The 63484-nt window shown below is 44.0% G+C and overlaps 2 protein-coding genes across 6 annotated transcripts; both read right to left on the bottom strand.

Annotated features, from left to right (window-relative positions):
• Window positions 1–2789: 2789 nt before the first annotated feature.
• Window positions 2790–15192, bottom strand: TMEM272 (transmembrane protein 272). 4 transcript variants are annotated; one of them, XM_081906615.1, is made up of 7 exons: window positions 15144–15192; window positions 11422–11580; window positions 9987–10315; window positions 6387–6468; window positions 5423–5482; window positions 4184–4266; window positions 2790–3395 (listed from the first exon to the last, which is right to left on the bottom strand). In XM_081906615.1, the coding sequence occupies exons 4-7, from the start codon at window positions 6442–6444 to the stop codon at window positions 3033–3035; spliced, it is 564 nt and encodes a 187-aa protein (XP_081762741.1). In that variant the 5' UTR covers window positions 6445–6468; window positions 9987–10315; window positions 11422–11580; window positions 15144–15192; the 3' UTR covers window positions 2790–3032. The 4 variants fall into 4 exon arrangements, with proteins under 4 accessions (XP_081762741.1, XP_081762742.1, XP_081762740.1 ...); XM_081906616.1 differs by lacking the exons at window positions 9987–10315; window positions 11422–11580; window positions 15144–15192 and adding an exon at window positions 7129–7167; XM_081906614.1 differs by lacking the exons at window positions 9987–10315; window positions 11422–11580; window positions 15144–15192 and adding an exon at window positions 6827–7098 and having other exon boundaries at window positions 6387–6539.
• Window positions 15193–18471: 3279 nt separating this feature from the next.
• On the bottom strand, window positions 18472–61354 carry ATP7B (ATPase copper transporting beta). Of its 2 annotated transcripts, none has more exons than XM_081905947.1 (21): window positions 60914–61354; window positions 49047–50259; window positions 47873–48121; window positions 45926–46089; window positions 44550–44711; window positions 42120–42196; window positions 41612–41786; window positions 41252–41485; window positions 39392–39483; window positions 38663–38790; window positions 36163–36317; window positions 32141–32275; window positions 31191–31385; window positions 29875–30060; window positions 27696–27894; window positions 24482–24628; window positions 23858–24000; window positions 22918–23121; window positions 22684–22801; window positions 21181–21283; window positions 18472–19397 (listed from the first exon to the last, which is right to left on the bottom strand). In XM_081905947.1, the coding sequence occupies exons 1-21, from the start codon at window positions 60962–60964 to the stop codon at window positions 19130–19132; spliced, it is 4398 nt and encodes a 1465-aa protein (XP_081762073.1). In that variant the 5' UTR covers window positions 60965–61354; the 3' UTR covers window positions 18472–19129. The 2 variants fall into 2 exon arrangements, with proteins under 2 accessions (XP_081762073.1, XP_081762072.1); XM_081905946.1 differs by lacking the exon at window positions 60914–61354 and adding an exon at window positions 53509–53834.
• Between the last annotated feature and the right edge of the window lie 2130 nt (window positions 61355–63484).

Below are 63484 nucleotides of genomic sequence, written 5' to 3'. Positions count from 1 at the left end.
TTATCAAGCTCCATGTTGCTTTAGTTGATGTGCATGCAACTGCCTCTAGCCGTGCACTGAAGCAAGCAAATATAAATCTTTCATTGTTGGGACTTTGAAGCCCAATGCAAGGCTTGCAAAACACTCTGCATGGTGAAAAACAGTGAAATGGCCACTTTTGGTGGGCCAAATTTGGTCTCTGAGCCCACCCATAACATGTTCTATTTCTCCCTACTGCACTGGTGGACCATTTAGCATAGCTTTCACCTGGTGTCCAGGCTACAGGATTTCCCTGTGAAAGTGCTTTTATTTTGCCATTTTTCCCATAGCTGACTGTTGCTGAAGCTAGAGCATCAAAATAAATAACCCCACTTTGGGGGGAAACAAGAGACTTAAAAATTATTTTCAAGGTATGTTTACGCTTGTTTATGCATATGGCACAAGCTTTACAGTAGGAAACTTTTCAATATCAAAATAACACTTTATGAAAATTGGCAAGAATCACTTTATTATACAAAGCCATTGCTAGCATTCTGAAACACTGAAGCATTCATATGTACATATTGTAAATAAATTGCAATATAACTCATTACATTTAAAAACACGCACAAATGTATAATCACAAAATTAAAGCAGAGATATGTCTAAGAAATACTGTATGGAATTTGAAATGAACTTAATCCATCTCTACTTAACAACATTTCCTTCCACGTGTTCTAGTGTTTCTCTATATATTTTGAAGAAGTAGAGCAATAAATGGAATGGGAGGACTTAAATTATTTTCTTAAAAGGGTGGGTGGAGCCTGGGAATCCAAAGGGTATATAATTATAATTTGTTCTGTTTTTATATGGTTCTGCTATTTGTACGGAAATTGGGAAAGTCGTGGAAGGGAAATTTTGGTCGACTTTAGGAAAAATATTTAAGAATGAATAATGAGGTATAAGTATTGATGTTGAAGTTTGGATAAGTCAAAACTGGTTTTTAAAAATGGTCTAAATTAAATGAAAATAAGGTTTGCAAAATAAATTGAGGAAATGGAAGAAAGAAGAAAAGTAAAATAACAACATGTTAGAATAAATTATTAAGTTAAAGTGGAGAAATAAGTTAAGGACTTGCTGAGCTGATAATTTAAATTGGAATACAAGAAGGGGAGGTGTGAGGAGGTCTGAGAAACAAGTTAAAAGAAAATAAGTAATTGAAATTTTATGTGTTTTTTTAATTGTTTTTATGTTCTGGATTTTTGTATTTTTGTTATTTTTTGTCTATGTTTGTTTTTGTGTGGTTTTTGAAAATGCTAATAAATATTCATTTAAAAAAATCGAATTATTTTCTTCTAGTTTCAAAGTAAAAACGACTGTATTACACAAATGGGGAGGCATCTGGATAATGGACAACTTCTAAAAAGCATTTTAAGACTTTTCCTCAATTATCTATAATGGCCTCCCTGGCTGGCTGCCTCAGATGCAGCATGCATATCCAGAACTTTTATTCCCCCCCTAACCATTTAAATAATTGTTGAGTGCACACTAATGCATGTTCCACTCTCAAAAGGTCTTTTAATTAACACATGTAGCACTATAGCACATCTCTGCTTTTAAGCTTTGCGTTTGGTCTTTGTCAACCCTGAGCGGGGTCATGGTTACCACAATTATGGTATCTGTATCATGTTCTACTTCATAGATTGTTGTGAAGGCAAAAAAGATAAAGATCTGTAAGTACAGTGGTACCTCGGGTTAAGAACTTAATTCGTTCTGGAGGTCCGTTCTTAATCTGAAACTGTTCTTAACCTGAGGTACCATTTTAGCTAATGGGGCCTCCGCGCCGACTGAGCACGATTTCTGTTCGCATCCTGAAGCAAAGTTCTTAACCCAAGGTACTATTTCTGGGTTCGCGGAGTCTGTAACCTGAAGCATCTGTAACCCGAGGTACCACTGTATTTAGGTTTTTAAAACTCCTGTCTATTATTTGTATTTTTTTTATAAAAAATCCTGTACAGATGACTGCTTAGTGAAGTTACATGGAGGAAAAGTAACAAATAGAACACATTTCATACCATTTTCGGGTACCATAGATTTGGATGCACCAGAGTCTGGAACAAAGCAATCTCAATGCTGCTGCCTTATTGCCACATTACAGCTGTCATGAAGAAGTAGTTGTTTCATCACATCAATCCACAAAGAAGATATACACAACATGCATCATTCTAGGAAACAAGCTGAAATTCTGAAAGTACAAACAATGCAATATCAAAGCAAATATAATATGTACATGTAATATGTAAATTCAAGCCTCTTGCAGTGGTTTAGAGATGAAACCAGGGACCTTTGAGTAGGTGATCAAAAATTGTTCATTATTGTAGTCCTTCAAAAAAAAAATTGTACAAACCAAGGAAAACGTAAGCTGCCACTTTCTTTGGAAGAAAAGAACTGGGATTCAATCACAGAGCCAAAATGCAGGTTTGTGCAGTGTTCTGCCGCTACAAACCCACATGAAAAAAAGAGAAAATGATGTGGAAATGCTCTAAAAAGTGTGATGTAAATCATTAATAGAAAGCTGTATAAGCTCTGTGCAAGCAAATGTTCATTGTCGTATATCCTCTCCACAAACAAATAGGAACAAACACTCAGTAAAGACCAAACATCATCTAACGTCTGTGCAAGCAAATCAACATAAATACTCAATAGGCAGACAATCTGGAGCAACTTTCAGACTTCCATCATTTCTACCACTGAAATCAGTAAATACGTTTGAGAAAGCATTTTTAAAAAAAGGCGTGTTGTGGCAGTGCAAGCATCTCACTTTTGCCAGAGCAAAAAAGACCCTTTTTACTACCTTTCAAATGGACGGACTTTGTCTATCGTCCACATTTATTTCCACAGGAGAGAAAAAAAGTAACCATGTAAAACAGACCTCCATGGAGTTTACTAGTCATATGCACTATGTGTTCAGGGAGGGTGAGCATGACCAACAAATACCAGAATTGCCTCTTTCTCTTCCCTATTGCTTTTCTAATAGTCCCATGGCTCATCTTCTATGGCTTTCCACCCCCTTTTCAGTCCTCCTCTGTAGCGTATCGTTGCCTGGAGCAGCAATAAACACAGCAGCTGCAGAAGATCAGCAAAGCCAGAACGGTGTGGCTCACGACAAGCACCCCAACTGCAAAAACGTACAGGATTTTATCACAGTAATCTTGAGGGTGATGGAAAGGTGGGATGAAATTTGGCAGGTAGATGGAAAACACCCAGTAGTTCCCCAGGATGAACCAGAGGAAGAGGAAGAGGCTGAGTGTGAGGTGTATGTAATATTTGTGAGCATTCTGTCTCCAGGGATATTCGTCGTCGTCGTCATCGTCAATCATAACCGATTTGGTAAGCAGCTGCCTCATCCGAGTGGAGTCAAAGAGCAGAAGACCAACCTAGACATTGCACAAAGGTTAAAAAAAATCCCGGTGGGATCATTATCTTCCAGATTTGGCTCCTCGATATCAAACATTTGTCTTCATTTAACAATATTTATACAGTGGTACCTCAGGTTAAGAACTTAATTTGTTCTGGAGGTCTGTTCTTAATCTGAAATTGTTCTTAACCCGAGGTACCACTTTAGCTAATGGGGCCTCCCTCTGCCGCCACCGCACAATTTCTGTTCTCATCCTGAAGCAAAGTTCTTAACCTGAGGTACTATTTCTGGGTTAGTGGAGTCTGTAACCTGAAGCGTATGTAACCTGAAGCGTATGTAACCCGAGGTACCACTGTACGCTGCTGCTTCGTAGCAACATCTCTAAGTGGTTTACAATAAATGTTAGGCAAAATTGCATACAAAGTAGTGCAAAGAAATTTGCATCGAAATGCTGATGGATTTTCATGTGGACTTTTTTTAAAAAAATCACAGACTGATGTGGAAATGTGAGAAAAAATGAGAAACTGAGAGGAAACTGACATTAAAAGATTCACACACAGAAATAGTTGTACTGAATAAAATAGTTTAAATAGCAACATTTTTAAAAGGCTACACCGTGTATGATCCTTTCTCAATCCAGAAGTCTCCTCCTGAGTCAAATCCTTATTTCCTTGAAGTTAATTCACTAAGATATAACCTTGGTGGTTGTTCCCCCCCCCCCCGTATCTTCTATGAATGAAGATAATTCCATACAAACTTCATCACAAATCTCCTCAGAGGAAAATATTGTTCAGTGAACAGCGATACCTTCAAACTGCCAACCACACCACCCACAAGCAGATATAAGGGGATTAGCGGCTGGACTGGACAGTCGTCCAAAAACTTCATTCCTGAGGAACAACAAAGTAAATTATTTTGATGAAGTCTCACGTGCAGAAACAAAAGGGCAGGTGCACTGATTCACAACCGCAGTGGTGCTACAGCCCTGACACACTTTGCACAACATGTAATATAACAGGAGAGTTCCAGAGGGTGGCAACATGAGAACGGGCCTTTTCTGCTGTGGCTCCCCGTTTGTGGAATGCTCTCCCCCTGGTGCGTTCGCTACATATCTTTAAGCATCAGGCAAAACCTTCCCTCTATAACCAGGCCTGTGGCCTTTGGATATCTGTGGCCTTTTAGAAGTGGGTGGGATGTTTACAATGCATTTCTCTTTCCTCTAGGTTGTAATCTAAAGGTAAAGGGACCCCTGACCGTTAGGTCCAGTCGTGACCGACTCTAGGGTTGCGGCGCTCATCTCGCTTTATTGGCCAAGGGAGCCAGTGTACAGCTTCCGGGTCATGTGGCCAGCATGACTAAGCCGCTTCTGGCGAACCAGAGCAGCGCATGGAAATGTAGTTTACCTTCCCACCGGAGCAGTACCTATTTATCTACTTGCACTTTGACGTGCTATTGACTTGCTTGGTTGGAAGGAGCAGCGACTGAGCAATGGGAGCTCACCCCGTCACCAGGATTTGAACCAGCGATTCAAACCAGTGACCTTCTGATCAGCACGCCACCCGCCTCCCATAGGTTGTAATCTATCTGGAGTTTATTGTCTGGTTGGTTGATTGGTTGTAAGTTGCTTTGGGCTGCCCTGGGCAAGATTAAGTGACTAAGAAATAATCATAATATCATTATCATAATATCATTATCATTCCTGCCAAAGTTAGGATTACCAGTGTCCTTCCAGCAGATTCCTGCAATTTCAACAACTGTCTGACATGCAAGGAATTTAGGAGGTGATGGCTCCCCTGACATAGGGAAACAAAAACCTGCTAATTTCCTACATGAAGCTGCAATCCAATAGTGTTTTTGCACAAGCAAATCAGACTTCACGCAACAGAACACCCCCCCTTCCTCTCTCTCCCACCCCAACCAGACTCAAAAACCTGCTCTGGAAGGTGGGAAGCAAAAACGTGCTTGCACATTGTTGGATTTTATCCATATCATTTAACTCATTATCTCCTGGTTGCTATAGTATTTTTATTTCGGCAGTGTACTTACCTGTAAAAGCCATAGACAGTGGTAATGTTAGGAAAGCAAGGAGTCCAAAAATGAAGCAAGCTGTAAGGAAATAAATGATGAATTATAGATCGTGATAAAACATCCTCCAAATGCCCTCCATTTTTGTCACATACACAGGTAGACAGTGGGAATGAAGGAGCAATTAGATTCTCTTCTCATTTAAAGGCAAACCTATATAATTCATACTTTCCAAAACAATATAGGAACTGAAACAGCCATTTTTCAAAATTCTCACCACTCTAAATGTTGCAATAGCAATGTGTAAAAAACACATATACTGGGTATATAAAAATACTGGGTAAAGGTAAAGGGATCCCTGACCATTAGGTCCAGTCGTGGCTGACACTGGGGTTGCGGGCGCTCATCTTACTTTGCTGGCCGAGGGAGCTTCCGGGTCATGTGGCCAGCAGGACTAAGCCACTTCTGGCAAAACCAGAGCAGTGCACGGAAACGGCGTTTACCTTCCTGCCAGAGCGGTACCTATTTATCTACTTGCACTCTGATGTGCTTTCGAACTGCTAGGTTGGCAGGAGATACTGGGGTAAAATGTGCCTAAAAATGCATATATTAGGGAAAAGAACATACAAAAATACATTACATTTGGGGGAATTGTTTTCCAAAAATCTGTTTATTTGGGGAAATTGCATACAAAGAAATGCATATTAGAAATTTGCACTAAAATGCTGACCGTTTCATAAGGATTATTTTTAATGCAAATTACTGCAACCATGTGGAGAACTGAATTTAAAATTGGAACAATGGGAAACTTTGAGAACCGAAATGGATGGATTCATCCATTGCTATCAGACAGTGATGCAAACTGAGTTGGGACAGGTATTGCTTGGTTGCAGTCTCCCTGCTTGACCTGCAACCAGCATCCTTTGCTGAATCCCTGTGGTGCTCCGGATCTCTTGTCACTATCTCCCTTTCGCAAGCAACCTACCATTGCTGGCAATTTTGGAGATGCATCGATGGCATGCTTTCTCGAAGCCTGCAACCATTGCGAATGACAGCCTTCTGCAGACCTTGGGGAAACAAGAAACCATGTGTCTGATTTTAACTTAAAACACTCACACCCACAAATTGCAAAAATCAACTAAGAAATATGTTGTTGTTGTGACATATTAAGATAAATGATTAAGATAAAAACAAAGATGGAAAGGATTTGCTGAATTAACTAACTGAACTAGAATACAAAAAAGGGAGGTGTGAGGAGGTCAAGGAAACAAGTAAATGAAAGATAAGCTATGGAAAAATTGGCTTGTTTTTAATTTTTTAATTTTTCAGTTTTTTGTAATTTTTTGTTTTATTACTTTTTATGTTTGTAATTTTTTGTAATTTTAATAAATATTATTATAAAAAAAACAAAAAACAAAAATCAACTAAGAAAGAGTCTCACTATAAAGGCCACTTTTTTGTTTTCTTTCCTTGGTTAGGGCTTCCACGAGCCTTTGGGAAAAGCCTTCATCCTTTCGCAAGTCAGAGACATTCAGCCACCCAGGAGCGGGAGGCTCATTGCAAAACAAAACTGAGCTCAAGAGGAAGTCTAAGGCAGGGGGCTTGGGGGATGAGTTTTGATGTTTTTAATGCTATTTAATGCATTGTGTTTGAAACCTCAGGCAACTGGCATCAGAAAACTCATGCAAAACTGAAGCAGAAAACACCAAAACAGTTGCTAAACTTACACTGTTGCGTTGTCCAAATGCTTAGAAAAAGAGCAGGAGGCAGAATCACGCCACTGTCTAGACATTTCCACTTTTAAGGCAAAACTGTTCTGAAATTTGTGTAGTCATGATGACATAGACAAGTCAGAATGCGTAAAAAATAATATTCTCGCTTTACAGCTAAACTCCAGCCTAAGGAGACTGGCGTATAGATAAATGTGCTCCACTCATTAAAAAAATAAATAAAAAGGGCAGTTTTCCATGTTTAAAAGTTAAGTCTGGCTTCTCACCCACTGCCAGCATTGGTATCATCTTACAAACTCCCACAGATGTCTCAGGAAGGTCCAGAGAATTAACTGGCATTTGTAGGTAAAATTAGATACTTTCCTCCCTTCAGTCAATTCACATTCTTCCCCAAGAAGTTTTGGAACAGATGTAGCATCTTAACAGCAGCTCAAACGCAAAAGGGGAGAAAATCTAGAGAGATATTCTAAAATGCATACTATTTATAGATCTGTCACACAAGGCAACAAACATCCATTAGCTTGTTCCAAGCTGATGGAGGAGTGTGTACTTGTTTCAACAGCTGGATCCTTCATGGAATACAGGAAGCTGCCTTATACACTATCAGGCTATTTGTCCACCTAGTCCGCCATGATTTACTCTTGACGCTACATCAGGGCCGGTCCTAACATTTGGCAGTGTGAGGCAGCCACCTCAGGCAGCAGATACGGGGGAGCCAGGGAGGAGGAGTGAACATTGGAAGAGTCCTGCTCTACCTAGTCCATCATCCTGTTCCCCAGGTTGCTGCTGGTCAGATGTCTATGGGAACGAGCTGCAGCAGGGAGAGCACTTTGCAGATTGGGCAGCAGAACTTTGCTGTGGAGTGGGCCTTGTGGGGGGCCTGTGATGCTGAGACACTCTTCAAAGAAGCTCAGGCCATTGCAGCTGTTCCACAAATTTAAATAGAATGAACTGGTGTGTGTGTGTGTGTGTGTGTGTGTGTGTGTGTGTGTGTGTGTAAGGGGGCAGTATTTACCTTCCTAGCTGAAAGGATAGTTAGATTATTCATTTTGGCAAATAAATACTCTCAACGAGTATACATTCTTTTTATTGTTTACTTACTTATTTTGAAGTTTTGCACCTGTCTTTCTCAACCATTTCGGCTTAAAGCAACGATAACATACATATAAACATAATACACACACACCAAAGCATTGGGAGTATGCCAGGTTCGGGGTGGTTGATTACAGAAGTGTAGAGATGGCAGGGACCAAGAAGAAGAAGAAGAAGAAGAAGAAGAAGAAGAAGAAGAAGAAGAAGAAGAAGAAGAAGAAGAAGAAGAAGAAGAATAGTAGTAGTAGTAGTAGTAGTAGTAGTAGTAGTTTGGATTTGATATCCCTCTTTATCACTACCCTAAGGAGTCTCAAAGCGGCTCACATTCTCCTTTCCCTTCCTCCCCAACAACAAACACTCTGTGAGTTGAGTGGGGCTGAGAGACTTCAGAGAAGTGTGACTGGCCCAAGGTCACCCAGCAGCTGCAGGTGGAGGAGCAGGGAATCGAACCCGGTTCACCAGATTACGAGTCCACTGCTCTTAACCACTACACCACACTGGCCATGAAGGCTGTGTAGTCCAACCCCCTGAATTTTTGCCCTCTTGTGGGGCTCAAACCCACAACCCTGAGGTTAAGAGTCTCATGCTCCTATCAACTGAGCTATCCCAGCAGCCCCTCGCCCTCTGCAGGATGGGGCCAGATTAAAGAGTGAGTTCCCCTCCTTCTAAACAAGCAATATGACCTGGAGTAGAGTCTTTTCTGGTCCTTCTCTGGCTGATGTGTTGGGCTAGGCTGATGTTCCCCTTGCTATGCTGTTCTTCTTGGGAGCCACAGGGAGCAACGCCCCAGTGATCCTTTTCCTCTTAGCAGGTGGTGAGGCCTAGGGTGGATGCACTTCAGCTCTGCAGTCCATAAAATCAATCAAAAACCAGGGGTAGTCTATATGATGTCCTCCAGATGTCCTTGGACTCCAACTTCCATCAGCTCCAGCCAGTATGGCCAATGGTGAGGGATGATGGGAGCTGTAGTCCAGTGACACCATGCTGGCCACCTTTGATGAAGCTGAACAATAATACAGTGGTACCTTGGTTCTCGAACGGCTTGGCTTCCGAACAAAAAGTGTTCCGGTTTGCAAACGTTTTTTGGAAGCTGAACGTCCAGCGTAGCTTCCACGTGACTGCAGGAAGCTCCTGCAGCTAATCAGAAGCTGCACCTTGGTTTTCGAACGGTTTCAGGAGTCGAAAGGACTCCCAGAACGGATTAAGTTCAAGAACCAAAGTATCACTGTACAGCACAAAGCAAGGACTCGCCTTACAGAATGAGCCACCAAAGCTAGAAGTTTTGCAACCTTTCCAGGAACAGATAAAAATGTAGGCTCTGCTCCTAGCTGTTACAGACCTTAGTTGCTGTAAAAATGACATAACGAACAATGCCAGCTGAACTGATTTCACCAGGAGAAAGGAAACCCTGGTAGAGCTTGTGAAGATGGTGCAACTGGCCCAACTTGCAAGGGGCAAAATCAGTGGTCGGTGACCATTTTAGAAGCCTTGCTGGCAGAAAACGAGCAATTCCATCCCACCTGATGAAGAGATTTCTGCAGCTCAAAAGCTTGCATATCTTTTACACCAACAAAATCTGATCCTCAAGATATCCAGGATTATTCATCAACCTATTCATCCCCCTTTTTTCATCATTCAAGACTGACAACAGCAGCCACACACTCACTTCCCCACTCCAAGAGCTAATGCCACACTGTTCCTAAAGTTGCTGGCAACCCCACCCTGTTAGGTGCAATTGCTTCCCAGCGCCATTCCCTACTCACCTTACTATTCCAAGCAGAGATCTGGGAAGAAAAAAACTGGAGCCAATATTCCTCAAGAAAAAGTGTGTGGTATTAAGTGACACACTGGATAAAGCTTCTCTTTGCATCCAGGTCTTTGAAGCAGCTGAGGCGTTTAATTCCTACGTTCTGAAGCTCCTTTGGGGGTCACTGGCTGTTTGCGAGCTTCTGTTTCTCTGCATCTCTGCTCCTGCTGTTGTGATGAAAGCTCCTATCCTTTATTCCCTGCACTCCCACGTTCGGTTCCCTCCACAGCCAAGCAACTGCACGCATTCAACTTGCCACCAGAGGACAGTAAAGGAGTCCCGGAACTTTTATGAAAGCAGGTAGTCATAAAGCAGATAGGTCCTCTGGGTTGTTTCACTGCAATTTTCAGAGTGGTTTAACAGCCAGCCCCTCTTCGCACCCTGGGATTTTAAGGTGGGTCTAAGGAGGTCAGGATCTTTAAGACTAAGGCTGCGTACACAAGATACCTTTAACCCCCCCCCCCAAATAAGCCAAATAACTTTACCCATCACAGAGTTAAAGGTAGAGGGACCCTTGACCATTAGGTCCAGTCATGACCGACTATGGGGTTGTGGCGCTCATCTCGCTTTATTGGCCGAGGGAGCCGGCGTACAGCTTCCGGGTCATGTGGCCTGCATGACTAAGCCGCTTCTGGCGAACCAGAGCAGCGCACGGAAACGCCGTTTACCTTCCCACCAGAGTGGTACCTATTTATCTACTTGCACTTTGATGTGCTTTTGAACAGCTAGGTTGGCAGGAGCAGGGACCGAGCAACGGGAGCTCACCCTGTTGCGGGTATTTGAACCGCTGACCTTCTGATCGGCAAGTCCTAGGCTCTGTGGTTTAACCCACAGCGCCACCCTCGTCCCTAACTCACAGAGTTAAGCAAACCTTAAACAAACGACAATCACACAAAATTGTTTGAGGGGGGGGAATGTGCTTTGAATGTACTTTAAAGGTATGGTAATGTTCACAGGGTAAATCTAGACCCTTGTGTTAAACTACCATATCACTGGGGCAAGGGGATTTCATCACACAGGCAAAGAAACCTGTGGTTCTCTCATCTATAGCATGATCATTGCCATGTATGATCTGCAGCTATTTCTTCATGATACATCTAATCTTCAAATGGCACTCACGCTCTTCCATGTGGCACATTGGGGTTTGAATGACTGGATTGTTGAGCCAATGGTCAAGCATTTGGGCAGGGGCTAGGCTTTGAACTCCTGATTTTCCCATTCTACCCTCCTGCGGCACCCTCCGCCCAGATGGGAGAAGTGTGAAGAGGCACCCAACCTTGATGACTAATGCCGATAATGTAAATGTCAATGCTCAAAAAGAGGAGTTAAAGGTCTGATTTCCCCCTTATTACTCAAATCAACATGCCAAATTAATAGCAATTTAGACACACCATGTCTTACAAAGGACCATGAATACATGGAATGGTTTTAAGAAAGAAGAAATGAATAATAAAAGCCTAGGCCAGAGAATCAATCATTGTCATTATGAGGACTGTTCCTGCACATTCAAAGCTTGCTCCAATTATATTTTCAGCTTTTGCAGAATTCTCCTGCAAAAGTATAACATTGTCTGGTGAATTTGATGGAAGGTAACTTCTGAATTACACAAACACACATACAATACTACTGGCAACTTCAGAGACTGCCATTTTTTGAGACAAGAAGGTGGTGTTGAGTTGAGTTCAATACCATATTTGCTCTGGTCCCTCTGGTCATGGAGCTGTTCAGGTTCTTCAGATCATTTGGGTACTCACATCATAAATACCAATATTCTGACTGTCTATGAATCATGCTAATAGGGCTTGATAACAGGGCAAGCTAGCCGTTTTTGCCTTCCCGTAGCCCACTCCCTTGAGTAAGGATAGGGCCTTCTCACTGGTCAGCCCAGCAGTTGTGGAACACCCTTCCTTAGGAATTATGAAAGGCTTCTTCAGAAGTACACCCTTCAAGCGTGTCTTGCAGACCCTCCAAGTATCCCTATTCTGCAGGGACAGCCCCCAATTTACAGAAGCCACCCCAGTTCCTGATTTGATCCCAGAATGTCCCACTTTTCCTTAAAAAGGTAAAGGCACCCCTGACCATTAGGTCCAGTCGTGGCCGACTCTGGGTTTGCGGCGCTCATCTTGCTTTACTGGCCGAGGGAACCGACGTACAGTTTCCGGGTCATGTGGCCAGCAGGACTAAGCCGCTTCTGGCAAACCAGAGCAGTGCACAGAAACGCTGTTTACCTTCCCTCCGGAGTGGTACCTATTTATCTACTTGCACTTTGACGTACTTTCGAACTCCTAGGTTGGCAGGAGCAGGGACCGAACAACGGGAGCTCACCCCATCGCAGGGATTTGAACCGCCGACTTTCTGATCGGCAAGTCCTATGCTCTCTGGTTTAACCAACAACGCCACCCACGTCCCTCACTTTTCCTTAGGACATCCCTATTTTCATCAGAGAGATGTTGGAGGGTACGGAGTTATGTGACTCCAGAGCCAATGAGGTAAGTAACTATAAAACCTTTAGAAGACATCTGAAGGCAGCCCTGTATAGAGAGGTTTTTATTAATGTTTAATGTTTTTGTATATGTTGGAATCTGCCCAGAATGGCTGGGGCAACCCAGTTAGATGGGTGGGCTAACAACAACAACAAGAGTTGCATAAGATGTCCCTATTTTCATTGGAGAAATGTTGGCAGGGTATGCAAATATTTTAAATAAAGACACAACCTGGAGGAATCTGTTTGTCAAATGCAGCACTGTGCATCCTCTCCAATGCCAGTATCCTGCAGCCCGGACTGCCACAGCTGCTTGGTGCAGACTGATGACCTTTCCAGTTCCTTCCTGCTCTGATTTTATGACAGCCTTGAAGCAAAGGCCTAGGAACACTGTCAGTCTTGATGTTGTGTAATTGCGCACTCAGTTGTGCAAGTCTTCTCCTTCCACCCACATAATTTTACTACTACACAAAAGACAGGTGGAGGAGAGAGAAGGTAGAGGCAGGCTGCTGGCATCCCCTCCCCCCAAACAAGATGTATCATTGTATAATCACTATAATTAAGTTGTCTCTGTTCTCTGTTATAACGGTATGACAGTAGGTATTTAATAAGCCAGTTTCCATCAAAAAGCCTCTCTCTCTTTTTTCAAAATCCCAGCTGCATTGCAGAGACCTTTAAATAGCACACACTTATTCGGAAGGAACAATTTGTGCCAGGAACCAGAATCCCACCCCGGATGCACAGGCTTCTACCATGGTTGCCCCCAGGCCAGGTTGCATCTGCCCAAGCTTGTCAGGGTTGCATGCTGAGTTCACACCATGATCCCCATCAGTGTTTCAGCACTGCATGATCTGGCGTCCCCAGCATCTTATCAAGCAACACCACACCAATCAGTACCACTACTACTACTAATAATAATTTATTATTTATACCCCACCCATCTGGCTGAGTTTCCCCAGCTACTCTGGGCGGCTCCCAATCAGTGTTACACTCCCAATCAGTGTTAAAAACAGTGCAGCATTACATATTAAAAACTTCCCTGAACAGGGCTGCCTTAAGATGTCTTCTGAATGTCAGGTAATTCTTTATCTCTTGTGCACAACCATTTTTTTGCATGGTCTACGCACTTGTTGTTTGTTGTTGTTTAGTCGTTTAGTCGTGTCCGACTCTTCGTGACCCCATAGACCAGAGCACGCCAGGCACTCCTGTCTTCTCCTGTCTTCCCCTGCCTCCCGCAGTTTAGTCAAACTCATGCTGGTAGCTTTGAGAACACTGTCCAACCATCTTGTCCTCTGTCGTCCCCTTCTCCTTGTGCCCTCCATCTTTCCCAACATCAGGGTCTTTTCCAGGGAGTCTTCTCTTCACATGAGGTGGCCAAAGTCTTGGAGCCTCAGCTTCAGGATCTGTCCTTCCAGTGAGCACTCAGGGCTGATTTCCTTCAGAATGGAGAGGTTTGATCTTCTTGCAGTCCATGGGACTCTCAAGAGTCTCCTCCAGCACCATAATTCAAAAGCATCAATTCTTCGGCGATCAGCCTTCTTTATGGTCCAGCTCTCACTTCCATACATCACTACTGGGAAAACCACAGCTTTTACTAAACGGACCTTTGTTGGCAAGGTGATGTCTCTGCTTTTTAAGATGCTGTCTAGGTTTGTCATTGCTTTCCTCCCAAGGAGCAGGCATCTCTTAATTTCGTGGCTGCTGTCACCCTCTGCAGTGATCATGGAGCCCAAGAAAGTAAAACCTCTCACTGCCTCCATTTCTTCCCCTTCGATTTGCCAGGAGGTGATGGGACCAGTGGCCTTGATCTTCGTTTTTTTGATGTTGAGCTTCAGACCATATAGTTTGAAGGTCTACGCACTAGAGCCATTTAAAAACAAAACAAAACAAAACTGGCATCTGATTGGTCCAGAGGACAATTGAACCTGACAAACAGAAGCCCACTGTAGAGGTGTGGTGGCAGTAGCAGCAGAGTCTATTGAATTAAGAGTCCAAACCCTCACAGGTGCCTTCTCCATGGCTTCTGGAGAATCAACTGCCTCTCCAAGAGAAGACAGGGCCACTATCTGGGGAGGAACCTGCAACATTTCACACTGTGATGAGGGCACTCCCTCTTCTGAGATCCCGGAAGTTCATGTGACGGTGAACGAAAAGGAACATTTTGAGGCTCATTGACCAGACATCTTGAAATTGTGGCCTTGGGAAAGGCTTGAACACTACAATCCAATTTTGATCTGGGTATCTGTGGATGATGTGTTTGGAGATCAGTGTAGGACCACTTAGGTACTTCCTTGAAAACAACCTACTATATTAACGTAACTTTCTTTTTTCAAACAGTTGGTAGGTACTGACAGAATTTTGTAGGGCTGTCAATTGGTCAGCACATTCTAGAGTGTAATTTCACAACTCTAGACACAGTACTTGCTTAATGCAAACATTTATTTTATAAAAAAAAAAAACACACAACACTAAAATGTTTAACAAATCTAGGTACAATTTAGCCAGCCCTGAATTCTGTCAATCATCAACAAATTGCTTTAGGAAACAATACTCAAATGTGGGCTTTTTCAATCAACAAGCATCCATACATTTGGCAATGCTCTCTTGGAAAAGACAAGAACATCAGCTCACCTGTGTTGAGATGGAACAAATGTTTTCTTCCAGTAAGCTGGAGGGAAGGTTCAGTGGAATTGGTTCTGATAATGATCATAGAATTCCAAGAATCATCCCCTTTCTCACAAGAAGGTACTTAGTCAAACATTGGTCAAAACCGAAAAGAACACTCACTTTCAAAGTTTAGAGAATTTTCTTCACACTGTTCTTCTCTGCATTCCCAGATAATCTCTAGAATGAACTGCCCAGAATTGTTTCCACCTTTGAGTTAGTTTAAGTGGTAACCTGCAAAGAGAAGATCTGAAAGGTTTCCAGCAAGATACAAGCTGCACGGAGGAGTGGGACCAAGTTAGGAAGTTGAATCAGCTGGGATGTATTCAACACTAGAAAACAAACTGAAAGCATCACCTTGTGAAAGCAAATCTGAGAGCCCATTACAAGGTACAAGCAGGGGCGGAGGAAGGGGGGTGTGGTCCAGCGCCGAGGGCCTTCTGGCAGTTCCCTCGCTGCGAGAAGCCAAGTTACAGGGAACCAGGCAGAGGGCCTTCTCGGTAGTGGCACCCACCCTGTGGAACGTACTCCCATCAGATGTCAAAGAGAAAAGCAACTACGAAAATTTTGGAAGACATCTGAAGGCAGCCCTGTTTAGGGAAGCTTTTAATGTTTAATAAAGGTAAAGGGACCCCTGACCATTAGGTCCAGTCGTGACCGACTCTGGAGTTGCGGCACTCATATCGCTTTATTGGCCGAGGGAGCCGGCGTACAGCTTCCGGGTCATGTGGCCAGCATGACAAAGCCGCTTCTGGCAAACCAGAGCAGCGCACGGAAACGCCGTTTACCTTCCCGCCGGAGCGGTATCTATTTATCTACTTGCAGTTTGACGTGCTTTCGAACTGCTAGGTGGGCAGGAGCAGGGACCAAGCAATGCGAGCTCACCCTGTTGTGGGGATTCGAACCGCCGACCTTCTGATCGGCAAGTCCTAGGCTCTGTGGTTTACACCACAGCGCCACCCGCGTCCCTATTTTAATGTTTAATAGGTTATTGTATTTTAGTGTTCTGTTGGGTATAAATAATAAATTATTATTATTATTATTATGGTGGGTGCAGTCCGCCCCGGGTGTCATCACTGAGGGGAGTGAGAAAACGCCGGGCGGAACTCACCGCGGGCCTGCAGCGCACCTGAGCCACGCATCTCTCCTGGTAGCTTGGGTGCACACAGGCTTCGCACTGTCCAAACGGTCCACCCGCTGCCTCTCCTCCAACTGTAGGGCAGCTGAGTGGGAGGAGGCAGGCAGACTCCTCAGAGACCCCTCAGTGCCCCCTGCCCCTATGGGTGGCTCGCCCCACACCTGCGTGCGCTGCCCCAGGAGCCCGAGCGGTTTCCTGCACCCCCTAGAAATCAAAGCAATTGTATTGATGAGAGAAGTGTTGGGAGGTGTTTGCTATTTTGAATTATAAAATATGAGCAGCAGGGGATTTCTTGAGATATGTCAAATTCATTGGGTATTTGCTCTACTTCTAAGGGCAATTCCAATGTCCCCTCTTACACTTTCTCTGCTGCATGACGTGGGACAAGCTCACTGGTCCAGGCCCCTTCAGCATGTTTCTCCCCCCCCCCTTTTTCTATTTATTATTACAAAATTATTAAAACACATTAATACAGAGTCCTTCCTAGCGAAAGTGCTACATGAAAAGCAGGAGGAGCTTTTTCAGACAGTAAGAGACAGAAAAGTCACAGGTGGTCAGGTCCCCTTAGTTCCTCCTGGGGAACAGTGAACTGTGCTGTTCTCTTTGAAAGAAGCAGAGCATTGGTGTGGGGGCAGAACTCCACCTTCAGCAATGGTCACATTTGCAAAGAGCTTGTTCAACTCATCATCGCTTCTGATTGCCAACTGGATGAGGTGTGGTCCAATTCGTTGCCTCTTGTTTTCATGAGCAGCATTCCCACCAGCTCCAGTAGCTCTGCAGTCAAATATTCCAAGACGGCAGCCATGTACACCAAGGCTTCAACGCCCACTCTTTCTGCATACTGTCTCAAAAGATGTCCAATGCGGCCCACTGGGAACTGAAAGCCAGCTTGTTTTTTTGTTCCCTGGTTGCAGGCTTTGCTAGCTTCTTGCCACGCCCAGACGTCCTGCATCCTCCTACAGTGAAACACTTGAGTTATGACTCTTCTCCAGGCAACGGAAAAAAATTTCCCCTTCAGGATGTTTCTGATGGGACCCAGTCCCATTGCCCTCCATGTGATGGGACTGAATGGTCTGCAGTGGGGAGCATACTTGACTTGTGGGGGCTCCGCACACGGTTTAGAATGCTGTGTGATCAAGGTCCTAAATTGTGCAAGGAGCCTCCATGCTGTAGGTGTTCAGCCCCACAACATGAGAAGCATGACTGCGAAGGGACAGAGGGGATGGGAGGAAGCAAAGTTCTGGCCTCCTCCTCCCCTGTCCCATGTGACGGGAATATGAATAGGGCTCTAAATTCTGTAGTGAATTTAGATGGTATGACTGGGAGTTTCTGTGAGAGAGAGAGAGAGAGAGAGAGAGAGAGAGAGAGAGAGAGGAATTCTCTCTCACCAACACAGTTATACCAACTATACTCATTATAGTGAAGATCCTAATGGCAATACATTGGCTTAAAAACTTTAACCAAATCATGCCTTTCTAAGACACTTGATTCTGAAAAAAAAAAACCTATTGTTTAAATCTACCATATGCAAAAACAGAGTCAACATCTTGGATTACTGGACAGAATAGCTCGAAGTTTGCAAAAAAAACCATCCATCCAGTTCAGTGATATGGAGACTTGCAAATAATGATGTAAGAACCAAATTAAATTAAGAAGGAACCCACCCACCCCCATTTGCATTTATTTATATAAAGTGCATTTATATTTCAGTTTGGTACTCTCGGCTCCCTTGTGAGCACTTTGAAATACTGTTCAAATTAAAATACGGGCTTGCTTTCAACACATGGGAGATTGCTCTCATTCTAAAAGCAACGGCTAGAAATTTCTCTAGTACGGTAGCGAGGGCAAGGGTCAGCAGTTTAGGAGATCACAGCATCCAATTGTATTTCACTGTTCATGTTGTGAATGCTCAGGATCTGTTCTCTGAAGCACACAAACCTTTTATTTCTGTAGGGTGCAGGCTAAATGTGGAGCTTGGGATTCAACACTAATAAATGGAGTCAAAACTGTCGTGACAGCAACTTCTGGTGCACTGGAAAAATCCATTCCGCATTACAATGGGAGTAGACAGTAGGGTTTGCATTTTCCCTATTCGCTTGCTCTTGTGTAAGACTAAGTAACAAGTTAAAGCAGTTGAAATGGAAATTAAACCATAGCTCACATTAAACAAAATTGATTTAATTCTGTTTTGTTTATAACACACACGTAACCTGCATATTGAGTGAGGGCCCTTGTTCTTGCAGACACCAACCTTCCCCATTTCACAAAATCCTGTTTTCTGCTATTGAGATGTGGAGCAGGCTTAGGGAAGCTGTGGTCACCCCACAGGTTGCTGGACTCTATCTGCCATCATCCCTGATCATTGTCTATGCTAGCCGAGGCTGACGGGAGCAACACATCCCCTACCATGGATGTACAACCATCCTGGTCAGTTATCTCAAGTGAAACAATCAACATTCTGATCACAGTTAGCCTGCCTCCAGTTTCTGTTTTGGTCACTTTTCATGTCTAAAACTGGTCCATGTAAAATATTATTGTGTCACGTTTAGGACTTAGATACAGTGTGTAAGAAGCCTGGATGTTCCGCCCTAAATCTTTCTGTTCACACTTTGGTTACGCCATGCCATGACTGAGAGATCCAAGAGGTAACTCAGCCACCAGGGTCCGATCAAGGCAGTTTCCTCCATGCTCAGCACAAACTGCAGACGTTCTGGAAGCAGACTGGAAGGATCCCAAGTCTTCCTGTGAAAGAGTCACAAGGCAAAATAGTCCTGCCCCCAAACATTGTGTGGCTCAGCTGCAGAATGCGGCACTCTTAGATGTAGTGGTCTTCATCTTGATGGTTTGTGAGCAAGGACCACTGGTCTGCTTCATTCTCTAGGAAATTCCCCAAATGTCTTGGCCGTATGTCTGATGTCAGGGAACAGAGAGATACTTGACTGATATCGTCCCGGGCACCTGGTCGGGGAAGGTCTCGTCTCCTATCGTCCATTCCAATGTGGACACTGACTTGAGAAGGAGTCAGTGGCTTCATGCAGCCTTGAGCCTGTGCTTCGTATCTTTCCATGTCGGTTTTTTTGTAGCTAAGGGAAGACAAAACACAGACTTCCAAATGTCAGAGGCTCACGCAGAGAAATGGCAGTTGTGCTTGTCAATGGCTATGCCCTTTTTTTAAAAAGGGACATCTATATTGAAGTGGAACCAGGATTAGCTTTGCTTCCTTTATTTACAGAGTGCAACAAAGCTCTCCCCCGTAAGAATATGATAAACCACGCTGGGGTTACATTAGAAGGCTGCAGACTGATGCATCACTCGCAAGTGGTGAGCTAGGATATGGTACTTGACTTTGGCTGATAAACTTACATTATGAATGGGGGGGGGGACTTTTAATCAATAGCATTATATTTATTTCTTTTATTATTTATCACCCAGAGGAACCTAAACACCCTGCAAAGCAATTTCCCGTTCCCGGGGAGATGTCGTTGCGGGCTGGAAGCAAGCCCTCTCTGCGCCACTGGATGCTCCTCAGCCACGTCACCCTTTGGCCATCCAATCCGGATGCTCTGGGGGCGTGGCGTGGGCTAAACTGCCCACGGCTAAGGAGTCGCCCCTGTTTTTTCTCCCTGCTCGGCCAGTTCTTCCTCCCTCCCTCCCTTAGGTTAGGCTCTTTTATTTCTTAACCTTGCTATAGACCTCGGTTGGTCACCTTGGTTGTCCAGGGGGCCTGGTAGGAATTTTTCCACTTGGCAAATTGGCACCGGCCATTTGGTTTTTTCACTCACCTCGTAGCAAATCGTCACAACTTTGTGAGGTTTGGCGGTTAGGCATTGGAGTATTCGGTTGGAGGTGAGGGGAGGTAGTGGCCATCACCTACCCCTCCTAATTCAAGGGTATTCCGTTAAGGAAATCCGGGGGGCGTGGTCTCTGTCCGATGCCCCATATGGGGGGCTAGGGCCATGGCACGACCCCTAGCGGTGACCCTGGGGGAGTTCCTAGTTGATGTGCATCAGCAGGGCTCCTCCTACTGGTGGTTAACCCTTCCAAGACTCCTGCAGATGGGCAGGAGGCAGATATAGTCGTGTGGTTTCCAATGCCTAAGCCAATACCACTCACATTCTGTAACCAATAAAGTTGTGGCATTTTTTGCCCATCAGCCTAAAATACTTTTTCATGTGTCTTTATTCCATTTCCTGGGAGGTTTGGGACCTTGCCACGCATCTTTTTGGCTTGGTTATTTACCTTAACATGCTTTTATTTTTCTGCTTTATACACGCCGCGACTATTATTTTGCTTTGGACCCAGTGATTGATACTCATTATGTGTTGTTTGCATTGCTTCATGTTATTGATAATAAAAATTATCTTATATAAAAAGGGACAGTATTATTATTATATTTTTTTTGCAGGGGGCTGTATAATAATATAGTCAATAGAAATGTAAACTAAAGCATTAATATGTATTGTTTTTGCAGTGATGAAGTGCCTGGCCAGGTGGATTGGAGTTCCTGCCATACAGATTATTTACAATGCTGCTCAACCCTGCCCAAAGTGGTCTGCTAGGCCAGGATCCAGGGATGTTCTGGAGAGATAATGATGGTAGCAACTGCAGTGCTCTTCTCAGCACCCATCTGTCCCTCCTGCCTGCCCCTCTGTTCCCTGGTAAACTAATTTTGTAGAGTCCGTCAGGGTTCTTTGCGGCATTTTGTTCAGGACCTCCTCAAACCTGGTGCCAGCCCCACCCATCACCAATGGCTTAGAACTCTTCACCTTTAGAGAAGCTACATACAAAATTCTGTTTAGGTACACTCAGAACACACAAGTTGGCTGTAGCTCTCAATGCCATGAGGAAATCAATGGGAAGACCTACCATTTTAGCTGCAGGGAAGAGAGCAGCACAGACACAGAAGATGCCGCCATTGCTGCTGATCCCATCCATGGCTGTAGCACAATCCCAAGAGGCAGAAAGACTCCTAATACAAATACACATATGATCACATGGAACCTCTTTGTTCACACATATATAACTGTAAATAATTGTAAGCCAAGTCCATTTAACAGTTAAACGGAACCCCTCGCCAGCTCTCTGCCTTCTCAAAACTAAGTTCCAGTTTGATAGGAGATGCACTGCTTCCCCTCCTCTCCACACAAACTACTGTATTTTTTGCTCTATAAGACTCACTTTTTCCCTCCTAAAAAGTAAGGGGAAATGTGTGTGCGTCTTATGGAGCGAATGCAGGCTGCGCAGCTATCCCAGAAGCCAGAACAGCAAGAGCAATTGCTGTGCAGTGATCCTTCTTGCTGTTCTGGTTTCTGAGATTCAGAATATTTTTTTTCTTGTTTTCCTCCTCCAAAAACTAGGTGTGTCTTGTCGTCTTGTGTGTCTTATAGAGCGAAAATATGGTAGTTGCCAGTCTTCTGCTTGACATGCTCCAGGAAAACTCAGGTTAGAGTAGAAAGGGCTAAAAAGGTTGGGATGTGGCTGTTACAGAGGGTCTCAAAAGATGCAGATGGGCAAAACAGCCTGTCTTTCTTCCCAAATTACATAGCAACAAGAGGGAGATGCTGAGATGTAAGTTCCCTCGCTTCCACTTACCGTATCTCCCTACTACCCCTGCCGCCATTTTCGGACAGTCCTGCTTCCCATTGATAAGCGATTATGGACATAAAGTCACCAAGAGATAGATTATGTTCCCTTCCGTGAGTAGGCTACAGAAGCCTAGTTTCGCTACTTTTAAGCTATCAACCAAACAGCTTCATCCCCTACTCGCCCTCCACCACCCCAGATGTCTGAAAACCATCCTAACTAATTAAAATTATCAGTAGGATTGGAATAACACTTGTAGTTCAACGTTGAATTTGGGGTAGGGTATAATGGAGATTTTAAAGATTTTGATTAACAGACAAAATGACCCACAAAGGGGAGGAGGGAAGTTCAGGAGATTCTTTGGAATTCTCTTTTTATGTTGATTGTTTGATAATTGTATGTAAATTGTTAAAATCTGAAAAACTATATATCTATACAGTGGTGCCTCGCAAGACGAAATTAATTCGTTCTGCGAGTTTTTTCGTCTTGCAAATTTTTCGTCTTGCGAAGCACAGATTCCAATAGGAATGCATTGAAAATCAAACTTGCAAGCCGTTTTCGTCTTGCGAAGCAAGCCCATAGGGAAATTCGTCTTGCGAAGCAACTCAAAAAACGAAAAACTCTTTCGTCTTGCGAGTTTTTCGTCTTACGAGGCATTCGTCTTGCGAGGTACCACTGTATCTATATCTATAGATATAGATAATCTATATCTATCTAATCTATCTATCTATCTATCTATCTATCTATCTATCTATCTATCATCAAACCATCGTAACAGTAGCTTACCTGCAGCTATAGGTATGCCAAGGAGGTTGTATATTAAGGCCAGGATGAGATTTATTCGTATCCTTTTCACTGTTCTCTTGGATAGGCGGATACTTGTGACAACATCCATTAAGTCGTTCTGCACCAAAAAGAATCAGGGACATATTTTTCCCCCCTAAAGAGCTAACACATTCCCAAACATGTCCTAGGAAACCTCCCCGCACCACCCTGCTGTTTTACGGAAAGTCAGCTCACACGAATAAGAACCACATCTGCGGCTTCGATGGCAACATCTGTGCCCGTTCCAATGGCAATGCCAACATCAGCCCTTGCCAAAGCCGGCGAGTCGTTGACTCCATCTCCCACCATGGCAACTCTCTTCCCTGCGGTTTGGAGTTCCTGGACTTTGGCTACTTTGTGAGATGGGAGAACCTCTGCAAAGACTTTTCGGATCCCAACCTAGATGCAGAAAGATGCTTTCTGTTAGTATGAATTAGACAACTCGTTCAGCACAAAGGTCCATGTCTGTTTCGCTCTTGTGAATGCACAGAAAAACACCCCTTTTAGACCACCAATGTTCCCAGGTTGTCGCTATTTGCAGGTAGGATTTAATCTCCTACCAGCAAATTTGGGTTGCACGATTCAAGCTGAGTTGGGGCTGTTGCACAATAAACCCACTCCGCCCCTTAAGGAGACATTTTTTTGCAATAAGAAAAGGGACAAGAAAAGTGCGGGATAACAACTGCTTGGTGCAACGTGGTCTAAGCTTCTCACAAACCAATCAGAATGAATACAGTGGTGCCTCGCAAGACGAAAATAATCCGTTCCGCGTGTCTCTTTGTCTAGCGGTTTTTTCGTCTTGCAAAGCAACCATATTAGCGGCTTAGCGGCTATTAAAGGCTTAGTGGCTAAAAGGCTATTAGCGGCTTAGAAAAAAGGAGGGGAGTGAAAAAAATCGCAAGACTCGCAAGACGTTTTCGTCTTGCGAAGCAAGCCCATAGGGAAATTCGTCTTGCGAAGCGCATTGAAAAACGGAAAACCCTTTCGTCTAGCGGGTTTTTCGTCTTGCGAGGCATTCATCTTGCGGGGCACCACTGTACTGACTAAAATAGCAGATATCCAGCCTCCCTGCAAGCTTCATGCAAAATCATCATCATCATCAAGTTAAATGTTCAACAGACGTCTGGAAGCATACCTGAGTTGCAATTGCTTTGGCAGTTTTCCTGTTATCTCCTGTAATAAGCACCACATCCACTCCCATATTTTGCAGTATGTGCACAGCTAGAGCTGCCTCTGGCTTGACTGTGTCTGCTATCGCAATCATGCCACAAAGTGAGCCTGCAGAAGAAAAGAAGAAGAAGAGGAGTTTGGATTTGCTATCCTGCTTTATCACTACCCGAAGGAGTCTCAAAGCGGCTAACAATCTCCTTTCCCTTCCTCCCCCACAACAAACACTCTGTGAGGTTAGTGAGGCTGAGAGACTTCAGAGAAGTGTGACTGGCCCAAGGTCACCCAGCAGCTGCATGTGGAGGAGCGGAGACGCGAACCCAGTTCCCCAGATTACGAGTCTATCGCTCTTAACCACTACACCACACTGGCTCATGTATATCCACAAGACTCTTGTATATTCAGCCAGCCAAAACCACTTATTCCTCTCAATTTTCATCTCTAGCTCTGGAACTGAGAGACATCCCACTGGTGCTGCTTTGGCCATCCTGGTCCTGCAGCCCCTCCACTCTCTCCTCCCCACAACATGCGACATGTCGAGCTGGATGCCACTTGGCCAGGTGGCGAAAGTGTGTCTAAATGCATAGAGTACCATCTATGGCCACCAGTATAGCTGTATGTCCTTTCATTTCGTGGCCGGTCATTGCCTCGTGAACATCCCTGGAGATATGCAAGCCGTTCCGTCTCATCCACTCCCGGTTCCCGATCAACACAGAGTAAGTCACAGGGGCTGCTGCATCTGCCAGGCACAGAAATTGGACGGCATGAAAACTTAACAGTGCAAAAGGGTTCCAAAATTACAGGGAAGGACTCATCTGAGAACAGCATGTTGCCCCACGTTATCTGTTGTAATAGGCGCCAGACGCAACTCTCCCCCGCTGTAGGAGCGGCGAGAGCCAGGACTGACTGACTGACAATACAGCAGTTACCTTGTGCCTATCAAACTTTGCTAGCATACACTTAAGACATTTGGAAAATTACAACATGCGGAAGATAGATTTGTAGGGCATCTTTTCACAGACTGACAGAATCAAAAACACACAGATGCCATGTTTTTAAGGCAGTGAAGGGAAACACACACACACACACTCCCCAAACTTCTTTGGTGAGGGATGCAAGTCCCCGAATCCCTACAAAGAGGCTTGTTTTCACCACATTTGCTCTCTTATCCAATTTTGATGCCAGCTAATGTGGAGAAGGTATAAAGAACAGGCCCCGCAGAGTGAAAGGGTGGGGAAGACATCATCTGCTGTTCGAGCTAGACTTTAAATGTCAACCCCAAAACCCTATCAGCATAAAGCAGATTGTTTTGACCAAAACTGATTCAAATGTCAGTTTTTATCCTGGATTTTTTGGAATCTCCCAACAGTTTACAAATATCAGTCAACAGCTTCTACACACACACACACACACACACACACACATGCATACATAATTTTATTTGTATGCAGCCTCTCTACTGTTCAAACCATGTTCAAGGCAGCTTACAACATGATAAAAAATACATAACTACAACATAAAGTAAAAAAAAAGGTAAAGGATCCCTGACAGTTAAGTCCAGTCACAGACGACTCTGGGGTTGTGGAGCTCATCTCACTCTATAGGCCGAGGGAGCCGACGTCTGTACGCAGACAGTTTTTCTGGGTCATGTGGCCAGCATGACTAAGCCGCTTTTGGTGAAACCAGAGCAGCGCACGGAAACGACATTTATCTTCCCGCCGGAGTGGTACCTATTTATCTACTTGCACTTTGATGTGCTTTCAAACTGCTAGGTTGGCAGGAGCAGGGACCGAGCAACAGCAGCTCACCCCGTCGCGGGGATTTGAACCGCCGAGCTTCCGATCGGCAAGCCCAAGGCTCTGTGGTTTAGACCACAGTGCCACCCGCGTCTGCGTACTTCTGAGTAGGAATGAAGATATAATTGCTCTGTCAGAGGTAGACCCTGAGAGGCATATAACTTAAAGGTAAAAAGAAAACGCACCCATCAAAAAGTAACCAGCAGAATAAATGTTGCCCTGTCTTGAGATTACACCACAGCACCACCCATGTCCCTTATAACAAAAGTAGTCATATGCAATAAATAAAATATTACAAAACACAATACTAAACGTGTCAGGGAACTGACATCGGAGCCAGAAGTGGAGGCAGGGCTCCCAAGCGATGCCGGAGAAGGGCCAAGCAGGGAGAGAGGGGACTCATCGGCTGGGGAAGGAAATCAGCGTAACACCAGGGATAGAGGGGGGCTGATGGGGGAAGCAGAGAGGGGGCTCCAGGACTCTTCGCTGGAGACCAGCGGGGAGAGCACGGGTCCTCCGCTACCCACACCCACCCTGCGCAGAAGACTTCCGCGCAGGGAAAGTAGGCGTAGACTTGGCGTCAAAGAACTTCTTTGCTGGAAGAAGTTCAAGAAACGCCCACTGACGGATTGTGCTAGCGACTGAACAGCCACAAAGTGAAGGGCTGTCCAGCCAGGAAAGGTTTAACCAGGCTACCTAGCCAGGAGTGGCGGCAACTTACGCACGAGCAACCCCATATAGCCATTACAAAACGGAACAATTTCTGCAGAAATCACAACAAAATCTAAAATAAAGATACAAAAAAAACAACAACCCAGCAACAGCAGCCCCCCCCCCAAACAACACCCCAGCTTAAATGTCTGTTCAGCAGCTGCAGCTTCTGTAGCTGGAGTCAGCCAGGACCCTGCCCTCCCAGGCCAGGTGGAAAAGGCCTGCAAGGCAAGGGTGCAGGTCTTCCAGGGCTCACAGCCAAGAAGTGCAAGGAACTTGACAAGATGGAAATGAGTTAAAACTATAAAATCGGCCAGTGATGGAGAACCTGTGATACTTCAGATGTTTTTGGACACCAGCTTCCATCAGCCCCAATGGACAGCATGGATAATGGTCAGGGGATTGATAGATATTTGCTTCCTTCAGTCTCTCCTGCCCACCTATTCTCTCCTTCCCTGCCCCTAGATGTTTCAAGCTGGAGAATTTCTGCACCATGGACGAGGGAGAATAAGGAAGCAATTTCTGGGACAAACCACAGTGCTCAGGTATGGGGCATATCCAAGCTGGAAACAATCTGATTTGGTACAAGAGAGTTTCTGACGTTCCTAAATACAGTGGTACGTCGAGTTACAAATGCTTCAGGTTACAAGCTCCACTAACCTGGAAAAGTTACCTCAAGTTGAGAACTTTGCCCCAGGATGAGAACGGAAATTGTGTGCCGGCGGCGCAACAGCAGCAAGAGGCCCCATTAGCGAAAGCATGCCTCTGGTTAAGAACAGTTTCAGGTGAAGAAAGGACCGCCAGAACGAATTAAGTTCGTAACTAGAGGTACCACTGTATTGTATTTAGAAAAGGCGGCTGTGTTTGCGTGGTCTATAATTCAGATTAGGGCTACCCCACCTACCTACTAATAATTGATTCTTACGTATTTTCTAGTAGTAGGATGCTACCCTAAGAAGCTTGATTAAGAATGCCACGATGTCTACATTTTTGCTGAAGTTTCCTGAACACCAGTACTTGTAATTAAGACAAGGTGGTTGCTCAAAATCCCAACTCTTCCTCGTCTCCTCTGCAACTCAACATTTCCCAGAGGCCGGTAGCCTCCCTCCTGCATCAATCAGAAGAAACAGATGTTTTGCCTAGTCTTAAAATTTTGCACACAAAGCAGCTTAATGATTGTATTTATTAGGTGCAACTAGGAACATGGTCAAGATAAACATCCAATTGTCAGACCTCATGGGTTGAGGAACCATTCATTTAGCAACCTGCAGCTGTACTGATAGCTGCAATCTTACTTACCTTCCAGTTTGGGGATCAGGGCCTGTGGGTCTGGATCTGTAGCACCTTTGCCAATGTCGCCAAGGTGAGGATTCGGATGGCTCAAAAGCTGCTCCGTCTCACCCAGCACGGCTTCAATGCTGCCAACATTACAGCTTATTCCACACCCAGGGACTGCCTGGAAATCTTTGCAGTACCCGAGGATCTCTCTGCCCAGCTCCTGCAAAATAAGGACAGGGATACCTCTAGTTGCATTCTGCTCTTGTTACGGACTTTCAGCTTACGAACATGACAAACCCGGAAGTGTTTACTTCTAGGTTCACCATGTGCAGAAGTGATCTGCGTGCTTTTTTTTTTGGATATAATTTTTTTATTCCATTTTCCATCCATAACACTAAAAATAAAACAATAAAACATACAACACGTATAATTTCAAACTCTTAATTTCATGTTCCTTACTCTCCCGACTTCCTCATACCTCCCCTTTCTGCATTCTCATGTCAAATTAATTAATTAACAAATCCCTCCCCTATTTTCAAATTAATTATAAGAACATTCCATTTCTTTCACTTAACCATTATTGCTATTAACCCCTATTTTTTCTCATTCAACATCAATCTAACATTCACTAATTTTTGAATATTTCTTTAAATAGTCTTTAAATTTTGTCCAATCTTCTTCCGCCGTCGCTCTTCCCTGGTCTCAGATTCTGCTCGTCATCTCTGCCAGACCCATGTAGTCCATCACTTTCATCTGCCATTCTTCCACGGTGGGTAAATCTTGTGTCTTCCAGTACTTTGCTATGAGAATTCTTGCTGCTGTTGTAGCATACATGAAAAAGGTTCTATCCTTCTTTACAACCGATTGGCCAACTATGCCCAGGAGAAAGGCCTCTGGTTTCTTAGGGAAGGTGTACCTAAGTACCTTTTTCAGTTCATTATAGATCTGTTCCCAGAAAGCCTTAATCCTTGGGCACGTCCACCAAAGGTGAAAGAATGTTCCTTCCCTTTCTTTACACTTCCAACATTTATTTTCGGGCAAATGATAGATTTTCGCAAGCTTGACAAAGCGATCTGCGTGCTTTGTACATGCGCAGAAGCACTCGGTCGCACTGCACACATGCGCGGAAGAGGCGCTGTAGTTGCAGACTTTTTGGGGTGGATTAAGTCCGCAACTAGAGGTACCACTGTAGTTTTAAATGATACTGGGAAGAAGCGGAAAGTTGCACAAGCGGAAAGACATTCAATTTCTCTGTGCCAGTGTCCTGAGGCCAAGGGCTCCCATAACTCACCCCAATATCTGAAAACTGGTGACGTAATTGAAGATTCTTAGTACCATCAAACATAAACAATCCAAACTGTCCCAAATGTATGAGATATGAACCAGGCTGAGGGCCTTCTTGGTAGTGGCGCCGGCCCTGTGGAGGGCCCTCCCATCAGACGTCAAGGAGATGAGTAACTATGTAACCTTTACAATAAGGTTACCAGATGTCACCGTTTCCCAGGGACAGTCCCCGGATTTACAAATCAGTCCCCATACAAAATCCATTGAAGTTGAAAACTGTCCCCAGATTCATTGGAAAAAATCTGGTAACCTTACTTTAGAAGACACCTGAAGGCAGCCCTGCATAGGGAAGCTTTTTAATGTTTTAATATTTTTTTAGATATGTTGGAAGCTGCCCAGAGTGGCTGGGGCAACCCAGAAGGGCGGGGTATAACGAACGAACGAAATCATCATCATCATCTTTACATTGCCAGTTACAGGATCTAACAATGACAAGTCTGTTGCATGCAAATGCAGAACTTTCCCTCAAAGCAGAGATTATTAAGTGTCAACTAGAGGTAAAAAGGTAAAGGACCCCTGGATGGTGAAGTCCAGTCAAAATTGACTCTGGGGTTGCAGCAATCATCTTGCTTTTCAGGCCGTGGGAGCTGGCGTTTTTCCACAGACAGCTTTCCAGGTCATGTGGCCAGCATGACTAAACTGCTTTTGATGAGTGCCAGAGCACACAGAAACGCCGTTTACCTTCCCGCCACAGTGGTACCTATTTATCTACTTGCACTGGTGTGCTTTCGAAGTGCTAGGTTGGTAGGAGCTGGGACAGAGCAACAGGAGATCACCCCTGTTGTGTGGATTCAAACTGCTGACCTTACGATCGGCAAGCCCAGGAGGTTCAGTGGTTTAGATCATAGTGTCATACCTCTTTGCAGTACTTCGTGACAGCCATTCCTAAAGGATGTTCGCTGCTGGCTTCTGCAGTGCCCACAACAGCAAGCACCTTCTTCAGAGACAAAGTAGCTCCTGCATCTCCTAGTAAGAGGACCCTCATGACTCTAGGAACTCCGTAAGTGATGGTCCCCGTTTTATCAAACATTACAGTCTGTACCTGCAAGAAATAAAGACACAAATACAGTGGTGCCCCGCAAGACGAACGCCTCGCAAGACGAAAAACCCGCTAGACGCAAGGGTTTTCCGTTTTGGAGGCGCTTCGCAAAACGAATTCCCCTATGGGGTTGCTTCGCAAGACGGAAAAAATCTTGCATCCCCCCCCCGCGGGTTTTTTTCGCTTTTTTTGCCCTTTTCTTAAGCCGCTAAGCCGCTTAACAGCTGTTCCGCTGATAAGCCGCTTAACAGCTGATCGCTGGAAGCCGCTTGACAGCTGTAGCGCTAATCCGCTAAGCTGTCAATGGGCTTGCTTCGCAAGACGAAAAAACCGCTAGACAAAGAGCCTCACAGAACGGATTAATTTCGTCTTGTGAGGCACCACTGTAGATTTTATTTGTATGCTGACCATAACACAAAGTTCCCTGGGTAGTTTGCAATAAAAAATTAACAAAGATATAAAATTTAATCTAGAAACATACAATCAAAATTACCGTATTTTTCGCCCTATAGGACACACTTTTCCCCCTCCAAAAATGGAGGAGAAATGTGTGTGCGTCCTATGGGGCAAATGCAGGCTTTCGCTGAAGCCTGGAGAGCGAGAGGGGTCGGTGCTCACCGACCCCTCTTGCTCTCCAGGCTTTAGGAAGCTCTGAGCAACCCTCGGGAGACCGGCGCAACTCCGCGCCGGTCTCCCGAGGGCTGCGCAGAACTGCCTGCATTCCAAAGCCTAGGGCGCGCTGAAGAGCGCACCCGGGCTTTGCGCAGCTCTCCGCAAGCCTGGGGAGACCGACGCGACTTCCCGCCGGGCTCCCTAGGCTTGCGGATAGCAGGCTGTTCTCCTGTTCTCGGGGCTGGGGTTCAGGGAAGCTCGGGCTTCCCCTGCGCTAGCTCCGTGCCTGGGGGGGGAATTCTTTATTCCCCCCCCAAAAAAACTAGGTGCGTCCTAAGGGGCGGTGCGCCCTATGAGGCGAAAAATACGGTAAATAAATACAAGAACACAGCCCTAAAACACAGGGGCATACTTCTGTGTCGACATCTATAGGACTGCACTGTAAATCTATCGATATTTGTTTCAAAAAGCAGCAAAAAGAGTTATGGCAGCAGGTGTGAGTTAGCAATGACAATATTAACCTTGTGTGCCATTTCCAGGGGTTTCCCACCTTTGATGAGAATACCGTTCTGGGCGGCAACTCCAGTGCCCACCATCACCGCGGTTGGGGTGGCCAGACCCAAGGAACAAGGGCATGCGATGCACAGGACTGTGATGGAGGTCTGAAAGGCGAAGCGCAGGACGACTTCAGTTTTCGAGACGTCTTTACTGTGATGCTAGGAGGGAAGGAAGAGGAGTTTGCTCACAAGGGAAATCTAGTGATATTACGCATACAGCCGTGGCTGAAAACCAGCATGCGCACACACTTACTGCTGTCTGTACTGACAAATCACTATATTAATGCTTGAAAATTTAATCCCTTTATTGGTTACTACACATAGGGGAAACATGTCTAGGCATCTCCCTACATAATAACAGCTTTCACCACCCTTTGGAATGAGTTCAAATGCTCAGTTTATAGTTAGAAAGTATTCCTTATTTCTGATATTTAGATCTCCTTGTTTCCTCTTTGCCTTCAATTTCAGTTGCTCTGGGAAACAGCTGCTCTTCTTTTTTATGTTGGCCTTTCAGGTATTTGAAGACCATGCTTCCCCCAAGTAATCTATGTCTAATCTAAACACGCCTAATCCTTTTCCACATTATATCTTATCTGGTATGTTTGCTGCTGTCCTTGGCAGCCCAAGTTAGATCATAGGCTGGTGGTGAGCAGTCCTGGGTCTTAACACAGTGTTTCCGCGCAAACTATTTGGCAATAGATAATCATTTTCAAATGATCCACACTGTGAAAATAATCAATTCTTTGCCAGCCCTGTCCCCAATGGGGCAGAGAAGCATACATTCAACACACTCCAGAGAGACTTAATTTCAGATTACACGCTTAAGAAAAAGAATCCTGTCTGCTGTGATTTGTGAATATAAGCAAAGCTTCTAAACAATAATACATTATAATAAATCAGTATACAGTACTTACAGTGAAGTATTTCAGAACAATATCAAAGTGTACAAATCCGATTACAATCCAGGCCACTAGAGTTGCAACGGAAATGATGACTATAAAAGGGACAAAATATCCACTAAATCTGTCCGCCAGCTGCTGGATGGGTGCCTATAAATTGAGAAGATACGTTTACAGTATATTTATGCAGGACAGAACAGTTGCATGAACTCCACTATTAAGCCTTTTACAAATACTGTACAGTCGTACCTTGGTTGTCAAACGCCTTGGTACTCATCCCATTTGACTCCTGAATGCTGCAAACCCGGAAGTGTGTGTTCCGGTTTGCAAACATTTTTTGGAAGCCGAACGTCTGAGGCAGCTTCCGATTGAGTGCAGGAAGCTCCTGCAGCCAATCAGAAGCCGCGCCTTGGTTGTAAAACGTTTTTGGAAGTAGAACAGATTTCCGGAACGGATTCCATTCGACAACTATGGTATATATACTGTATACCTGCTTTATAGGGGCACATTCCTCTGACAAAATCTCCCACCACCCAAGTCCTCAGATTAATTACAAGAAGAGCGGTCACTAGTTAATCAAAAGCTACCCTTGCTGTGTTTTCAGATGATCCCTGAAAGAGCTCCTTCCATCCTGCCAGTGCCATCAACTAGACTGGGGGACCCAACAGAGAAGCCCCACAATGATGGAACTCCCTCTCTCTTTCTCTGCTGCCTTTATGCAGGCACTGAAGGGTCATCAATTCAGGCTTTCCCCCCTAAAAGACGCTGTGGTTTTACCTGCGACATCTTCTAACACCTTTTAAAGCCCAGCTGGTTTTAAGTAGTGTTATGCTGGGTTTGGGTTAGGGCTTTAATTGGGACTGGTACCATGGCTTTGTTTTTGCTGCTCGGTATTGCGTGATTTATTTATTTTTTGCAATTCTTTCCCCATTATTTGATTTTTTTCTTCTTATTCTTGTATTTCAATACTGTACGGAAGCAAGTAGACGTGCCTGGCTTAACTCACGAGACTCACCCATTATATAAAACAGGGTTTGCAGAAATAAAATAAAGAGGGGAGGTACACTCGTGGACGTAAAAAGAAATGAAAACCCCACCCCACAATCTGCTGCTATTTATTTTAGGTGGGGATGCAGGAGGAGGGAGGAGAAAGCCTATCAGGAAGTTCACAGCGGGCATGAGGAGGACTCAGCAACCTCTACCTATGTGTCCCTCTTGCACTGAAAATTTGAACCCACCACTATTACTTCATCCATTATTGAGGCAAACCTGGGTTTAAATAAATGGGTCAGCAGCCTAAGAAGTTTGGCTCCAAGGCAGTATCTTCAGGTGCCAGGCAAAAAACCCATTTCTCTACAACAGGCTGAATTTGGCTGAGTAACATTTTAGGGCTATTAAATGGGTTTGTGTGTTGGGGGAGGTGTAATTGGTTTGTTTTTATTATGTACAGTGGTGCCCCGCAAGACGAACGCCTCGCAAGACGGAAAACCCGCTAGACGAAAGGGTTTTCCGTTTTGGAGGCGCTTCGCAAAACGAATTTCCCTATGGGCTTGCTTCGCAAGACGAAAATGTCTTGCGAGTTCCTGCGGGGTTTTTTCCCTTCCCCCCCTTTTCCTAAGCCACTAAGCCGCTTATCAGCTGATCGCTAAAAGCCGCTAAACCGCTAATAGCGCTAATCCGCTAAGCTGTCAATGGGCTTGCTTCGCAAGACGAGAAAACCGCTATACGAAGAGCCTCACGGAAAGGATTAATTTCGTCTTGCGAGGCACCACTGTATTTTGTATTCCCGTTTTGTATTTTTCTCTTGTGAATTGCCCTGGGATCTTTGGATGAAGGGCAGTATACAAAATTAATAGTAATAGTAATAGTGGCAAAAGGGATGCGGGTGGCGCTGTGGGTTAAACCACGGAGCCTAGGACTTGCCGATCCAAAGGTCGGCAGTTCGAATCCCCGCGACGGGGTGAGCTCCCGTTGCTCGGTCCCTGCTCCTGCCAACCTAGCAGTTCAAAAGCACATCAAAGTGCAAGTAGATAAATAGGTACCACTCCGGCGGGAAGGTAAACGGCGCTGCTCTGGTTCGCCAGAAGCGGCTTTGTCATGCTGGCCACATGACCCAGAAGCTGTACACAGGCTCCCTCGGCCAGTAAAACGAGATGAGCGCCGCAACCCCAGAGTCGGTCACGACTGGACCTAATGGTCAGGGGTCCTTTTTAATAGTGGCAAAACAACAACAGCAACAACTACAGGAGAAAGAGAGTTTTCCTAGACAAAGTATTTCCTCACGAAGCTTGGTATTGCAACAGCCAGTACACCTGTACTGAATAGCAGTGGAAGCAGGAGTCCCATTGCATGGGGGGGGGCACTCCATGTTTCCCACATTTTAATATCAATGGGAGATGAGCCAGTGCTAGAGTGGGGAGAACCACAGTATTCACTGGTACAAGAAACCAGCTATTGGGGAAGGTAGGGTAGGAGAGAAGGAAGAAATCCATTTTCCCAGCTGCTTAGAAAAACGTAGCTTCTCATCCCAGAAGCACAGGCCTAGGGGAAAGTCTCATATATCTCCCCAAGTACATAATGTTTGTACAAAAGAAAATAACTAGGATGGAGAAAGGCCTTGAAACCAATAGGATTTACATCCAAACGGACACATCCCAGTTGGGAGCGTGACAAGAGTACAGCAGCAAAACCAAATAAAGGAGAGTCCAAAGGTCACCTGGGTGTGGAGGAGGAGGGAAAACTTGCATGGGGTAGTATTTCAGACAGTAGCAGGTGAGAGAAGGGTTAGAAGAGAGGGAGGACTAGAGGCCAGTGAGAGGTACTCAATTCAAAAGCAGCAATTGCACATGAATCTTCCATTGTACGTTCATAAGGCTCGGCTGAAATCTCCTGCTTCCCTGATTTCCCAGGTGTTTTTTTTGGCTTTTTCATATTCTTACCTCAGAGGCAGGTACTCACGACCCCAGTAATTGCACTACCTCGGGTTAAGTACTTAATTCGTTCTGGAGGTCTGTTCCTAACCTGAAACTGTTCTTAACCTGAAGCACCACTTTAGCTAATGGGGCCTTCCGCTGCCGCTGCGCCGCAGGAGCACGATTTGTGTTCTTATCCTGAAGCAAAGTTCTTAACCCGAGGTACTATTTCTGGGTTAGCGGAATGTGTAACCTGAAGCGTATGTAACCTGAAGCGTATCTAACCCGAGGTACCACTGTACATGCTGTTTCAAAGAACTACAGATTTGGAGGAGACCTTGTAGTGCAATGCAGCTGCCTTACTTGAAGATGGCTTCAAGTAAGATGAGAGAGGTTCAGGAACCAGGTAAGCAGCCAGATGGAAGAGAGATGGGCCTATGTCCTCTGGGAGAGATTTTGGGAGTATGGGCTGAGGGTCTACAAAAAGCTTTGGGTGGCAGTATATGGGAAGCTTTTGGAGCAAACAGCCATGATAGCACTTCTGGAGTCTACATAACATGATAGCACTTCTGGAGACCACATAACACTGGTCTTAAAAGACCTACATTGGCTCCCAGTACGTTTCCGAGCACAATTCAAAGTGTTGGTGTTGACCTTCAAAGCCCTAAATGGCCTCGGCCCAGTATACCTGAAGGAGCGTCTCCACCCCCATCGTTCAGCCCAGACACTGAAGTCCAGCGCCGAGGGCCTTCTGGCGGTTCCCTCACTGCGAGAAGTGAGGGCCTTCTTGGTAGTGGCGCCTGCCCTGTGGAAACCCTCCCACCAGATGTCAAAGAGATAAACAACTACCTAACGTTTAGAAGACATCTGAAGGCAGCCCTGTTCAGGGAAGTTTTTAATGTGTGACATTCTAATGTATTTTTAATCTTTGTTGGAAGCCGCCCAGAGTGGCTGGGGAAACCCAGCCAGATGGGCGGGGTACAAATAAATTATTATTATTATTTAAACCCTTGTTAGATTCCCCCCTCCAATACCCAATACAGATGTCGAATGCCACAACAAAAACACTGATTCAAGGCAGCTCCCCCCCCCAAAAAAACCCAAGTTCAAATGAGCATGCTTTACCTTTGACATCTGAGCTTCCTCTACCAGTTTTACAATTTGTGCCAAGGTGGTATCAGAGCCAACGTGAGTTGCTTTCACAAGCACGGAGCCATGTGCGTTGAGGGAGCCTGCGATTACTGTGCTGCCAGGTTTCTTGACGACAGGCATGGCTTCTCCTACAAGAATGAAGCGAAATCAACCAACAGCTTCTACCAGCTCCTCCCTCACGCAGAAAGCAGTACAATGTCACACGGCACATAGCTCAACTCTGGAATTCTCTCCCACAAAAGAAGTACAGTGGTGCCCCGCAAGACGAACGCCTCGCAAGACGGAAAACCCGCTAGACGAAAGGGTTTTCCGTTTTGGAGGCGCTTCGCAAAACGAATTTCCCTATGGGCTTGCTTCGCAAGACGAAAATGTCTTGCGAATTCCTGCGGGTTTCCCCCCTTTTCCCCCCCTTTTCCTAAGCCGCTAAGCCGCTTATCAGCTGATCCGCTGATAAGCCGCTTAATAGCTGATCGCTAAAAGCCGCTAATCCGCTAATAGCGCTAATCCGCTAAGCTGTCAATGGGCTTGCTTCGCAAGACGAAAAACCGCTATACGAAGAGCTTCACGGAACGGATTAATTTCGTCTTGCAAGGCACCACTGTAGTGATAGCCATTACCTCTAATGGCTTCAAAAGAGGTTTAGACAAATCCAGAAGGGATAAGGCTATCAATGGCGACGAGACACAATGGCAGGTATACCTCCACTGTTGAAAGCAGCATCCCCCTGAATACCATGTGCAAGGAGTCGCAGGTATGGAGAGTGCTGCTATGCTCAGGTCCAGCTCATGTATACCTGAAGGAGCATCTCCACCTCCATCGTTCTGCCCGGACACTGAGTTCCAGCACTGAGGGCCTTTGGGTGGTTCCCTCACTGCAAGAAGTGAGGTTACAGGGAACCAGGCAGAGGGCCTTCTCGGTAGTGGCGCCCGCCCTGTGGAATGCCCTCCCACCAGATGTCAAAGGAAAAAACAACTACCAGACTTTTAGGAGACATCTGAAGGCAGCCCTGTTTAGGGAAGTTTTTAATATTTGATGTTTCATAGTGTTTTTAATATTCTGTTGGGAGCTGCCCAGAGTGGCTGGGGAGGCCCGGCCAGATGGGCGGGGTATAAGTATTTATTTATTTATTTATTTATTTATTTATTATCATCATCATCATCAAAAATTTTATTAATTTTCCAAAAAAAAATTAAAACAAACAAACAAGCATACAAACAAACAAACAAACAAACAAACATACATACAATCTATTTATAATCAAACCATTCTTAATAACATTGTTAAGTGACTTCCTCAATTCCCCGTGGTTGAATTTCATTGTATGTCATTTTAACAGTTTTCCAAAATCAATTTTCTCAAAAAATTAACTTGGTCACTTAACATCTTTCATTCTTTCTAATTTAGCTTTAAACATCTTAATTCCTATCCTTACATATTTAAATCCTAAGCCTATCTAATATTTGCAAGCTTTTCCAGTTAAATTATCTTAACATATTTAGCTAAGTACTCTTTAAATGTCATCCATTCTTCCTGGTCCTCCTCCTCCTTCTGGTCGTGGACTCTTCCAGTCAGGTCGGCTAGCTCCGAAAAATCCACCATCTTCATCTGCCAATCTTCCATTATTATTATTATTATTATTATTATTATTATTATTATTATTATTATTATTATCTTTCCATAGCTATCTGGTTGGCCAATGTGAGAACAAGATACTGGGCTGGATCCAGACACTGGCCTAATCCAGCATGGATCTTTTTTTGTTCTCATGATATGCAGAGAACCATCCAATTTTGACAAGCATGTGGATGGATGCACCAATAACTGATGTATCTGGAAAATGCCTGCCTTACACCTGTGATTCTACTTCTCCTAAGAGGGGACACCTCTTTGTTCCGTGAAAAAACCTGCTGTGCCCAAACGTTTAGATCAAGATCTACCAGAAGCGAAACAAGATTCAAAATTCATGCTACCAACCAGAGAAGCACTGGACACTAGTATCAGCCTGTTAAGCTGCAACTATATCCTACTAGCCGGGAAAAGTGAAAGAAGAATTGTTGTAAGCAAATAATTTCACTGGGATTACTGTAATTAAGAAGGCTTCATATATCAGTGTTTGGAACAGAGAAGCTGTTATTGGTTCTCTGCACTAATTATTGGGCTAATGAAGCACCACGGATCATAAAGCGACTCCAGCCCTCAAGGGATGGAAATATTTAAGACTGCAGCTCTAAAACTAATTGCAAGCATTTGCAAACATTTATGTGGGAATTAGTTCCTTTGTTCTTCCTAATAACAAAGAAATGTTGTGCATCTTGCACCTTCACACCATCAACTCATGAACAGATATATGATCTATTTTGTCTCTCTCCCGATGCACCTGCACAGCATTAATTCTTTGTTCCACAGACCAAGCCCATGCAAAGCTCAGTCCCTGGGAACCTGCTATTGTTCAATTAAGAATGGAAAAAGTTACCAGTGATGAGGGATTCGTCTGCCATAGAGCTGCCTTCAACCACTTTTCCATCAACCGGGAATTTCCCACCGGGTACCACCTTTACGACATCTCCTCGCTGAACCAGTTCAACAGGCACTTGTTCCTCCCTGTAAGTGAGATCTCATAGTTAAGAAAAAGGGGCTCCATTTTAGCCATACCACTGAAATGAGAGAAACTCTACTATCTGAAAAGCAGCAGGCAAGAAGCAGTACAAAAACACACAGGGAGAAATAAACTCAGTGTAGTAAGGAGATGCAAATGGACTTTGCACTGGAATGCAAAGACAAATTCGGAGTGTAAATTGCGGTCTAAAATCTGCTACACCGGCCTCTGTCTCATCGCAAACACACATCCCTACCTCTCTCTCCCCCCAAATTGAAATCCAACTAATACTAGGACAGAGTGAGGATTACTGGACACTACACATCTAAGACTCAACCCTGATGGTATTCCATCTCTTCCAATACAAATAAACCTCCTGAATACCACATAGAGGTTTTATTTATGCATTTATAAGCCCACTCCAATATATAAAATCAACTGAATGCAGTGAAAAAGCACAAGGAAAACATTACAGAAAATGCAGCACTGTCCCCTAAAAGCCAGTTACATCCATCACAGCTTATTTACCTCTGAACTGGATTTGCGAAATCTCAGAAGACTACATTGTATCGTAAGAAGAACGGGAAAGAATTACTACTGGCGTACCTGATGACACAGTTGTCAGCTCCAAGTGTCACTACAACAGCTTCTGTAGCTTGAAGAGAGATTAATTTGGCAAGTGCTGCTGATGTTTTACTCTAGGAAGCAGAGATAGACAACGGTGATTGGAAGGCATGATACATTTACTCAGTTCCCCACTGAATTTCACTTACGCTAAAACTCAAAATATGCTCCATTGCCCATTTTTCCCCATTAAATATTGCATGCCACAGCACCCATCACTCAAGATACATGGGGAACCCATTCAGCACCTGAAGTACAGAGGTACCTTCGGTTACATACGCTTCAGGTTACAGACTCCGCTAACCCAGAAATAGTGCTTCAGGTTAAGAACTTTGCTTCAGGATGAGAACAGAAATTGTGCTCTGGCGGCGCAGCGGCAGCGGGAGGCCCCATTAGCTAAAGTGGTGCTTCAGGTTAAGAACAGTTTCAGGTTAAGAACGGACCTCCGGAACGAATTAAGTACTTAACCCGAGGTACCACTGTATAGTATTATGTAGATGGCTTAGCGCTGTATGGGCTGGGAGCCAAGTGTATGCTTGCTTTTGAAAAATAAACATGCCCAGTTATCTATGGGTACTGGTGTACTTCTTGAATTTTATTGCTGTAACATTTTGGCCTTTTGTTCCCTGCTCTAGAATCCAAACAAAAACATAGGAATCAGGACAGTGGGCCATGTAGTCCAACATCCTGTTCTCTCAGTGGCCAACCAGATGGCTGTGGGAAATCCGCAAGCCTTTCTTTGGAAACATGAGGGGATTGCGCCTGCCTCCCAGAGTTCTTTGCTCCTCTACCTCCATCATTTGATGAAGGATGGTACCAAACCCATCCAGGTCATTAGCAACCTATCACATCTACCATTCAGTGTGGTGTAGTGGTTAAGAGCGGTAGACTCGTAATCTGGTGAACCGGGTTCGTGTCTCCGCTCCTCCACATGCAGCTGCTGGGTGACCTTGGGCCAGTCACGCTTCTCTGAAGTCTCTCAGCCCCACTCACCTCACAGAGTGTTTGTTGTGGGGGAGGAAGGGAAAGGAGAATGTTAGCCGCTTAGAGACTCCTTCGGGTAGTGATAAAGAGGGATATCAAATCCAAACTCTTCTTCTTCATGCAAGACCAATTGTTCCTTCTGTACTAACTCCCACATGTGACCAAGGCAGTTGCTTAAACTTAATGTTCACTCTTGTAAATTACTAATGCAGGCAGACTTAACCTGGGGAAGTTGTGAACTCCTACTCAACTCGGTTTCCAAAGAAAGGCTAGAGGGGGATCTTTCAAGGTTATGTTTCCATCCTCAAAGCACAGAGTCAGAACGGATATTCTGTGGGGTCCCAAAAGTGCTCACTGGGTGAGGGTGGAACTGCTACACTAGCAAGCACGTCCAACTCTCTAGAGACTGCGATCTACTCCCAGAATAATAAAACCGGCAGTGATCTTTTTTTTGCCGGGGGGTGGGATTCCCAAAGTTGTTGAGCTTTTTTGGGGTGGAGTGCCCAGAGTTCTTGTACACAGTACTGTATCATTCAAACATTATGCCACCGACGCAGGGATTTGTGGCGGCGGCAACAGCAACAATGGGGCAGAGCGATGCGTGATCGATCAGGACCACCTTTCTGAATCCCACGATCGACAGGAGCACCCTGGGGACCTATCAATCGCGGTCAACCAGTTGAACATGTCTGCACTAGTGCATCTGCACCTCTCTGTGCCTCACCTTCTCTCTCTCTCTCTCCTTCCCAGCAAGCAACAGCGACCCGTCTGCTGGCAAGCTAGCATGGTGGTGTCACCTCACTCAGCACATTGCTTCTGGCAGGGTCCCCTCTAGGACTGAGTCTTAATATACGTTACCTTTGCTATGTGCTCCAGCCACCGCCCAAGAGATATGAACACGAACAGCATTGGAGGGGTGTCGAAAAAGGTGATGGGGCTTTGCTCTGCCTTTTCACCTATGGCAACCATCAGAATGACGCATGAGTAGATGTAGGCGATAGACGTGGCCAGCACTATCAGGACGTCCATATTGGCCATCCTGTGCTTAAGGGACTTGTAGGCTTGGACGTAGAAGTACCATCCGCCGAAGAACTGTCAAAAGAAAACCACCTATTTTTGTAACACTTTTGCTGGCTTGATCAAGCCTTTCGTCCTCTCTGTAAATACCCAATTATGTAATGGGAGATTAAAAAGAAAGGAAATATTCTTGAAATGTACCTGAACCAAAGTGCAAAGGAGAAAGAAAAGAAGGTTGAGAATAGATAATCCAGGGATCACATTTTGCTCCAGAGCCATTGATCCGTGCTGCTGACCATCAGGTATTAGCATGTAAATCATTAAGATCAAGACAGGGATACCAAATACCAGGCTGCATAAGAACGATTTCCTCCATCTGAAAAGGCAGGGAATCCACAGTATTAGAGTCTTCAAATCTCCTTGGTAACTAAATAGGCAAATATTGCACAAGGCCTGCTTCTGCTGATAGCAGTACCAACTGAGGAACCACTGAACCCCAAATATAGATTTCTGATTCCACGTTTCAGCTCAAGGTATTCATATACTTACCTACACTTCTGTAAAACAAAGACAATCAAAGGTAATGTGAAACGTTTGCACCCACAAAAAATTTAACACTCACAATTTTCAGTCGCACAGATACCTACATACCACAGATATCATCTGTATCTATCAACCACACCCTTTCATATAATGTAGCTATACTTACTGTCGGATCTCTTCTTTGTGATCCAAGTTATGATCCTTTGGATCCCTTTTAGCCAAAGATGCTTGAAAACCAATCCCCTTTACAAAAAAAGAAAGAAATAGTATACAAATAAATATGAAATAAAAACAGCTCAAATGAAGTACTGCTGGTTACATAAAACTAAAACACTGCTCTATGATTTTTCAAGCTCTCAAAATCTGGGTTTTCAGATTTTAGAACCATTTCCCGATATGTAGCTATGATTTGTATAGACTTTCCAAAATCTAAAAACAGCTGGTTTTGCTATTATTTCACTAGTATCAAATATTAACTGGAACCCAAATAAAAGGAAAATTGGAGAAAACAAACACTAATTGGATCCAATTATATCCAATTATGCATTTTATCATCATTCCTGAAAATGTATCAGAACCGACCAGACCTTTAATGGTTTTTGAATATTTACTCAAAGACCCTTCACAGACAAGGGAACCTTATCCAAAAATCCATACAGCACTGTTGCAAGAAAACCCTAGACTTCCACAGAAAAACTCAGGAGCATAATTTAAATGTTTCCATGAATGAAGCCAAGTGGAATAGTGTTTGGGACAAAATACTGAGTGAAAGAGCCCATAAAAGGGAAAATTATTTTAATCTAATACACAGATGGTACATGACTCCTCACATCCTTAGTAAAATTACAGGTGAGTAGTCCATTGCGCTAGATGGGAAGTAGGGAGTCAGGAACCTTCTTCCATATGTGGTGGTCCTGTGAAAAAATAAATGAGTTTTCGAAAAGGGTATTCTATGAAATGGGACTAATAACGGTGCTATGTCTAGATCCAAAAACGGCATTACATTATGTATCTCCCCCCCCCAATAAAATTTATATACCACTTGATTGTAAAAGGAAACCTCAAAGCAGAAAAGAAAATTTCAAAAGACTATAATTGGCTACCGCCGTCCATGCATGGACTTCTTTGGAGAGATTCCATAAGGTAGCTTTGAAAAGAAGATAGATATTAAACAATAACAGTCGACAGGAAATGTCGTGTAAATGCAACGTGACTGATCCTCTTAATTTTGCTTGTTATTCTAGTAAGTTTTCTATTTTGTTGATACGTGCACGTCAAAAATAAAACTACACTAAAAACTATCAAATATCACCAGTACGTTACCACCTTAATTCTTTCGAATAACACTATACAGGAATTTATTACTACTTTCCCTCATTTTTGCATTTCTTCTCCTCTTTTCATTTTAATCTCATCACTTAAATTTTTCCTACAAAGTGGCTTCACACAGCTTCTATCCACAGACTGATTCAAAATTAAAAATGTTATTCCTTTATTGTTTTTAGAATTCCACAGTAAACAAGGAAACCAACATGCCAGAAAAGACTACCTTTTAAAAAAGAAATTATTTCCTTGAAGAATATTATTGTTCTCCCATTATCCAGAATGATTCTCCTGACTGTGCTTCACTGTACAGACTTGTTTGTTATCCTCATTTTTCCTACAGTAGCTGCAGAACTGGGGTTGATCATCCTTAAATTAAAAAAATGTCAGACTTTTTGCTAAGCTACCGATCTGCAACTTGTGTTGGGCTTCCTATAAAGCTCTACTCTGAGCAACCATTACAGTAAACTTCAATGTGCTATAAGACAAGATCTCAAGAAGCACTTTCATAAATTGACGCTTTGCTTTACAAGATTTTGAGGAATGTTCAACACCATTCCCGGGATCATTTTCACATTTGTTTTGCAGCCTGCTATTTCCCTTGCCAACAAGGTCTGTATAGTAAAAGCTATGGTTTTCCCAGTAGTGATGTATGGAAGTGAGAGCTGGACCATAAAAAAGGCTGATCGCCGAAGAATTGATGCTTTTGAATTCTGGTGCTGGAGGAGACTCTTGAGAGTCCCATGGACTGCTAGAAGATCAAACCTCTCCATTCTTAAGGAAATCAGCCCTGAGTGCTCACCAGAAGGACAGATCCTGAAGCTGAGGCTCCAATACTTTGGCCACCTCATGAGAAGAGAAGACTCCCTGGAAAAGTCCCTGATGTTGGGAAAGATGGAGGGCACAAGAAGAAGGGGACGACAGAGGACGAGGTGGTTGGACAGTGTTCTTGAAGCTACCAGCATGAGTTTGAACAAGCTGCGGGAGGCAGTGGAAGACAGAAGTGCCTGGCGTGCTCTGGTCCAGGGGGTCACGAAGAGTCAGACACGACTAAACAACTAAACAACAACAACAATTTCCCTGAGAAACGACAATAGCCTGCAGCCATGTGTCTAGTATGAAAGTTTCTAACCAGTAAACACAACTAGCAGCCTGGCTGGCACAAAACTTGTAACGCCCACCTTACTGATACTGACCCCTAGCTCCTGCGGCAAAGGCAAATGCAGTTGGGCTTTTAAAAAAATAATAATAACAAAATGTTTTAATACCTTACCTCAATAATCTTTATAACATCTCGAGGACCAACAACTTCCGGGTCAAAGCGGATGTGAGCTTTGGAAGTAGCCAGCACCACAGATGCATAAAGAATGCCAGGCGTTTTGGTAAGTTTGGATTCAATGTTATGAACACATGAAGCACAGGTCATCCCTAGAACCTGAAAGAGAACTGCAGTTAGTACTAACATGGGAAGTTGCCTTATAAACCACCAGACCATTGGTCCACCTAGTTCAGGTACAGCTAACTTGGTGCCTTCCAGATGCTGTGGATTCTTTTTTTTCTTCTTTTTAATAATATTTATTAATTTAAAATACAAACAAAAAAGATCATTTACAGCGGAAACAAAGAAAAGAAAGAAAGAAAAGAAAGGATGTGAAGAAAAGGGGGGGAAGTATACAAAAAGAAAATACATCATCTCAAATAACAGTTAAATAAAAGTTATGGGTGTAAAACTTCCAATCGTTCTCATTATACTGTTTATACTGTCACTGTTTCTCACACAGCTTTATGTTATTGCATATTATTTTAATATAATCCAAAAAGATATCTGTTACACTTTTTTACTTACAGGTATAATTCAAGTTCTGCTAGTATAATATTATTTGTACAATATAATCTTAAATATTCTTTAAATATTCTCCATTCTCCATATACTTTCTGATCTGAACATGGAACAATGGGAAAGATTGTGGAGGGTAGATATTAAATTTACAGCATGTAATAATCTTAGGGAAAACACAATGAAGATGCTATACAGATGGCACCATACCCCTTTAAAACTTGTTAAAATGTACAAAAGCAGATCACCAACTTGCTGGAGATGCAAAAAAGATACAGGGTCATACTATCATAAGTGGTGGACCTGTGTAGTTATCCGTGAATTTTGGAACAATATCTACAATGCATTCAAGAAATTATTCAAACTTACTTTTAAAAAAAGACCAGAGATTTTTCTATTAGGTATCTTACCGACAGAAATTAAAAAATATATAAGACCATTGTTCATGTATGCAATCACGGCAGCTAGAATACTTGTGGCGAGAAACTGGAAAAGCGAAACATCACCAACGATAACAGACACTTATGATAGAATACTTGCAACTAGCAAAACTGACGGGAAGAGTTAGAGGAGTTCCAAATCAAAAAGATGTTGTGGATTCCAATTCCCAGCCAGAATACCCAACAATCAGGAAGCAGAAACTGCTCAAAATGTGAAGCTGCAAAGGTGGAGGCAAATATCGATCAAGATGCCAACTTTCTGACCACACAAAAGGCCTCTAGCGACAGAAAACCCAATGAGAACAAGACTGAGATGTGTTAAGAGGCAGAGAAAAGGTTCAGTCAAACAAGCACACACTTTGTGAATCTCACCTTAAGATCTATATTGCCATCTGCACCAGGATAGTCTTGCATGATTGATGCTCCGAAACCGAGGTTCTCAATCAGCTGGGCTATTTCAAGGGGCTGAATTCTGTCCGGCTTATATTTTACTTCAACTTTCCCTGCCATCAAGGCAACGAGGACAGAAACTATTCCTGTAGGGAGAGAACTGCATTCACGCATTTGGATTTCTCTTCATGAAAACCATATGAAATTGTGCTTACTGTACTAGTTATGTATTTTGATTAGGAATTTTGTTTTTCCAGATTGTTAACCACACCCGAGATCTGTGAATAGTAAGCCATCTAAAAACGGACATAATAATAATAATAATAATAATAATAATAATAATAATAATAATAATTTATGAGTCACCTACAACCAATGAGAGCAGTACGCAGCTCTTACTGTTAAACAGATGTTTTTGTTATTCAACTCAGGCTACTATTTTAGACCCCTTTACTTGGAAGCATGCCTATCTGAAATAAATGGTCCTCACTTCAAAGAATCTATATTTATGAGGGAGGCTAAGCAATGTATAAATGAGACTTGATAGAATGAGATATTCTCATTCAAGAGCAGGATGCTAATTCACCTCCTATGGTCCCAGATCTGCAGCAAACAATCCAGATACGATACGTTATCTTTATTGTCATTGTCCCATGCAGAACAATGAAACTGAAAAACTACATAAAACATTCAAAAAACCCTAAAAACTCTGAAACCCCATTTTAAAATACACTATACTATAGACACCCCTTATGCTGCGTATAGAGCCAGAATTGTATTTGCATAGAAACTGTTTCTCAGGCGGCTAGTCCTGGTCTTTATAACCCTGTACCTTCTTCCAGAAGGCAGAAGCTGAAAGAGATCATTTCGGGGGTGTGCACTATCCCGCGCTATCTCTGCCGCTTTCTTATGGCACCTGACAGCATAGATTTGATCTAAGGTGGGAAGAGTGCACCCAGTTATTCTCTCTGCAGTATTTACAACCCTGGACAGCATTGTTTTTTCCCTGGCCGTGCAGCTCCCAAACCACACACACAGACCATAGGTTAATACACTCTCCACAGTACAATGGTTAAATCAGTGTTTCCCAACCGGTGTTCCGCGGCACACGAGTGTGCCGTGAGACGTTGCCTCGTGTGCCGCGAGATGCCTGGAGGGAGGCGGGCGAGTCGGGCGGCGAGAGGCGGGGCGGCGGCGGCGAGGAGAGGCCGCGCCTCCTGCTGCTGCCTGGCGCTCCTCCTCGCAGCCGGCAGCGCTGCCTGGGCGCCTCCGCGCGACTCTGCCTCGCTGGGTTTGGTCTCCCAGCAGAGACGGGTCACACGCGCCCCTCCCTCCCTCCCTCAGCCTGCGCGGAGGGAGAGCCAGAGAGAGGCATCGCTCCTGCGCGGCGGGAGAGGGAGCAGCCGGAGCGATGCCCCAAACGAACGCATGGGACCGGAGGGGAAATCCTCTCCGAGGCGGATTGAGCGCAGCTGAGAGAAGCCTTTCGAGGAGCTGCCGTGTCCCCTGGAAACCCCCTTCCCAGCTCTGCCTCAGCCGCCGCCGCCTCAGTTGCCGCCGTCCCTCAGTCCCTCGCTCTGCTGCCTCCTCCCACCCCCAAAGCTTGGAGGTTCCCCAGCAAGGGGGAGGGAAAAAACTTTCACTTTTGTGCGTCCCTCCCGGCGTGACGCTGCGCGCTGACGTCACGGGGCGGGGCTTTAATGGTGGTGTGCCGCGAGATTTTTTTTCAGTAAACAGGTGTGCCGTTGCCCAAAAACGTTTGGGAAACACTGGGTTAAATGCCATCAACAGGTCCTTTGTTTTTCCGGAGGATTCTCAGAAAATATAACCTCTGCTGTGCAGATAGCCAGCAGCAATTGAAAGCCACAGGCTCAATGCACCCGAAGGCGCTACTAAAACAACCACTATACTGCATATTAGCTATTTTACCATCTTCTTTTTGAAGATTCTTCTCGATGCTTGATACACACGATGCACAAGTCATGCCTGTGACCTGCATGAAACATTTATCGGTTTTTCCTGTTGTGGATGTCTTTGGAGGGTCATTATGCAAGTTCCTTTTCTGTGGCAAAACATCTCCGCATGGCAACTCTGAAAGAGTTTCACTTCTCAGAGAAGCAGAGGCCAACATGCTAGTCTCCATACTTCCAACAGTAGCAGGTCTCCCGTTGGTGGTATCTTGAATAAGAACATCAGAAATTGCATTCATATGAGCAACAGCACAACTACAGCAACCATGGAACTATTTTACTGACATACAGTGTTGACCCAACATGCTACACTTCCATTTACAGGTTTGGGATTTTCTCCTAGGCTGTGCCTATGTATTGTATTCCAAATCTTAAAAGGATCAAGACCAAGCACATCAGGGTGTTTCGTGATTCCAAAGCCAAGCAGTGAAACAGCTACTGAGGACTAGGCTGAACTCCAGAGAAATGCTGCTAACTGCTGTATAACTTAGAAACTAAACTGCAATATGTTTAAGCAAGACAGTACACAGGTTATACAGTTTGTTGATCAGTAGGGATGGGGGAGAAATTCAATTCCGTTCACATTTAAAGGTGAATCTACATAATTTGCGCTTTCCAAAACACTAAGGGAACCGAAACACACTCATCCCAGAAATTTGAGCTTCTCCAAATTTTGCAGTGCAGTTCTCTAGTCATGAAATGAGACCTGGGCGGGGGGGGGGTAGGGCAGTACAGTATACAATTTATTATTATTAAATGTATATAAAATGCATATATTAAGGAAAAGTGTGTATAATATGCACACATTAGTAACAATAACATATAAAATGCATTTTTTTATTTCTAAAAATAAATATTAGAAAAACAAGCTTTGCAAAAATGTTCATATTGGGCCAAATTCCATACAAAAGTATATACTAAGAGACATTCACACTAAGTTGCTAATGAATGAGTTGCGGTTTTTAATTGCAAGCTGGTGTGGATATGTGGATAACTCAATTTCGGATTTTGAAAAAAAACTGAGAGAAACCAAAATCGACACTTTTGCCCATCCCTAGATGCTAGTACTGTTATGGAGGTGACAAGATCCTTTCCAATGAGGAAGTCTCCATTTCAGAAAAACTGCTTTGTACCTGTTAAGACAGAAGCATCAAATCCCATGTCTTCTATAGCGGATCTGAGTTCTTCAGAGTTGGTTATCATCAAACTGTAGTATATAATGGCAGTGCCTTCAGCTAAAGACACAGATATATGTCCGACTCCTTTTCTTTGCGATATGGCGCTCTCAATGGATTTTACACAGGAATTGCAAGTCATTCCATCAATCCTAATCACAGTTGTACAAGATTCACTTTGCGGGACTACGTGAGCAGGGTTGCTAGAGACACAAGGCAAAGATGATGGCGTGCTTAAGGTAAGCGGTCCATTATGGTCCTCAACTTCACTGGAAAAGGAGACTTTAAAGTTACCAGGGGGAAGGGCTTCGATAGCTTGCCGCAGTGAGGATGGAGTGATCAGATTCTGGTCAAACCACACAAGAGCATTTTTCTGTTCCAATGACACTTTAATACGCTGGACACCAGGCAAGTCTGAGACTGAACTTTCAATGATGTCGATGCAAGATTTGCAGTGCATCCCTTCCACACGGAGCTCTACAACAGATGCACTGGTCCCATTGTTTTCTATTGTCTCTCGGTCAGCAGGCATCCTTATATTTATCTGCTGTAAACGTTCTGCATCAATCAAGCCAAGTTTCAATGGTGCTTGTTTATGCTTAATAGTGCTTTCATATCCCAGGCTGTCTATGCTATTTTTTAATTCATCGGGCTTAATGATAAATGGATGATAAGCAATGATGGCTTCCTGGCTGCTGAGGGTCACTCTGATCTTCTTCACCCCATGTAGTTTCCCAATCTTTTCTTCAATGGCGCTAACACAAGACTGACAGGTCATGCCTTCTATTTTGATCTTAACTAAATCTTCATCGGTCTGTTGCCCTGAAGACTGCGTTGTATCTGCAACGCTGGCATCAAATCCCATGTCCTTGATTTCTTGGCAGATCTGATGGGGACTTATTTCCAGTTCCAAATACTTGACCACAGCATTACTTTCCTTAAGAGACACCTTGATGTTTACAATTCCTTTTACCTTAGATATTCTACCTTCTATGGAATGTACACAGGCTTGGCAAGTCATACCCCAAATACTGACGGTAATAGCATTCACTTGAGAATGAGGAGGGGGTAAGTTGTCCAAGTCCTCCACAAAGCTAGTGTTGTCAAATGCAAACTTGTGCTTCATTGCTGATGCCGATATGTGGGCAGGCGAAGTATGCCCAGGTACAACCTGAAATTTACAGAGAAAACAAAAGCAGAAATAATGTACTGTGGTGTTTACTTTGACGTATACAGTCAAACCTCGGTTCCGGAAGCCCACCAGCAATTCTCTTCTAGGAGGACATTTAGTCCTTAGCCTAACAAACTAACACAGCCAAGGTATAAGTCCTGATCACTTTTGTTAACCGTTCTTGCCACTGTCGTCTGGATTTCAACTGTAAGGAATTTGGCTTAAATCATACTCCAAGTAAACACACTGAAATCAATGGATTAAAATTAATCATAACTACCTTATTTACGCAAATTTAATGAGCCATCAAATCTAATGCACACCTCAATTTTCAAAACCTTGAAACCAAAAAAGTATTTGCTAGTGAATGTAAATGCGCCATCAAATCTAATGCTCACCCTAATTTTTGTGACGTAATTTGGCCAAAAAAGGTGTGCACGACATCCGAGTAAATACAGTAACCCAAATCCATTTATTTCAATGGGTCTACTCTATGACTTAGGTGGATACAACCCATAATGTCTTTTTCTTTCCAAACCTTCCTTTCATTTAAAAACTATTTTTAAAAATGAACAAGTAAACACCCTTGTAATTGCTGTCCAGTTGCAACAAGTGACCTACCAAGGTACTACCCCATTTAAAATCAACAGCATACACACCTCAACAGGTGTGTTTACAGCTAGGTAAACCTATCACATTTTTACTATCTTTAGTTACATTAAATTCTTTTATCCGTTCTAAACATTCTGAATTCCTACGTCATTCTATGCCAACTTGATAGCCTTTCTTGAATTTTGACACTGACATCCTGCAGCAGTGACTCAGCATTCGCTGCTGGATCCTGAGTTTCCCAAGATTTAAATGTATACCCACAAAGTTAAATATTTAAACATTTAATTTTTCTAAAGTTACAGTCTTAAGCAAGCTAACAAGGAGGTTCCACTGAACTCACTGAGTAAACATGTTAAGGCGTGGGCTGTATGTCTCCCAATTTTTATTATATTATTCAAATTAGTCTCTGCTCTTAGTATCTTTACAAGTCTTCTTGTTCTCAGAGCATACTAAACAAGACACATTACAAACACAGTTTTAAGAGAAACATAGTCACCGCTTAATAAGTTGAGTTAGAAAACTCTTATACCCAGACCTTGCCTGAGAGAAGTTGGGTAGTAACCCCTTTCCCCACAAATTCTCTTTTGCTCCTAAGCATAGAGGATTTCCTCATGCCTTGGAGAAAATGTCAGTAACTAGTAGACACCACCCCATACATTGCCTCTATTTGCAACCTCTGTCTGCCATTGCAAACAAAGGTGAATAGAAAATACCCCCGGATTTATGCCCAGTTGCACAAAAATGCACCATGTTGTGTCTTGTCAGAAAGCAGTTTCTGTTAATCCTCTTCACTTCTAGTTTGCTGCCACCCTGCTATCAACTTTGTCTGTTTTCATTGTCTGGCTGCATCCACACAGCGATGTAAGATGGCTGACCAAACAACCCACAATTATTAGCATTAAGGCCAAACCAGGGTTTGTGGTTTTTGCATTCCAAAGAGAAATGGTTTGTTTCTGGCTTACTAAATATGGCTTGAGCGAAACAGACCACTGATGCGGACGAACCACTAAGCTAGGGGTGGTGGTTTGTTTATCCCCAGCGCAAACAAGGAGTAGTAAAGTACTGTACATGGTTTATAGAAGGGATGTCCAACAGGTCGATCGGAATCTACTGGCAGATCCAGGAGGCTTTGGTAGATCGCGGTCAATAGCTGGGTCCCTTTCCTTAGTGTGGGTAAAATACCTTAGCGCCCCCTCGCCCTGCCCTCCATTGTTGCACGATTCGCAGAACGGAAGACAGTTTACTCAGTGAGGCTGTTTGTTTCCCCAGTGATCTGTTGGCAAGTGGCTGTTCCCCTTTTTCACATGAGCTTAGGCTTGAATTCTCAAAAATCAGGGCTTTCCTCCTCCTTAGAAAAAGCTCAATTATTTTGCCCTGAACCCCCCAAAAGGGGGTAGATCACTGCCAGCTTTTAATACTGTGAGTAGATTGCAGTCTCTAGGGAGATGTGAATGCAGCCTCTGTCTCTGAACTCTGCTAACTATTTTTCTATAGGGAAACTGGACTGAACCTGTTAACACGAATTGTATGCGTTGGGCTATCAAAAGCTCAAAAGGTTTACAGGGTATATTAAACAGCTTCTAGCACAACCCTAACCATATCTGCTCAGAAGTAGGTTCGACTGAATTCAATGGGGCTTACTCCAAGGTCAGTGGGACTAGGACTGCAGACTTAAGGAATACAGCACAGCAAGAATTTGCAAGCCACATGTTGGTAAATCTGACTCGATGCATGTCAGCCTTCAACATATGTAGTATGGTTTTTGTTCACCATACAATTTTGAAAACGGCACATCCAAAAAGCTAGGTTTCAACAACATAATCCAGATACTGTACTAATTAAGTGTGAACAAAGCACAATCGTATGCATGTTTACTCTGAACTAAGGCTACAATCCTAGCCTCACTTACCTGGTAGTAAGCCCTACAGAATACGTGAAATAACTATCTGTGGCACAACAAAAGCTTTTACGCCTGATCTCAATGGCACATGTGTATTATAAATCAACCTGCAGGAAACTAACTTGCTTTGGCAAATGATCTTTTTACAAACTCAGTGGTATCATTTAAATTTAAGATTATTTCAAGTTGAGTTTCTCTGTCACAAACCACAGAAAATATCTACACTTAAGATATACAAAGCTAAAAGAAAGAGAGAGAAAGACCTCTATTTAAAGTATGACCCAAAGTACTCAAGTCACATCATGAATTGGTCTATAAATCTATTGAAAAACAGGAATTGCTGAAATGTCTGCAGCCTGTTTGTTAAGAACTATTGCTAGAATCAGTTTTCAATAAGCAGCTTATCTATAATTATGATAGTTTCCCTTTCCAAGCAATTACTATTATTTTCAACTAATATGCTGCCCACAAATTGATGCCCAGTGGTAGCTACTAAAGCAAACAATTTATAAACCATTGATTGATGGAGATTATTTACCTCTTTAGGCAATTTGCTTTCAAAAAGGGGTACATTTTACTTCCTGGCGGACAAAGAAAAAGGATTATGGTAACTAATGATATAGTCTCCAATTTACTTCCAGCTAAGTGGACATAAGACTGGAGCTTTAATTTCTCACAAAGACTCCCCACCCACCCAAAAGTTTTAGTTTGCATCCCCTCTATCTTATTAAACTGACCTGTCTGTCAGTGCTGTCTACCACTTCTGTCAAGACACTGTAGGGAATATCCTCCGCTTTCTGAGACAGACTTCTAGTTTTCACAAGGCCTCCTGGCCTGCAATGCTCCTCATCTTCCAGCGCGGAAAGCTTTTTGGGAGACTGCTGTTTGCAGAAGCGCACCAGAGTAATGTTTTTGTGGCTTAAAGTTGCAAGGGAAGATTGGCCCTCTCTCAAAGACATCTCTTTTGTTTTATTTTCCATTACCATAGGAGGCTTTGTACACTGGAAAAGCCAAATGGGAAAGAAGTGCTATCTGGTTTGCTGCTGCCACAATCCCTCTCCTACCATCTCTATACCAGGATAGCAAAATCTGTATTGCTAGAGAGCTGGATTACCTCCTCCTCCTCTTTTCAGTAACCTGTAGCAGTGGGCTGTGCTTGGCTTTATAGATTTGCAAACAGGTTTAAATATTCCCTACCCATTGTCAGCCTTGGCTTGCAATGACAAACGGCGCTGGGGGCTGTTATAATTGTTTGCACACGGCTCTCCAGTGTCCTCAGTCAAGGCTGCCTTTCACAAGCTTGTCAAATATGGCCTGTGTGAGGCAACCCGGTGTATAATTAACTCTGCCATCCAAGCTTTCATCCTTCTTCAATCAACCGCTTGCTCAAAACACTGAGAATCCATTTACAGGCAACACATTTTTAAAACATGGGAAGGAGGGTGACCTGTGGGCTTTGTTATTCGAGAGCAGCACTAAGGAGAACACACCGAAAACAGTAGCTCCTAGGCCTGCTGCCAAACGCAGAAGAATAGAAAATGTTTTGCTGAGAACAAGGACTCTTCTACATGTATTCTGCTGAAGCCACCAACTCTGTGGCTGGCTGGAATAATAAATACATCATCACAGCCAGTGCTGGATTTACGTATAAGCAAAACGCGCTATAGCTTAGGGCCCCACTCTCTTGGGGGCCCCAAAAAATTTAAAAGAAAAAAAAATTGATATACATTTCTAAAATATAAGATAAAAAACAAATAAAATAAAACCTACACACAGCAACAGTGTTTTGTGTTGTGTAGGCTCCTATTTGTTATGTGCAAACGGCTTTAGATGCCTATTAGGTCCATAAATTACCATATAGCACATATTCAGCACAAAAAGAGCAACAAATTGTTGTTGGCAAAGGACAGCTGGACATATAAAGGTCCCCATTACTAGCTTAGGGCCTCATCAAACCTAAATCCGACCCTGATTACAGCCAGATTCAGGAGTCACTGCCGACCTTGTTGGTGATCCAGATCTAATGTGTTAGATCTTCAGGTAAAACCACATTACAGAACACAACTCTGTGTCGGCCAATACGATTACATTTTGCTCTTTTCCTTCTCAAAAGGAGTTCCTGCCTCAGCAGCATCTGAACTCTGCTACCCTGACTTCCAAATTCCGACCTGACAGTCTTGCTAGCCCTGCAGTAGGAAAATTCCTTTCAGTAGGCAAGGGAAACAAGTTGTGTACACCCCCTTGGCAGAAATGACTGGCAGAATCCAAGACCAGGGAAGAGAGACAGCGGAAGAAGATTGGAAGAAATTTTAGGACTATCTTAGGAAACATTGCAAAATTAATGAATGTTAGAATGACGTTGGTTTAGAAATTATGTGGTTTCCAGCTGTAATGGTTAAGTAAAAAGAAAAGAAAGGCTAAAAATTAAATGAAAAATAAGGGAGAGGATTTACTGAATTAATAATTAGAAATTGGAATACAGAAAGGGGAGGTATGAGGAAGCCGGGGAAGTAAATTACAAGAAAATAAGGGATTGAAACTATACTTGTTTTTGTTTGTGTTTGTTTGTATTGTTGTTTTGTTTTGTTTTAATATAATTTTTGAAACTTTAATAAATATCTTTTTTTAAAAAAAAACAAGTTGTGTACACCCCATTATTATTTTCCCCTCCCTCGGGCAAACAATCACTTTTTAATGCCCTCTTTTGGGGCTAGGCATGGCGCCAAGGGACGCGGGTGGCACTGTGGTGTAAACCACTGAGCCTTGGGCTTGCCGATCAGAAGGTCGGCGGTTCAAATCCCTGCAACAGGGTGAGCTCCCGTCGCTCGGTCCCTGCTCCTGCCAACCTAGCAGTTCAAAAGCACATCAAAGTGCAAGTAGATAAATAGGTACCACTCCAGCGGGAAGGTAAACGGCATTTCCATGTGCTGCTCTGGTTTCGCCAGAAGCGGCTTAGTCATGCTGGCCACATGACCTGGAAGCTGTATGCCGGCTCCCTTGGCCAATAAGAGAGATGAGCGCCGCAACCCCAGAGTCGTTTGCGACTGGACTTAACTGTCAGGGATCCTTTACCTTTACGGCGTCAAGGGTCTTTAGAACACCTAAACTCCTTTCCCTCTCCCATCACAACACCCCTGCAAGGTAGGCTAGATTGAGAGAGGGGAAAAGTGACTAGAGCAAGGTTGTCCATTAAGATTAGTGGCTGAGCAAGAATTTGAACCCAACTTTCCACGCTGGCAGAATGCCAGTAGCGGAGACAAACCATACTGAGTGTAGTTAACACCTTCCCTTCTACAGACTAAAGTACTTCCAGACATAACTGCAAGCAACACGAATGCCTATTATACCACAAATGAAGTTGGTTGAACTTGAGGGCTCCTGCCCATTTCTAACCTCTCGGTTCCTCTCAACGCGAAAACATCTTAAAATGCCCTAAACAAAAGAACTGCAATCTGAAACTGTGGCTCAATAATAAAAGTGGAGGAGGGAGAATTGCTTAACACGGCACACACAAAGGGAACAGGATCAGGTGTGTTCATATGTTACAGGAGACAACTGAGGGAAGATGAGAAGCTTCTCCTCTAGGAGCACATTTAATCCTCTGAAAACCCTCACTAGGCTGAGTCACAGGTTTGGCGGGCTTTTATCAGCGCCTCAGTTCCTGCTTTTGCATAGAAAAATGCTGCTTCGGGAGCACAAATGAGTGGAGAGGGGCTACGCTTTGGGGCTGCCCAGCATACACTGCCATCTTGGACCTCCTCCACCATTTTGGCCTTCCCAGAGCCGGCATGCAGTGCTTGGAAGATTAGCGGCAAGGGAATGTGGCCTCCTGGATCAAAAAGATTCCCATCTCTGGTTCAGAAGATGGTAGTTATAAAATAGACAAAAATCAATGCACCTCTGGGCAACTTGGGTTGCCAGCCCAGAAGCATGGTCAGCTATTCATTGTGTTTTAATCCAGAGGAACGGCTGAGCGAAGGGTCTGTTGCAGCAAAAAGCAACAAGATCTTGGGACACCTCAGAGGATTGGATTGATTGGATTGATCTTTATTACGGCCATTGGCCCATCACATGACAGTTTCCCAGAGGGCGCATTCACACTTTACATTAAAATAACTATGATACCATTTCAAACAGTCAAAGAGTTTGTTAAGGCTGATTTATTAGGGTCCCCCCTATTCCCCTCACAGAGCTCCAGTTCCCCCGAGTTCCCTGGGAAGAGGCATTGGTTGTTAAACTACTCAGGGAATTGTAGCTCTCAGAAGGGAATAGGGCTCACCTAACTCTCAGTCACGAAATGAAAAGACACCTGCTTCTTGGGAGGAAAGCAATGACAAACCTAGACAGCATATTAAAAAGCAGAGACATCACGAAGTTAAAACTTTGGTTTTCCCAGTAGTGATGTATGGAAGTGAGAGCTGGACCATAAAGAAGGCTGATCGCCGAAGAATTGATGCTTTTGAATTATGGTGCTGGAGGAGACTCTTGAGAGTCCCATGGACTGCAAGAAGATCAGACCTCTTCATTCTTAAGGAAATCAGCCCTGAGTGCTCACTGGAAGGACAGATCCTGACGCTGAGGCTCCAGTACTTTGACCACCTCATGAGAAGAGAAGACTCCTTGGAAAAGACCCTGATGTTGGGAAAGATGGAGGGCACAAGGAGAAGGGGACGACGGAGGACGAAATGGTTGGAAAGTGTTCTCGAAGCTACCAGCATGAGTTTGACCAAACTGCGGGAGGCAGTGGAAGACAGGAGTGCCTGGCATGCTCTGGTCCATGGGGTCACGAAGAGTCGGACACAACTAAACGACTAAACAACAACAACTCTCAGCACCCTTAGCTACAGCTCCCATGATTCTTTGGAGGAAGCCTTTGACTGTTTATAAAGTTTGCGGGGTCTGCATGCAAAACTAAGCCATGGTTTACGTAAAGCAAGGCTTAGAAACCAGTTTCAGACCAAGTTTGGTCACTGAGCCAGGTTCAGAGGATCAAATAAAACATGGTGCAGTGTTTCTCAACTTTGGGCCTCCAGCTGTTTTTGGACTACAACTCCCATCATCCCTGAACACTGGTCCCGCTAGCTATGGATGATGGGAGTTGTAGTCCAAAAACAGCTAGAGGCCCAAGGTTGAGAAACGCTGATAGAGTTTGGTGGGTTTGTTCTTTTTTAAGTACAAAACTAGCAGACATTATTTAGTTTTCTCTTTCCAAGCAAGACAGAACCAAGAGTAAAAGCAGAGAGGTGGAGCAATCCACCACCGTTAAGTTATGCCAGAGGGAGGCTTGGAGTTGCAGAGGTGTTCTTCCGCCCAGTTCTGCCAGGCTCCTGCCACTTGGAGGCAGTGTGGAACTTCCCTTTCTGCCCACCACATATGGGCATGGAAGTGCTGCCAGCGGAAGTTCCCTTGGCAGGATGTTCAGGTACAGGCTGAGCTGACCTGAATTCATTGGATTCTGTCAGCCCAGTTCCACTGGCCTCATGTGACTGCACTGGTGCTGATCCTGGCTCAAAAGTGCTACCAGTTGCAGGCTGGCACAGCAACTATCATGCCCCTCTAAATCTTCCGCCATGCATGCTGCTCCATCTTTTTTCTGTTTTCATACTGCCCTATCCCAGAGGCTCTCAACAAGTTACAACACATTTAGAAAACGAAACCAAAATCAGACTAGATTAGCGTTAAATCCCCTTTCCTATCAATCCTGACCAAAAATCCAGTCCCAAATAAATTATAATTTAGAATAATGTTCAGGAAACATTCTAGCTCCACTGTGCTACAGCTGCATTAAAACTAGGTATGTTTAAGGAAACGGATCTTTGCTCATTCTGATATGAAACTGACTTGAGCCAAACTTCCCAGACTCGTGTGAAGATTGGAATAGTACTCATACTTCCTGGGTGTTCTGATGCACACATATGCAAAAGTGACACAGACTAGAAATATATTTATTCCTTCCTCACCAAGGACCGTACAGAGAAAAATAAATAATTTAGTAAAGAAACCAATTTGTTCATCTCTAATTAATATGTCTGTCACAATTCTGGCTCTTACAATTCTAGCACTCAATAATGTTTGTATATGCATTTGTAGAAGAGGAATACAGTGGTGCCTCGCAAGACGAAATTAATTCGTTCCGCAAGTCTCTTCGTCTTGCGGTTTTTTCGTCTTGCGATGCACGGTTTCCCATAGGAATGCATTGAAAATCAATTAATGCGTTCCTAGGGAAACCGCCTTCAGACCAGGTCCGGGGACAGTCTGTCCCCGGACCTCTTCTGAAGGCTGGGGGGCGCGGGCTTCGCAGCAGCGCTACGAAGCCCGGCGGCTGGGGCAGGTGTTCCCGCCCCCCCTGCTTCGGAGCAGCGTTCCGAAGCGGGGTGGCTGGGGCAGGTGTTCCCGCCCCCCCGCCCGGCTTCGCAGCAGCGCTACGAAGCCCGGCGGCTGGGGCAGGTGTTCCCGCCCCCCCACCCCGCTTCGGAGCAGCGTTCCGAAGCGGGGTGGCTGGGGCAGGTGTTCCCGCCCCCCGCCCGGCTTCGCAGCAGCGCTACGAAGCCCAGCGGCTGGGGCAGGTGTCCGGGATCTCTTTTGAAGCAAGCGGCTGCGGAGAGAAGCGATCTCCCCGCAGCCGCTTGCTTCAAAAGAGGTCCGGGATCTCTTTTGAAGCAAGCGGCTGCAGAGAGAAGCGATCTCCCCGCAGCCGCTTGCTTCAAAAGAGGTCCGGGATCTCTTTTGAAGCAAGCGGCTGCGGAGAGACGCGATCTCCCCGCAGCCGCTTGCTTCAAAAGAGGTCCGGGATCTCTTTTGAAGCAAGCGGCTGCGGAGAGACGCGATCTCCCCGCAGCCGCTTGCTTCAAAAGAGGTCCGGGATCTCTTTTGAAGCAAGCGGCTGCGGAGAGACGCGATCTCCCCGCAGCCGCTTGCTTCAAAAGAGGTCCGGGATCTCTTTTGAAGCAAGCGGCTGCGAAGAGACGCGATCTCCCCGCAGCCGCTTGCTTCAAAAGAGGTCCGGGGGCAGCGGGAAGAGCTGCCCCGGACCTCTTTTGAAGCAAGGAGCGGTGGGGAGAAGCGATCTCCCCGCCGCCCCTTGCTTCAAAAGAGAAGACCCGCTGTCCCCGGGGCAAGCTTCGTTTTGCGAAGCAAGCCCATAGGGAAATTCGTCTTGCGAGACAACTCGAAAACGAAAAAACCTTTCGTTTTGCGAGTTTTTCGTCTCGCGAGGCGTTCGTCTTGCGGGGTACCACTGTAATATACATTGCTCACTTGACCCCTTTTCTCATAACCCACCCAATATTACAAACTCAACATCACACAACCCGCTGGAGAGACAATATGCAAGACTATTGCATGAGGGAGCCCTGAGTTTAAATTCCCACTGAGCAATTTTGGGTCAGTCATTGCCACACACAACTCACCTTCCCTCAAATTGAGGAGAAAAGTGCAATAATCCCACTAACGTTGCCTGAGATTCTTGAAGGAAAAGCAGAATACTGGGATTCAACAGAATAAATTACAATTCTTTCCTCACTATATTCTCATGGGTCCAATCTAAACAGGATGACATAATACATTTATATACATTTTGTTATTAAAGTCACTTCCTCGCAGTATTGTCTTGGCCCAATCATATATTGATAGACATTTTTGTAATGTTAAGTCATGAACATATACAGTGGTACCTCTGGTTACGTACTTAATTCGTTCCAGAGGTCCGTTCTTAATCTGAAACTGTTCTTAAGCTGAAGCACCACTTTAGCTAATGGGGCTTTCTGCTGCCGCCGCACAATTTCTGTTCTCATCCTGAAGCAAAGTTCTTAACCTGAGGTAATATTTCTGGGTTAGCATGAGTCTGTAACCTGAAGCGTATGTAACCTGAGGTACCACTGTATTCCCTTGTGCCAGTCTGTTCTTGACCAGCACAATCACTGTAGCTGAAATCCTCAAAGTAACTACTTTTGAGCCCAATCCTATGCATGTTTACTCATAAAGAAGTCCCACTGAGCTTAAGGAGACTTACTGCCAAATAACTACTTAGAATTGCAAAGTTAATCACCTCTTAGGTGCCACAGCTTATTCACGATACAATATACAATCAAATGTGCTACGCAAAACATCTTACAAATGTAGTCTATAAATATGTAAACTTACCGTGAATGTCAGCAGTCTAAAGTTTCTTTTGTCTGATATATTTCTATGCATTCCGGAAGCAGGCCACTCACCCTTCTATAGTTCCACTACTGCAGCATGCATATGAAGGAATGGGGAAACAAAAGCCCACATCTCTACAACCAGTAATTAAAGGCCACATGATGGTCATATGAATCTACTTGTGCCCAGTTAATCTATTACTTACCAATAGGTTTATACTGCATGAAATTGACTGCATACATTTCTCATGACTAAATAAAAGATTTCACGTGCCAGCACTTAGTTCCACAGAGACAGCTTTTCCTAGGTTTGCTTTGTGCCTACAACTGCCCCTTTGAAGGTTGGTGGTTCAAGTCCACCCAGGGGTGGCTGTGGGCAGGATTCGTACATTGCAAGGATTGGACTGGATGTTTTTCTGAAAGTAAAGCCTTCTTATATAAACAGCAGCAGCCTTATATTATCTGTAAGGCAGGGGGGGGGGGGGAAGCAGCTGGGACTGATAGCAACAGTTGGGTGGGGAAGGATGTGCTTCAGTGATATGATATGTAGAAGAGCCTCAGAAAACCCAAGCAAAGATGTGATCCTGCGCAGCTACAAGTGGGAAAAGAGAAGCCTGTGAGCAAGTGTCTTCATTCAGGCTCACTGAGACTCCCCCACATAGCACAAAACTGTGGCTTAGTGTTACATGTGAAACAGACCTTTAAAAACAAAACAAAACAAAACAGGACCCCTAATTTGAACATAACACTAAGTCAGGACTCTGATAACATTCCGGAGTGAACACCTTAAATACCGTATTTTTTGCTCTATAAGACTCTCTTTTTCCCTCCTAAAAAGTAAGGGGAAATGTGTGTGCGTCTTATGGAGCGAATGCAGGCTGCACAGCTATCCCAGAAGCCAGAACAGCAAGAGGGATTGCTGCTTTCGCTGCGCAGCGATCCTTCTTGCTGTTCTGGCTTCTGAGATTCAGAATATTTCTTTTCTTGTTTTCCTCTCCAAAAACTAGGTGCGTCTTGTCGTCTGGTGCGTCTTATAGAGCGAAAAATACGGTAGTTTGAATAATCTTTTTATACATGTAATTAACAGGTGGAGTCCTCTTTATTGCTTTCTCATTTCTTTTTCTTTCTTCTGACTTTTTATTGTCCTTATTTCTTTATTAGGTTCTGGGAGACAGTATAACTATGACTGTGCAGAAAAAGTTAAAAATTTCAGATGAAAATATTCTTTTCAATGACATACCTAAAGCAATATGGAATTTGACAACTGAACAACGTAAATGGATTCCTTGTGCTCTTATTATGACCAAAAGACTGGCATTGATGCGCTGGAAAGATTAAGTGTACAGCTCCATTTAATCAATGGCTGGACTATATGATTACACTTGCAACTTATGAATGGATTGCTTACAAACACAGACTTTGCATGGACAAGTATAATGATATTTGGAATGCATTAATACATAATATAGGTTTAAAATAAACATATATGCATTTGGATAATAACAATGCCTATGTATTAGATAAGTATATACTGTAAGTACATATGTACATAACAATACAATATTAGTTAAGTACAATTGTACGTATGTATATGTATATACTCCTGCCAACCTAGCAGTTCGAAAGCACGTCAAAGTGCAAGTAGATAAATAGGTACCGCTCCAGTGGGAAGGTAAACGGCATTTCCGTGTGCTGCTCTGGTTTGCCAGAAGCAGCTTAGTCATGCTGGCCACATGACCCGGAAGCTGTACGCTGGCTCCCTCGGCCAATAAATCAAGATGAGCACCACAACCCCAGAATCAGTCACCACTGGACCTAGTGGTCAGGGGTCCCTTTACCTATATGTATATAAGTATATATTTTATTTCTCTCTCCCCCCTTTTCTTTTCTTGTTCAGCTGAACTGTTCTTTAAAAATATAAGTAAAAACAACCACTCAGCAAATTTAAATTGTAAATACTGTTGTTGTAAGAAAACACTATACCACGACCAGGCAGTTCATTTATATCTCACAATGCAAAACTAAAAAAGGACACATTTGTATAGAAATATACCAAGAAAAAGTACAATTTCTGAGAGCAAGCTCTATTTTTATTACTATACTATATTCTGTTGTGGTGGCACAATATGTACACACCCAGTTCTACAGAAGGCAATTTGAGATAGCTATACATCTCAAGTTACAAAAACAGAATTGTCATTATTCCTTCTTGCACTTTCCAAGTAACACCACAAGCGGTCAGATGAGGAACCCTCAGCTAAAACCTCTCTGCTGCCTATCTTCCCTCTTCAATTAGGACCCCAGGAGTCCCTCAACACCTCAGAGACCATCCCCTGAACTTTCTTCCTAATGGACCATGAGCAGAGAACAGTGATACCTCGGGTTAAGTACTTAATTCATTCCGGAGGTCCGTTCTTAACCTGAAACTGTTCTTAACCTGAAGCACCACTTTAGCTAATGGGGCCTCCTGCTGCCACCGCGCCGCCGGAGCACGATTTCTGTTCTTAACCTGAGGTACTATTTCTGGGTTAGCGGAGTCTGTAACCTGAAGCATCTGTTACCAATCTACTGA

Source organism: Podarcis melisellensis, assembly GCF_964234715.1.
Source record: "Podarcis melisellensis genome assembly, chromosome: 3".
Classification (NCBI taxonomy): Eukaryota; Metazoa; Chordata; class Lepidosauria; order Squamata; family Lacertidae; genus Podarcis; species Podarcis melisellensis.
The sequence above is the reverse complement of the archived record's forward strand: the minus strand, read 5'-3'. Positions and strand labels throughout refer to the sequence as shown.

What these genes read in the sequence shown, in the direction of transcription:
- ATP7B (XM_081905946.1), bottom strand. Translation starts at nt 53,757, where the DNA reads ATGGTAATGGAAAATAAAACAAAAGAGATGTCTTTGAGAGAGGGCCAA. An exon ending in GGCTGGAGCACATAGCAAAG is followed by an intron (nt 39,484 to 41,251) that starts GTAACGTATATT and finishes TCTGCTTCCTAG; the next exon opens with AGTAAAACATCAGCAGCACT. An exon ending in CAGATGTGGTTCTTATTCGT is followed by an intron (nt 22,802 to 22,917) that starts GTGAGCTGACTT and finishes TTTTTGGTGCAG; the next exon opens with AACGACTTAATGGATGTTGT.
- TMEM272 (XM_081906614.1), bottom strand. Translation starts at nt 6,489, where the DNA reads ATGGTTTCTTGTTTCCCCAAGGTCTGCAGAAGGCTGTCATTCGCAATG. An exon ending in CTCCAAAATTGCCAGCAATG is followed by an intron (nt 5,483 to 6,386) that starts GTAGGTTGCTTG and finishes ATTTCCTTACAG; the next exon opens with CTTGCTTCATTTTTGGACTC. An exon ending in ACTGTCTATGGCTTTTACAG is followed by an intron (nt 4,267 to 5,422) that starts GTAAGTACACTG and finishes GTTGTTCCTCAG; the next exon opens with GAATGAAGTTTTTGGACGAC.